The sequence below is a fragment of the Xenopus tropicalis genome, chromosome 10, assembly GCF_000004195.4.
Source record: "Xenopus tropicalis strain Nigerian chromosome 10, UCB_Xtro_10.0, whole genome shotgun sequence".
NCBI classification, from domain to species: domain Eukaryota; kingdom Metazoa; phylum Chordata; class Amphibia; order Anura; family Pipidae; genus Xenopus; species Xenopus tropicalis.
The window spans coordinates 8,897,589-8,965,500 of NC_030686.2; the positions used below are offsets into that span (position 1 = coordinate 8,897,589).

General features: G+C 43.8%; 1 protein-coding gene across 5 annotated transcripts; it reads right to left on the reverse strand.

The window, feature by feature from the left end:
• Positions 1-8,218: 8,218 nt before the first annotated feature.
• On the reverse strand, positions 8,219-59,405 carry rapgefl1 (Rap guanine nucleotide exchange factor like 1). 5 transcript variants are annotated; one of them, NM_001127132.1, is given in 17 exon segments: positions 8,219-8,454; positions 12,029-12,416; positions 13,992-14,046; positions 14,195-14,259; positions 14,600-14,687; positions 15,720-15,770; positions 16,373-16,463; positions 17,187-17,365; positions 30,916-31,038; positions 31,813-31,910; positions 32,668-32,835; positions 33,112-33,227; positions 33,800-33,897; positions 35,072-35,222; positions 36,490-36,568; positions 57,517-57,979; positions 58,850-58,995. In NM_001127132.1, coding segments are annotated over 15 exon segments (1,878 nt in total). In that variant the 5' UTR covers positions 57,908-57,979; positions 58,850-58,995; the 3' UTR covers positions 8,219-8,454; positions 12,029-12,291.
• Positions 59,406-67,912: the final 8,507 nt, after the last annotated feature.

Sequence of the window (67,912 nt, forward strand, 5' to 3'; positions counted from 1 at the left end):
CTGGCGACCTCTTCTCCCGATATCCCTACCTACAGGTGGGCGATATTGGGGGAATTTAGACCAATTCGGTTATTTTACTGTTTTATTATTACAGAGAAAAGGGAATCATTTAACCATGAAATAAACCCAATAGGGCTGTTCTGCCCCCAATAAGGGGTAATTATATCTTAGTTGGGATCAAGTACAGGTACTGTTTTATTATTACAGAGAAAAGGGAATCATTTAACCATTAAATAAACCCAATAGGACTGTTCTGCCCCAATAAGGGGTAATTATATCTTAGTTGGGATCAAGTACAGGTACTGTTTTATTATTACAGAGAAAAGGGAATCATTTAACCATGAAATAAACCCAATAGGGCTGTTCTGCCCCAATAAGGGGTAATTATATCTTAGTTGGGATCAAGTACAGGTACTGTTTTATTATTACAAAGAAAAGGGAATCATTTAACCATGAAATAAACCCAATAGGGCTGTTCTGCCCCCAATAAGGGGTAATTATATCTTAGTTGGGATCAAGTACAGGTACTGTTTTATTATTACAAAGAAAAGGGAATCATTTAACCATGAAATAAACCCAATAGGGCTGTTCTGCCCCCAATAAGGGGTAAGTCCCCAATAAGAGTTAGTCACTGGGTAACTGCAGTTCCAAGTTAGTAATAGTGGGTGGAGTCACCAACCACCAGATGATGCTCGTTGACTTTCAGCGGGGAAATTTAAATTGCTGCCATTTAGACACTATTAAAAACTTTAAACAGTGGTTTAGATTATATAACTGTGGGTCCAAGGTTAGAAAAAGTGGACTTCACGTTTTTTAACCCAACATGAAGTTTGTTCTCAAACTTCCCTTTCTAGTTCTGAATAGTGTTTATTTTGTGTATCACTGACACATTTCGATTACACATGAGTTTACTGGCCTGACTATTAGAGAATAACCCCCATATGTAATAAGAGGCATCACAATCTCTAGTGTTTATAAGCAGCTCAGCAGAAGATCACCGGCAACACCGTCTGGAACAATGTCAGAAACGAAATGATAAGATCAGTGTACCCAAGGCCGAATGTGAAGTGATTGCACTTAGTGGTGGTTTTATACTATTTTTACTCTTCATGATTTTTACTTTTTGACTACAGTTATAATTTAAAAATATTTATGTCTTGGTTTTTGTTGTTTTTGGCACTAAACAAGAATATGAAGCCATTCTCAATGTATCACTTCCTGTCACTTTGAATGAAATGTCCCCTGATCAGGGTCGGACTGGGCCGCCGGGACACCAGGAAAAAAAAAAATTCCTGGTGGGCCCAGACGTGACCCTATTGCTGCTTCCTCTGGCCTCCGATGTCTCCCTGACGCGTTTCACATACGCACTCAGGGGAGGATGTTGGACAGGGGCCCCTGCGGGGAGAGAGTTATGTTCGGACTTATTGTGAAGGGTGTTACCTTCTTTGGTTTCCCACTTTCCAGCAGTCTGTGAGCTACGACATACCAGAATAGTGGATAATTGAGGGTATCAGGTAACATTTGTCAACTGCCCTAAAGTATTCTATAGATTTCTGCTAACCCCAATCTTATTATTAGGGTGACTATCATCCAGGCCTGGATTTATATAAACCTAATTCCCCCTCAACCAAATAGTAACATATAAAACAAGGTCTTGGAACTTCTGGGTTGGATGATTATTTCACTAGCTGACATCTGCTGCTCGTGTCCGTATTTGCTTGCTGAATTGTGCTCATTTGCACTGCCTTTGCTAATATAACTGCTTATTCCTATCGCACCTTGCATACAATAGTAGAACTGTTAGTAATATATTTCTGATGTACATTATTCTAATGAAATTAAAATCCACTACTATATAAATGAATGTGAGTAATTAAGCACAGTGTTGCCTGGGCTTTTCTGATTTGGTTTCTTCTTTTAGTGAAGTTATTGAGTCAGGATCTACTGAATCAGATATTGTACAAGAAAAGGATTTATTGTCTGAAATGAACACTTTTCCTGCCGTTTGGGTTCCACAGGTTAAAGGTCCCCATACACTGGCAGGGGACCGCATCAACGAGCTGATGTGGTCCCTGATCCGACTAGATTTTCTAACCTGCCCAATCGAGATATGGCCGATTTCAGGTCAGATATCGGTCGGGCAGGCCCGTCGGTAGTGCCCATACACGGCCCGATTAGCTGCCGAATCTGTCTAAGGGACCCATATCGGCAGCTACTATCGGCCCGTGTATGGGGACCTTAAGGAAATTTCTTAGAGCAGCGCTGTCCAACTGGTGGCCTACAGCCCCCCCCCCTCTGTGTGGGCCCCCACCTGTCTGGCTGCTGTGTCTGCTTACCTATGTATAAACTTTCAATGGTAGCTGTACTGAGATCACAGATCTTATCAATTAGTTTCTAACATTGTTCCAGACGGTGTTGCCGGTGATCTTCTGCTGAGCTGCTTATAAACACTAGAGGTTGTGATGCCTCTTATTACATATGGGGGCTAAGGTGGCCATACACTTTAAGATCCACTACGGATGCAGGCCGGATTTGTGGCGAGGCCACAAAGGCCCAGGCCTAGGGCGGCATAAACATAGGGGCGGCATGCCGCCGCGCGCAAATTTTCAAATTTTGCCCCCCTACGGAGCAATGGGGCCACTACTCCGTATGGGAGTTTTAACTTTGGCGCATGCATTTGCGCGGCGCGGGGGGAATGGTCTAAGGGACCAATATCGGCAGCTACAATCGGCCCGTGTATGGCCTCCTTTATTCTCTTATAGTCAGGCCAGTAAAGTGAAGGTTCCTTGATGCACAGACATGCACATAGAAGCAGAATGTCTGTGTAGCTTCATCATTAAAAGGGTTGTATAATGTGGAGAGTAAACAATTTGCAGTTGGTCTTCATTTTTATCATTTGTGTTATTTTTTAATTATTTAGCTTTTCATTCAGCAGCTCTTCAGTTTGGAATTTCAGCAGCAGGTCCAAATGACCCTAGCAACCATGCAATGGTTTAAATGAGAGACTAGAAGATCAATAGGAGAGGCCTAAATAAACCTTGTCTGGTTTTCCTATGTTAAAGTGAAATATATCCATTTATTGGATAGGGATTATTTATAGAGGGTTAATTTTCCCAGTGCGATAACGCTGGCAACCGAATACGTAATTCTACTGTCTGATTTGCTCTAGGACGTTAGGGTGGATTTGCACCGGAAATGCTGCATTATGGGTGCAAACAATGGCAATTTGCACTTTACTCACTGCACTTGCATCCATTTATGACCTCTATTCTCTCCTCCCCTTTACATGTACTACTGCAATGTGACCACAAGATGTCACAATCATCCATTTATTTTCCTCTGCAGGCTCTATAGCCAAGGGCAAACACTGGAAGACTGAGAGTTAACAAAAAGGAATTCTGGGAACTAATTCCAAACAACTCCAAGAAAATCCCATTTGCATGGGTTTATCCTATAGGCTGAAGCTCACCCACTAGTTGGGAATCTGATCAGCTATTTGCTTTAAAAACCCAGTGGGTGAGCTTTAGCCTATAGGATAAACCCATGTAAATGGAATTTTCTTGGAGTTCTTTGAGATTAGTTCCCAGAATTCCTTTTGTTAAGTTGCATCCGTATGAGGTGGTCTCCTCAACCCTAATGATTTGTTTGCCACACACAGCACAGAAACCCCTAATATCCCTATCCCTGTAATCTGTTCCTTCAAACAGTAGGAATAAATCCCATTTTTATATGCTGAAATCCAGCTGCAAAACTGTTCTTCTCTTTCTGCATCATTTGTAATCCTGGCAGGGGAGGAGGGACTAAAACACTGATGTTACAAATTGTAACATTATAAAGGGGGTGATATTAAGCACATTCACTGTACTTGCACCTCTCCAAGCTTTAGCACACTATTTTTGGGTAAGTGTATTTGTTTTGGACAGGTACTAAATCTGCTACAAAAGATAAGTCTGATTACCAACCAAGTCCAAGCCTTAAAGGGGTGGGTCACCTTTAAAGGAATACCGTCATGGGACTTTTTTCAAAACCCATCAGTTAATGGAGCTTCTCCAGCAGAATCCTGCATTGTAATCTGTTTTTCCCATGGGGCTAGCCATATTCTTCATTTCCCGGGGTGCCACAGCCATGTGACCTGTGCTCTGATAAACTTCAGTCTCACTTTACTGCTGCGCTGCAAGTTGGAGTGATATCCCCCCCCCCTATTCAGTCCCTCTCCTATTCATATACCAGTCTCTCATCCAAACCACTCCCTGGTTGCTAAGCTAATTTGGACCCTAGCAACCAGATAGTTGCTAAAGCTCCAAACTGGAGAGCTGCTAAACAAAACCGGAAATAATTAAAAAAAACACAAATAATAAAAAATGAAGACCCATTGCAAAATGTCTCAGAATATCCCTCTCTACATCGTACTAAAAGTTAACTCAACCCCTTTATAGGAGGTGACCAGTAAATGCTACATTCTAACTGGTTGCTATTGGTAACTAGACCTGTAGCACCTTTTATTACATAATCCCACAGGAGTGTTAGCTAGACAGTATCCATTGGCCATACACGGGCTGATAGTAGCTGCCGATATTTGTCCCTTAGACCGATTCGGCAGCTTATCAGCCCGTGTATGGGCAGTAATGACAGGCCTGCCCAACCGATATCTGGCCTGAAATTGGCCAGATATCAATCGGGCAGGTTTAAAGATTTAGTCGGATCGGGGACCGCATTGGCTCGTTGATGCGGTCCCTGAGCCGACTGCGCCTGTCACTGGCGTTCTAATTCGATTGTTTGGCCCCAGGGCCAAACAACCGAATTAGCCTAAATTCCCCCGATATCGCCCACCCGTATGTGGGGATATCGGGAGAAGATCCGCTCGCTTGGTGACCTCGCCAAGCGAGCGGATCTTAACGTGTACGGCCACCTTAAGCTACTAAGACGTACGTTGGAGCCAGACACCTGTCCAAAGGTTATCTGTAAAAGTAAATGTGTTGAGAGTTATAGTTTAGCCTGAAGACCCTTCCATCATATCTTCAGCCCAGCTGAGTTGCATGCAGCAGTACTGTACCCTTGAAAGCAGCTGCAGTGCTACCATAATATAGTATTCTGACATTTCCAGGCTGTTCCTTCTTACCCAGCTCTAACAGCACCTCTCCATCATAGAAGTAATAAATATACCTATGAATCTCATCCGACCCAGGCTTCAGTATATCCCATCAGCTAATTTAATATTATGAATCAACAGCAAAAGGGAACAAAACAGACTGTGCTTCATCCTGCAGAGCTGGCACAGTAATGCGCCCATATGAGATGGGAGAATGTGATCCATCTGGCGCAGGATGCCGCGGATGCATCGCGCACATGGATAAGGAAGAAGCCTTTCAGACTGACAGATGGCAGATAGCGATGCACGGATAACTGACAGACGCACAGATACATTATCTATCCAAGTATCTAAGCACGGCCCTCTAATTCTGCTGTCAGTCAACTGTGCTATAAATGTGATCAGCACCATGTGTGATAGAATATAAAGGCTGTTTCCATGCTATATAATGTATCAGGCACAAAGCCAACTGCAAAACTAGCTATTTTGTGTAAAGAATTCCCAAATGTCCCCCCACCTTTCTTTTTACATTCCATAGAAGGGGCTCCCCCTTTGCTCTGCTGATTTTACCTTTGTATAATATTTACTGTAAGGTGGCTGACAATACTGAGAATTGCCTCTCCTAAAACAAATATCAGTAAATTATCAGCATTGTCTGTTAGTAGCCGTGACAAGTAGCTGCTACTAGTAACTCAGTGCCTTCACCCTAAGCCAGGAACCATGATAAAGTAGAGGTAGTAGAAGTGCTGGTGCAATTGTTTTTAAATAGGAACCCGCCAGATTTGGGATGGGAAGGCCATCTCCCATAGACTCCATTTTAATCTTATTCGGGGCAGAACAGTCCTATTGGGGTTATTTCATGTTCAAATAATTCCCTTTTCTCTGTAATAATAAAACAGTACCTGTACTTGATCCCAACTAAGATATAATTACCCCTTATTGGGGGCAGAACAGCCCTATTGGGTTTATTTAATGGTTAAATGATTCCCTTTTCTCTGTAATAATAAAACAGTACCTGTATTTGATCCCAACTAAGATATAATTACCCCTTATTGGGGCAGAACAGCCCTATTGGGTTTATTTAATGGTTAAATGATTCCCTTTTCTCTGTAATAATAAAACAGTACCTGTACTTGATCCCAACTAAGATATAATTACCCCTTATTGGGGGCAGAACAGCCCTATTGGGTTTATTTAAATGGTTAAATGATTCCCTTTTCTCTGTAATAATAAAACAGTATCTGTACTTGATCCCAACTAAGATATAATTACCCCTTATTGGGGGCAGAACAGCCCTATTGGGTTTATTTCATGGTTAAATGATTCCCTTTTCTCTGTAATAATAAAACAGTACCTGTACTTGATCCCAACTAAGACATAATTAATCCTTATTGGAGGCAAAACAATCGTTAATTTTCTTTACCCGTTAACCCCAGGTCCCGAGCATTCTGGATAATAGGTTCTATACAAATAATAAATTAACTGGGTTTGAGTACAACAGACTAACCGAGGGGGAGTTATTGAGAATTAAGCTGCATTCACTAATAATATCTCCCATTTATTCTGCCAGCTGGACTTCCCTTTAATACACATTGGTGTTGTTTCTATTGGACTTTGCTGTCACCCTAAATGTATTAATGCGGTTCCAGTCAATACAGTTGGCTTTGGTAATATTTATGTACCAGATATTCTGATGCTTTGATTGGTTACAGGTTGCTTCCAGCCTTGACCACTTTGATCATGACATATCACAGTGAAACACACCAAGCCCAGTATATGCTCCTCAGTGGTTTTGCTTATGAGTTCAGCAAAAACATCTTCTGAAGTGGCCACCCATGTGCTGGGGGGCCACCTATGTGCCTTGGAACTCAAGAAGGCTAATGATTTAGGCAGACACTAAATTCCATCCAGAGCTAGAATGAATCTTTATCTATTTCACCACCTAAATGAGCTTTTACTAGAAGATGAAGCCTAGGAGATGGACCTGTTGAGCCAATTTATCCTTTCCATCCTTTGAGACATGTAAAGATATCACCTTACACAGTCAGGTTTCCCAGCAGCAAGGTTCTAAGGTGACCATTTCATTTCCTATGGTTCTAAGGTGACCATTTCATACCATATCGTATCCTATGGTTCAAACGTGACCATATCATATTATATCCTGAGGTTCTAAGGTGACCATTTCATACCATATTATATCCTATGGTTCTAATGAGGCCATTTCATATCCTGAGGTTCTAAGGTTACCATATCATATCCTGATGTTCTAAAGCAGTGATCCCCAACCAGTGGTTCATGAGCAACATGTTGCTCCCAGTGGCCTCAAAGTCTGTGCCCATTTTTGAATTTCTGCCTTGGAGACAAGTGTTGATTGCATCCAGTTTAAAGCCAAACAGAGCCTTTTATAGGCTGCCAGAACACATAGGGGCTATAAATCGGGTGGAAAAATAGACCACACTGTCCTTTACGTGGTCACTATGACAGCTCAGTTGCTGGATGTATATAAAGTAGTCAGTATAACTGTTTATTATTCCATTGTTAGCTGGCTGTTAAGTTAAAATTTCACTTTTATTAACAAACGTAAAATAAAACTATCTATACAAATCTCACCCATTAAGTAAAAACCCACTGTGTCATGCATAATGTACTCTGAGATCCACTGTAGCCAATACCCCTATTATTCATCTGTTACTCAAGTACACAGTGATTGTGATGCCAGGACACAGTCTCCCCCTGTGTGGGCTGCATACAGTATATTAATTACATCTCCTTCCTACATGATTGCTGCTCATAACAGTTGGTTGACATTGCCCGTATATTAGACTCTATTCAGGCTGATGATGACACGTCCTATTCGGATTGCTGAACACACAAAGCATTGGGCGGGTATTTATTTATAATAGGGGTATTGGACAGGATTCTACAGGAGGTTCAGTTTGGCATTGTGTCTGGTTTTTATGCAACCAAAACTTGCCAGGAATTCAAAAATAAGCAGCTGCTTTGAGGCCATTGGGAGCAACAGCCAAGGGGTTGGTGAGCAACATGTTGCCCCGGAGCCACTGGTTGGGGATCACTGGTATATAATTAGCTGTTCCATACCAATATCATCACACTAATATACAATAATGCTACTAAATACAGCCTATATTTAATGAAGGGGGTTTTACTTACCCCCTTTCAGTTGCCCTTTATATTGGGACTCATTAAAAAAGTGGTGCAACATGGTTATCCTTCCCTGAAAGCAAATTACTCATCCTCAAGGTGCTGCCTGCAGGGTGGATACCCTGAAACTCCTTGTCACCCTAAAGCAACTGCTGCTCAGTTCCACTGTATGTTTTTCTTCTTGCAGCTAGTTCCCTTAGACCCTGCAATTAAGAAAGAAGCTCTTTAAGTGGTTGTTCATCTTAACTTTTAGCATCAGTGATCCCCAACCAGTGGCTCAGGGGCAACCCAGTGGCTCCCCAACCCCAGTGGCCCCTAAAGCAGATGCTTATTTTTGAATTCCTGGCTTAGGGGCAAGTTTTGGTTGAATAAAAACCAGGTGTACTGCCAAACAGAGCCTCATGTAGGCTGCCAGTCCACCAAAATAGCCAATCATAGCTCTTATTTGGCACCCCTATAACTTTTTCATGTTTGTGTTGCTTCCCATCTCTTTTTTTCCATTTGAATGTGGCTCACTGGTATAACAGGTTGGGGATCCCTGATGTAGAGAGATCTATATTCAGAGACAATTTGCAATTGGTCTTCATTTTTATTACAGGTGGGATCCCTTATCCAGAAACCAGTTATCCAGAAAGCTCCGAATTACAAAAAGCCTGTCTCTCAAAGACTCCATTTTAATTTTAAGATAATTATATCTTAGTTGGGATCAAGTACAGGTACTGTTTTATTATTACAGAGAAAAGAGAATCATTTAACCATGAAATAAACCCAATAGGGCTGTTCTGCCCCAATAAGGGGTAATTATATCTTAGTTGGGATCAAGTACAGGTACTGTTTTATTATTACAGAGAAAAGGGAATCATTTAAACATGAAATAAACCCAATAGGGCTGTTCTGCCCCAATAAGGGGTAATTATATCTTAGTTGGGATCAAGTACAGGTACTGTTTTATTATTACAGAGAAAAGGGAATCATTTAACCATGAAATAAACCCAATAGGGCTGTTCTGCCCCCAATAAGGGTTAATTATATTTTAGTTGGGATCAAGTACAGGTACTGTTTTATTATTACAGAGAAAAGGGAATCATTTAACCATGAAATAAACCCAATAGGGCTGTTCTGCCCCCAATAAGGGGTAATTATATTTTAGTTGGGATCAAGTACAGGTACTGTTTTATTATTACAGAAAAAAAGGAAACAAATTTTTAAAATTAGAATTATTTGCTTATAATGGAGTCTATGGGAGATGGCCTTCCCGTAATTTGGAACTTTCTGGATAATGGGTTTCTGGATAACAGATCCCATACCTATATAAGACCCAAGCCCAAAGAACCAAAAGTCACCAGGGTGACATATGGCTCCAAACTCTCTGCTCTTCCTACACCACTGCTTGTTGGATTTATGTCTATTCTCCACACTAGGACCTTCCCTTACCTGCAGAGCACTTATAGTTATACAATAAGACACAAAGACCTTCAGACAGACCCAGATATTTTAAACGCTGAGTGCTTTCTTTTATTGCCTCTCCAGTGTTTGTCCCCAGGCTTGTCTGCCTGGTAAGTGCTGAAGTTTCACCTTCTGCCATTACAAAAACAAAATAGAACAAAAAAAAAACAAAATATACAGATATAAAAACATTAACACAGTCCCTTTCAATACAAAACCTTTGCAGCAGAACCGCAACTTATTTACATTTGTTCAGTTTTCAGACCTTTCGGCGGACAAGTCGGCAGACTCGTTTGTCATTACGTTCCTACACTTACATAGATCTATGTAGCTAAGTGTCCCTGTACACACAGAGGCGGACCCTGTTTATACGTGTGCAGAAATGTGTGTATGTGTCATTTATAGCGATAGGGACAGGAAGTCTCTGGCAGTTTTAGCATCCCGCTGCCACCCTGGCTGAAGGGGAACCACTGTAACCCAATGGCTCAATGGGCACCTTTAGACTAGAGCATCCCTGTGATGTAAGGTGCTTATTGTTGCATTTTGGCACTGCAGAATTCTTTAAGATATGGCCCATTTTAAAGGTACACTAATGCAATATGACTCCTCTATGAGGATCAGGTATCTTGGCAGAACTTGGCACGTGCAGATTTTATTGGCACTCCTCTTTTTATCGATTTCTATCCTGCAGTTATAGGCAAAACCCTCCAGCAAATTACATATGCTACCGATCGACATTTATTACTAAAAAGCTAATATGGGAATAAGTTCTCCTGTAGAAGTACGGAGCAAACACGGTTGGCTTTACAGTTTCCTGAGGGCAGTCTACATTAGACAAGGTAGCCCGTGGGCTGGGCTACATGGTGTAATAAATTGGCTACAGGTATAGCCTAGTCTGAATGGTAGGAGTTAAGAGTCCAAGCACTGTCCATTCTGCACATAGGCCAAGTCAGTCAATGATAGGAGCTCTCAGTGCAAGGGTTACCAGCTTATAAACGTAGAGGACATTTATTAGCAGCAGGGCTGCCTAGGGATCAGTGCAGTATACATACAATGCATTTGCAGTCAGTTCAGCCCTGGTATCTGCATTTTTTAATTTCAGCTAACAGTCCCCCAACATTGGATAACCTGGTAGCCCTAATCGGAGCCCTTTTTAGGTTTCGCATTAGTGTATTTTCCTTGCACATATACAGATTCACACACAGCCATTGTACAACACTGGTGTGTAGGTTTGGCACTTTATAAATAACAAGTTTGAACGATAGTAACGTTGCTTTCTATGTGAAATCTACTCACCGTACTTTTAACTGGAACCACAGATCCATAAAAAAAAAAAAACCAAAACAAAACAAGCCTCTGGGTATAAATGTAGATACACGCGTACGTGTACATTAGGGATTTGCTTTGAATAGTGCTAATAATGTGTTTTCTGCTTTATACTGCAGCAGTTTCTCTCTCTGTATATATTTATATATATATATTTATAAATTGTATATGTATGTTTTGTAGTCTATGACCCGTTGGAAGAGGAGAGTATATATCTCATTATTGCCCTACCTTAGACTTCCTGATTAAGAAAATAGTACAGACCAGGCTGTACATCTCATATACTTACAAAAAAATACCCCAAAGCACTTATTCATTTAGCTTTACCTTCTCTCTTACCCCTTAAGTACCAGATGTTATTTTTTTCCAAAATACAGACATCTGACCCGTTTCTTCTGCTGCTGCCAAGCTAACTCCCATGATGCTCAGCCTAGTGTCAGAAGTCTAATCTCATGTTTCTATAGTGCAAGAATAGTCTACCTGTAAATCTCCAGCACTCGCTGAACTGCAAAACCCAACCAAACATTGGCAGTACCAGCTGGTACAGTTTCCAGTGTACTGTAGCACCCAACCAGCTGGGGCAGAGGATCCTGGGAGATGTAAGACCAGCATATAATTGAGAACTCAAGGCCGGCCTGTTATATATATACATATACATACACACTACCCAAAAAGGCCCACTTAAATGCTATATAAATAACTAAGCTGTACCTCTTCAAATGCTGCTGAAAAATGTAGAACATATTTTTAGTGTACCCTTTCATTTGACAAGGGTGATGTCCAAGGGCTTTTCCCCTTGGGCTTGAAGAGTGTGCAGTTTTACCCCGAACTGACCGTCCAATGAAGAAACAGAGGAAGTACTACTTCGACTTCCAATATGGTAGGTGCAAACACTAAGGCACCCATAAAACACAGAACAGGTTGAGGAAACCATTTTGTAAGCCCAAACTGTGGACTGTTGGGCAGAACTTGTTAGAACAGAATATTTTGCAGTTTTTACTTCACCTTTTTAGGTGGCAACATTAGTTTTCCAGAAGTAGACGCAAAGGTCAGGCAGTCAGGAGATGGTGAGGGGCTTTCATGTCCTCAGTAAAAAAACGCAGGGCACACATAGGATCCGGTTATGATCTGCTTACTGTACAACCCTGCACACACAGCATCAGGACAGCACAGGTTCATCTATGGTCTGTCCTGAATGCAGAACAGTGTTTCCTTCACACTGCTCTTCTCTGAGGCTTTGCACTATCTGCCCACTGCCTTCATTCCTGTCACTGCGTATTGGGCTCCAGTTTGCAGGACAACTCAAACAGCAGGTTCTGGTTGTCGATAACTTGGAACTGGCGCACGTAGGCTTTATTTTGCAGATGAGTCGGGGAGACATCGGTATCCAGCCCTGCAGAAAGGGAGGAATAGAGAAGACAGATAGGTTAGGTGTATATAGTAGCACACTGCTGCCAGCCTCTTAAGGTTAGAGGCTGCCAAGCAAGCAGATCTTCTCCCGATATGGCCACCTTCGGGTGTGCAATATTGGGCTAATCTGAATTAGAACTGTGGGTATAGGCGCCGTCAGTTAAGGGACTGCATCAACAAGCCGATGCGGTCTCCAATCCAATGGAAAAATCAAACCTGCTCCCTCAAGATCTGCTTAATGTCAGTCGGGCAGCTCAGTCATTCTTGCCCATATACGGGCAGATAAGCTGCCGAACTGGTCTAAAATGTGCCTGTGTATGGCCACCTTTAGGGCTCTGGCACACGGGGGAGATTAGTCGCCTGCGATAAAACTCCCTGTTCGCGGGCGACTAATCTCCCCGAGTTGCCTACCCCTGCCATCCCACCGGCGAACATGTAAGTCGCCGGCGGGATGGCAGACGCGGCGGCGCGATTTCGCGCAAATCGCCGAAAAAGACTCGCGAGTCTTTTTCGGCGATTCCCTGAAATTGCCCCGCCGCGTCTGCCATCCCGCCGGCGACTTACATGTTCGCCGGTGGGATGGCAGGGGTAGGCAACTCGGGGAGATTAGTCGCCCGCGAACAGGGAGTTTTATCGCGGGCGACTAATCTCCCCCGTGTGCCAGAGCCCTTAGGGTGAAGACACACAGAGCTACTAGTAGCAGCTACTTGTCAAGGCTACTAAATAGACAATGCTGATCATTTACGGATAATTGTCTCTACTTGTGTTTTAGCAGAGGCAATTTTCAGTATTGTCTATGGCAGGGGATTTTCTGGGGTTTAGTAGCTGTGACAAGTAGCTGCTACTAAGTAGCTCTCTATGTCTTCGCCCTTAATGCAGGTATATTGAAGGATACCGGTATTAAACAACACTGCTGTCAGTAAGAGATCTCCACTGATGCACAAGCAACAACACTCTCCGTGAGCATCAGTGATCATTATTCCTTTATTTGCCACAAACATAGAATCTACGGCTCCTGCATTAAAATTCCATATTGGCGACACTGTAGATTTTATGGTACCAGTCATACATTTGATCTATGCCATGGATTTTGTCTACATGGCAGTGAGCAGCATAGGTCGCGTGAGTTGACTGCAGCACTCAAAGACTTAAAGTCGATCGATAAATATTAGTCCCTATGATATCCAGTAATTGCCACACTAAACCGTACAGCAAAGCTTTTTTATTTAGTCCTGTAGGGCCCACAGGGCACATTTTAATCCAAGCGCTTAATGTAGATGTAGATAAAGCTGATAGTGGATTGTGCCATTTAACAGTATCACTATCAGTATCGGGTATCAGTGACTAGAGAGAGAGAGAGAGAATCAGCTTTCACAATCAATTCCAAGGATCATCTCAGGCCTGAAAACAAAGACTGCACATCTTTCAAGCTTAGACTTACATGGATACAATTCTCCCATATTATTCCTTTTGTGTTGTAAAATTAGCGGGGTTTTTCTCTTCCTCTGTTATTTCATATAAGGGTTTTGTTATGAATAAATTTGTCAATTGCACTTACGTAGCTGGTTACTCCGGTATTTTCGCACAGTCCTCACTTTTTCAGCAATGGCGTGCTGCAAGGAGACACAATAATGAAAATATTAGTACCAGAAGTCGCTCCCCTGTATATAAGGATTGAAATTATTCTTGTGCCACAGAATTGTCGACTGAGCAACGTTGTATTTCATACAGTAGGACAAATACATTTGTGCCACAGCTTACCATTTTTTCTACATTCACAAGGCCGTCAATGAAGGTTTTGCTGCCCTCGTGTAAAAAAGTGAGATCTAGTGGGGGAGGAAACAAATAGAAAAATAAATAAAAGAATCTGTAAGAATTTGAGTGCTGCTTATGACAGTGTATAATTGCTCCCCCCTCAGTGTACTGCTCTGTGATTACCCCAGTGTACAATTCCGTTCCTATCTCCATGTATAACCAGCCTTTAATATTTTAATGTCATAGCACTGCCAGTGTTCTGTTCCACACCAACTCAGCTAATATGGTCACCCCAGTGTATAGGTGGGTAAGCTCGTTTCTCCCAGTGGGAGTCAGAGGAAAGGGTGCTTAAGAATGAAATAAAGATATAAATAAGCACCACTGGGTTCCGTAATAACTTCTTTTGCTCACCTTTCAGAATAAGGGGTATAAATGGAATTACAGGAGGGCGCATACGAGACACCATCTCACGGTAGGATTTGTGGTTCCGGCACGGATCCTAAAGTAAATGAGAATTTTAACTTATGAGACAGACCCAATACTGGAAATGACATCCCAAAAGCACTCAGTGTAAGGTTAGGTGATACCTTTTATTGGCTGATTAAGTATAAATCTCAAGCTTTCGGAGCACCCAGGCCCCTTCGTCAGGCAAATGCCTAACGAAGGGGCCTGGGTGCTCCGAAAGCTTACAATTTTTACTTAGTCAGTTAGCCCATAAAGGGTATTACCTAACCTAACATTTTCTGCATGTTTTCAATGGCTAACACGGTACAATACCTTAAAACCATGGAAACAAGAGCACTCAAACAGACTTTGGATATAGCAACCCTCATAACAACCTTATATCACTTGCACCACACACTTACGCATGTACTTAACAACTTCCCCTCACACCCCAACCTCAGGCCAGTATTAAATCCCTACTTATTATAAAACATTCTGTTCCACCTTACTTTGCATGCCTTACACCAAAGATTTAAAGGAGCCACACACAATATCATGCAGACAGGGGCTTAGCCCTTTAATTATGGCCATCAGAGTGTTGGGGGGGGGGGGAAGGAATGCTGATACACTGGTGGTCATAGTAATTAGATGAAACTCCCTACCTGCATAATGTTGTATGTGTTCCTTTTAATCTTTGGTATATACAGTGTGACCCACTGCCCACGGAGTCTGAACCACCACTGCAGGAACAGGAATTGTGTGGAGGTGCAGCTGAGCATTTACTTGCCCCAGTCATCTTTATGACTTCACTTCTAAAGGTGGCAATACACCATAAGATTCACTTATTTGCAACCTATCGGATTGTTTGGTCCGAGGGCCAAATTTTAGGCCAGATATTGGTCAGATGGGCCCATTGGGGGTCCCCATACATGGGCAGATAAGCTGCCAAATCGGTCTGAAGGACCTGAATTGCCAGTTTAAATCTGCCCGTGTATAGCCATCTTAATAAAACTGCCCTAACACAGCTGCCTTGCATGGAAAACCCGCTGACACTCCTCCAGCACACACAACCTTTTCCCCTTCTTACCGTCAAATTCTCAAACTTTCGGAACAAGTTCTTACATTTTCCTGGCAATTTCTAGGGGTGAAAGAAGAAACCGCAATCAGATATTTTGCAGTGGATAATGTCAAAATATTTATATGCCTTTGCAATATCAGTGTAAGAACACAAAAGAGAAACATGCATGGCAGGGAAAACCAATTAGGAAAATCAGTGACTATAAAACACAGGCGATATATTGAAAGAAAGGAAGAAATTAATCTACAGAGTGAAATGAGGCCACGAGCAGATGTGCGTGGACATAACGGCACCACAGTGTGTGCATGGATTAGAACTAAACAGAGATTTACTCCAAGCCCAGTGCATATCAAGTGAAATACTGTTTCCTGGAGAATAGACATGGTGTTACCAAGGTGATCCGAGAGTGCAGCAGGGATTGTGGGTGCAATTGTCTCATATACAATATTTAGCAGACCGGGGGCTTGCTGCATGCTGCAGGGTGAATTATTTTCACACACAAACTGAAATAATATCTGCCCTTTGCTTATTACCTGACAGCGAGCATTTCTTGCCCTGTCTATAGTACCCTAGAAGGCAACAAAGCAAACATATTGCGGCTAATTACACAAGCATAAAGGCAAGCCAGTTGTGCAGATTCCTGCTTTTATATAGGCACTTACTTCCCATGTCACCCGAAGGCGGCTCACAGCTCCATTATCCAAGCCCATCACGATTGCAAAGAATGACAGCAGGTCCTGGTTTTGTTTACAGCTAGAAATGAGAAAAATGAATGGTGAAGCAGTGTGTTAGAAAGGGGAGAAATGTGGACACTGTGGGAGAAGCGTCGGCCTCAGACACATCACAGAACACAGCAAGTAGATTAGGTGTAAAGCCGGCCATACACATAACGATAAAAGCGTAGGAAACCTAGTTTGGTATGATTTTCGGACCATGTGTGGGCTCCAAATTATCGTCCTAATAATTTTCACACCATGGTCATTTAGGCGATTGGACAGGTTACAAAATTTGGGTTGGATAAGGATAAAATCTGCGCATGTATCTGTGTATCTGCCAAAATAGTTGGGGAACCTACAATGGGAGTCACTTTTGTACGATTGGTGCTGACAACTATTTCATGTTCAGAACATCCTTCCATTTCTTATTGTTAGGGCTTTTTCCTACAATTTCAGTCTGATGTTAGTTTTAGATTGTTGCATTTAAACGTACGACTGATATATACCGAGCGTTCGTCGGAAGAAGACTAAAATCTGAATGTGTATGGCCAGCTTAAGACTCAGTCGGCAGTAGAAACAACTGAGAATGCTGTCTGCTGCCTCCTTTGCTAAATTTTAAAAAGAAATGTGAGTACTGTAATGTAATTCTATGAGATGTTGGTGCATTACAAAGAACCAGTAACGGCAGCAATAGGATACAAGCCAGGAAGGAAAGGTACAGTGCAGTGCGGCAGATATGCCCAGAGCTCTGTATACTAACATAGCAGCTGTCTTGATGAATTTCTTGAGAAGTTGTGTGCGGCGTGCTGGCCCCTCGCAGAGCAGAGTCTGAGTACTGACCCAGTGCTGCACCTCACTGCACCTCTGCAACAAAAGTTCCAGATTCGCCGTCTCCCTGCGTCCTCGCTCCACGTGGAACACATAGTCTATAAATTCCAGCTGTAGAGATGTAGGGGAAAGTCACAGTTACAAACAGTATCCAGTGAATAACATTGCGTGAGTGGCAAACAGGCGGACAAACATTGTGCCAAAGCCAGTGGAATATATAATTGAAAGATGTGTAATACCAATAAACAAATAGCAGTTTGTGAAGGGTTGGGGGTCAGACAACCCATTTTACCTTGGTCAAGATATTATAACTGATAGCTTTGTTATACGTCCCCATGCAAAAATACTGGGAGAGTAATATTTATATCAGTATCACCAACTGTGGTGCTTCAGCTGCCGGGGGTGCCCAGGGGCTGTACTGCTACAGTTTGGACCATCCTGCTATCTATGTGTCCCAAACAACCTTAATTGAATGAAAATAAAAGAATATATAGGTGTAATTCACACATTATTCATGTACAAAAAAGGAGATTTTGTGTTACTCACCGTTAAATCTCTTTCTCCTCAATGGCTTGGGGGACACAGGGACAATGGGTATAGCTCCACCTGCAGGAGGCAGGACACTAGGAAGGTAATGAAAAAAAAAAAAGAATACTCCTCCCTCTCCAGCTATACCCCACAGCGCAGCCAACTGTAGCTTCAGTTTTGTCTAACAAAGAGGTAACCAGAGTAACCATTATAACCGTTAAAACCAATATAACAATGAAACATAACATGGCAGACGGCGCAAAGAGGATTCCGCTTCCGGGGAGGGAAGCCCTGTGTCCCCCAAGCCATTGAGGAGAAAGAGATTTAACGGTGAGTAACACAAAATCTCCTTTTCTCTCACAATAGCTTGGGGGACACAGGGACAATGGGGACATACCAAAGCAGTCCCCTAATCATAGTGAGCGGTGGGCAGGAAGCGGAGTCGGAGTTAGACTGCCGCTGCTTGCAGCACCTTGCGTCCAAAGCGTGCGTCAGATGCAGAAAAGGCGTCAAATTTGTAGAACTTCACAAAGGAGTGTATGGAGGTCCACGTGGCAGCCTTGCACAGCTGCTCAGCTGAGGCCTGGTTTCTGAACGCCCAAGAGGTACTGACAGATCTGGTGGAATGGGCCTTGATCAATTGGGGGGCCTGTTTCCCTTTGGCTATGTATGCTCTCCGAATAGTTTCTCTGAGCCACCGAGAGACAGTGGACTTAGAGGCAGGTTGCCCAAGACGGGTGCCCGTGGGAACGACCAGGAGGGCATCAGACTTGCGGATTTCCTCCGTACGGTGGACGTAGTATTTGAGAGCACGTACTGCATCTAATGAATGGAGAGCGACTTCCTTCGGCGATTTAGGATTGGGGCAGAAGGAGGGGATGGTCAGTTCCTGGTTGATGTGAAACTTGGTCACCACCTTGGGAAGGAAGGACGGTACGGTACGCAGTACCGCCCTGTCCAAGTGGAAGATGAGAAAGGGAGACTTGCAGGAGAGCGCGCTCAGCTCGGACACGCGTCGGGCTGATGAAATAGCCAGCAGGAAGACCACCTTGCGAGTGAGCCAGATAATGGGAATGGAGGCGAGGGGCTCAAAGGGGGGCTCCTGTAGGGCCTTCAGGACTAGATTAAGGTCCCAGGGGGCGCAAGGGTATCGAAAGGGAGGTCTGATGTGCGTGACGCCCTGCATGAATGTTCTGATGTCCGGCAGGAGGGCAAGGCGCTCCTGGAAGAGAACCGAAAGAGCCGATATTTGGGCCTTGAGTGAGCCCAGGGCTAGGCCCTTGTCAAGGCCAGCCTGAAGGAAATTCAAGACGGTAGGTACTGATAAGGTCTGGAAGGAGATGTGTTCCTGGGAACACCAGTCCCGGTAGATTCTCCAGACCCTGTGGTAGGCCTGAGAGGATACAGGTTTACGTGCCGCTAGGAGTGTTTTGATCACGGGTTCTGAAAACCCTTTTCTCCGAAGGATCAGGGATTCAGTAGCCACGCCGTCAAATGCAGAGACCTTGGGTTTGGATGGTGGAAGGGACCTTGGGAAAGGATGTCCGGATCCAGAGGCAGATGCCACGGTTCTTCTTGAGACAGAGACAGGAGGTCTGAGAACCAGGTCCGGCGCGGCCAGTAGGGGGCGACGAGGATGGTCCTCACCTTTTCCCGTTTGATCTTTTTGATGACTCGAGGGAGCATCGGCAATGGGGGAAAGATGTATGCCAGGTGGAAGGACCATGGAGTCGTCATGGCGTCCGTTGCTTCGGCCCGAGGGTCCCTCGATCGTGCCAGGTATCGAGGTAGCTTGTGGTTTGATCGAGAGGCCATCAGGTCCACCTCTGGTGTACCCCACCTTTGCGTGAGAGCCTGGAAGACGCTGGTCTTGAGAGACCACTCCCCGGGGTCCATGGTCTGCCGGCTGAGATAGTCGGCCTCCCAGTTGTCTACCCCGGGAATGTAAATGGCCGAGAGGAGAGTGTGATGGAGTTCTGCCCACCTGAAGATGTGACAGGTCTCTGTGAAAGCTTGGTGGCTCCTTGTCCCACCCTGGTGGTTGATATAGGCCACTGCGGTGGCATTGTCCGTTTGGATGCGGATCGACTGGCCTTTGAGGAGAGTCTGCCAATGGACCAGCGCAAGGCGGATGGCCCGAAGTTCGAGAATATTGATGGGGAGCAGAGATTCCGAATGGGACCAGGAGCCCTGGGCTATCCGTCCCTCCAAGACTGCTCCCCAGCCGGATAGGCTGGCATCGGTCGTGAGAATGCGCCAGGTGGGCTCTGCAAGGGAGCGGCCGCGTGTGAGGTTGGTGATGTTGAGCCACCACCGCAAGGACGCCTTGGTCTTTGTGGAAAGCAGGGCCTGTTGAGAGAGGCTCCTGTTCCTGTGCCATACCGAGAGAATGTTCCACTGTAGGGGTCGGAGGTGGAATTGAGCAAACGGCACGGCCTCGATAGAGGACACCATCGATCCGAGTACCTTCATGCAGAACCGGAGGGATGGCCGAGGTAAGGAAAGAAGCAGCCGGACCAGGGCCTGGATGCGAAGCACTTTCTCTTGTGGGAGGAAGAGTCTCTGAGCTCTGGTATCGAATGTCAGTCCTAGGAAGGTCATCACCTGGTTCGGATGGAGCGAAGATTTGGCAAGATTTATCTTCCAGCCGAAGTCCTGTAGGATGTTCATGGACAGGCGAAGGTGCTCCTCCGCTGTCTGGAAGGATGGAGCTTTTATCAGCAGGTCGTCCAAGTATGGGGTGATAGAGATCCCCTTGGACCTGATGACTGCTGCAGTAACCGCCATGATCTTCGTGAAGACGCGTGGGGCTGAAGAGAGGCCGAACGGCAGTGCCGTGAACTGGAAGTGGAGATTGCGGTAGGCAAAGCGCAAGTATCTCTGATGGCGAGGGGAGATGGGGACGTGAAGATAAGCATCTTTTACGTCCAGTGCGGTGAGGAATTCCTGTGGACCCATGGCCGCAATGACTGAACGCAGAGATTCCATCTTGAATTTGGTGTAGCGGATAAATTTGTTTATACCCTTGAGATCGAGAATCGGTCGGAAGGACCCGTCCTTTTTGGGGACGAGGAACAGATTGGAGTAATATCCCTGAAACCTCTCGGTCTGAGGTACTGGGGAAATTACTGCGGCAGCCTGCAGATCTTGGATAGCCCTCTGAAATGCCTGGAGAAGGTGAGGGTCCCCGGGAGTTCTGGACATGAAAAAGCGGTGAGGGGGGGGGGCTATGAACTCGAGGTGGTAGCCTCGCGTTATAACCTCGCAGACCCAGGAGTCTTGGGCGTGGGTCTGCCAATGAGCACGGAAGAGCTGTAATCTTCCTCCTACTGGTGCCTGCGGCAAGGAGGCGGACGGACAGTCATGCAGAAGTGGACTTGTCCGTCTGTTTGTGTGTGGGTTTGCGGGGCTGCCAGGCGGAACGGGGTTTGTTGTTGAATTTGCCGCGAAAGGATGAGGGTTGAGAGGAATCGGATGGCTTGGAGGATCTGTATCCGGAGCCACGAAAAAATCTCCCCCTGCGAAAGGAAGGCCGGGACTTGTTTTGTGGGAGGAAGGTACTCTTCCCACCTGTGGCCTGGCTGATGATCTTGTCCAGTTCTGGACCGAAGAGTAACTTACCCTTAAAGGGGAGGGAAGTTAGGGATTTTTTGGAAGAAAGGTCCGCAGACCAAAGTTTAAGCCAAAGTGATCTGCGAGCGGCCACTGTGAGGGCCGAGGCCCTACAGGTTAATTGGGCAGCATCAAGGGTTGCTTCGCAGATGAAGGAATTAGCCTCTTTGATCTGGGACACCATGGGGGCCAGTTCCTGTCTGGGAACTCCCGAGAGGATGCTGTCCAGGAGAGTTTGGGACCAGGACTGGATTGCCCTGCTAACCCAAGCGGCGGCGAAGGTAGGGCGCAAGGCTGTACCAGAAGCCGAGAAGGCGGAGCGCAAGAACCCCTCCAATTTTTTGTCCATCGCGTCCTTAAAGGAGGACGCATCAGGGACCGGGAGGGCCGTGTTTTTGGAGAGGCGCGACACCGGAGCATCGACGACCGGGGGTGAAGACCAGGTGTCCATGGTTTCCTGCGGAAAGGGGTAGAGGCGTTGGAAGCGTTTGTTGGACTGGGATCGTCTCTCGGGGTTATCCCATTCGGATTGCACAATATTATCTAATTGTGCGTGTGAGGGAAAGCATACGGATTGTTTCTTGTGCCTCTTGAAGAGGAGCTTGGAGGCATCAGCGGGATTAGAAGAGTCCCCTAGATTGAGAGTTTCTATGACTGAGGCAATAAGGGCCTCAATTTCCTCAGAAGATGATTTAGGTAGGTCTTCGCCTAACATATCTGAATCTGCAGAGAGCTCGCCCTCACTTAGAGAAGCATCTGGTTGAACGGGAGAATCTGCCGTGAAAGGAGTGTCGCTCTCCTCATCGGATGAAGGAGGTGCATGACGCTTGTGAGAAGAGGATTTAGGAGCGTCTAGCTTAGCCAATAACTTGTTAAGGGAATCTGCGAGTCTGGGAATGCCGCTAGAAAGTTGGAGGGCCCAGTCAGGAGCAAGCTGAATAGAGGCAGGGGGCCCTGGTGGAGTCTGGTCTGGTGGCTGAGAAGCACCAGAACCTGAGGGCTCAGCAGAGTCTAAGGCCTTGGGCTGAGAAGCTGCTGGGGCAGGCTCAGAAGGCCTGCATAACTCACAAATGGGTTCCTTGTGCCCAGTGGGCAAGCGCTTTTTGCATTTGGCACAGGCCAGGAATTTAATATTGGCCGAAGAGGATGAGCCCCGGGGGAATAGCTGCTGTTTGCTGCCCTCCGCCATATTTGCCCCCAATAGTGCCCCCAAGGGAGTGAGGGGACTGCGCTGCAGGGTTGAGCCAAGGGAGAAAAGAAAAAATCAGCCTACCTACAGGTAGAGCAATACCCGCTGGCTTGGTCCCTGCAGAATCGCCGCACTTGCAAGGCGAGTTCTCCCCAGAAGCTGCGCCACAGAGCACAGAATGGCGCGAAGAGCGAAGGCGCTGATGGGCGGGCGGAATGACGGAGGGCGCGAAACTGAGGAGCAGGAAGTATGGGCCAATGGGAGCGCAGGGTTTGTGCGCGCCCATTTTAAAATGCGGAAGTGGGGCCCCGGCGCTTCGGGATACTGTACCCGGTTGGCCGGTTGAGGGAGAGACTGGGAGTCCCGCCAGCGCCGCTCCGGAGAAGCAGGAGGGGAAGCGCTTACTTACCAATGCAGCCCTGATCAGGGCTGAGCGCTCCCTTGGCTAGCCGTCTATCCCTGAACGAGGGTAGGAATGCTGCTAGGTGGCCCGCGCCGCAGCGACTTATTGGCCCCAAGGGGAATCCAGCGGTGGGGGGGGTCTAAAAGGGAACCTACTTCTTAAGGCCCTAGAGCAGCCCCCAGGTGTCCAGGCTAATCCTGGAGTTTTTAACCTAGGTGCAGGCAGTCTAAGCCTGAAGACGCTGGTCTTGTCCTACCTCCTAACACTAGGAGAAAAAACTGAAGCTACAGTTGGCTGCGCTGTGGGGTATAGCTGGAGAGGGAGGAGTATTCTTTTTTTTTTTTCATTACCTTCCTAGTGTCCTGCCTCCTGCAGGTGGAGCTATACCCATTGTCCCTGTGTCCCCCAAGCTATTGTGAGAGAAAAAAATACTGCGGGGACATGGAATATTTCATTTTCCAACTTACCATTTAAGACATAGAACAGAAATGAATAACAACCCTGCATGTTTCTGGACTACCAACAGAGATATTTGGGAACCTATTGCATATAGGCACACTGCAATGTTTCTTTTCCCCAGAAAGTTGATGTAAATTCACCCCCATGAAACCTGCTGCAAAATTATGGGACCAACACTAGGCACAAGATATTCTAAAACAAATTCTAGTTAACTGTGCATTTGCCAACCCTAAGCCCAAGGAATAGCGACAAAACAGTAAAGTAATTTTATAAATTGTGGCGAATAATCGCCGCTGTCTGTCTTCGACCCTAAATAGTAAATGTGGCCCAATATATAGCTAATAGGAAATGAGAGCTGTTTAGTACAGGTATGGGACCTGTTATCCAGAATGCTCGGGACCTGGGATTTTCTGAATAAGGGATCTTTCTGTAATTTGGATCTCTAAACTTAAGTCTGCTAAAAATCATTTAAACATTAACTAAACCCAATAGGAGTGTTCTGTCCCCAATAAGGGGTAATTATATCTTAGTTGGGATCAAGTACAGGTACTGTTTTATTATTACAGAGAAAAGGGAATCATTTAACCATGAAATAAACCCAAAAGGGCTGTTCTGCCCCCAATAAGGGGTAATTATATCTTAGTTGGGATCAAGTACAGGTACTGTTTTATTATTACAGAGAAAAGGGAATCATTTAACCATTAAATAAACCCAATAGGGCTGTTCTGCCCCCAATAAGGGGTAATTATATCTTAGTTGGGATCAATTACAGGTACTGTTTTATTATTACAGAGAAAAGGGAATCATTTAACCATGAAATAAACCCAATAGGGCTCTTCTGCCCCCAATAAGGGGTAATTATATCTTAGTTGGGATCAAGTACAGATACTGTTTTATTATTACAGAGAAAAGGGAATCATTTAACCATGAAATAAACCCAATAGGGCTGTTCTGCCCCCAATAAGGGGTAATTATATCTTAGTTGGGATCAAGTACAGATACTGTTTTATTATTACAGAGAAAAGGGAATCATTTAACCATGAAATAAACCCAATAGGGCTGTTCTGCCCCCAATAAGGGGTAATTATATCTTAGTTGGGATCAAGTACAGGTACTGTTTAATTATTAAAAAAAATCATTTTTAAAAACTAGAATTATTTGCTTATAATGGAGTCTATGGGAGATGGCCTTTCCATAATATGGAACTTTCTGGATAAGGCATCCCATACCTGTATAATATAAATCAATGTCAATGTAGGGCAAGTTCACTTGGGAGGGATGGGGGATATAATGATATTGTACCTGTGTTTATAGTGAAGTTGTTTCTAAAAGGAATCTAAATGCCTCTGTAAACCTGCAGCACTCAGAATGCCGCCATAGCGGAATACAAAATACCACTTTTTGTTTAAATAATAAAATCCACGGAATAAAGGCTTTGTCAGAGCTTGCTACAGTACAACCACGCTCAACGCGCTGTCATGGAGAAGGGCATGAATCACCATTCTTTTGTATTAAATGTTCTAACCTTTTAAAAGTGATGAGTGTATCTACTGCAGTGTTACCAGGGAGGCAATTTAGAATCTAGTAAGGATTTACAGTAAAAACAATTTGTTTTGATCAATCGACCAAAAGTTACAAAAATAAGAGGAATGATGTTATTGGTTGCTATGAGTTACTGCACTGGCACAGTTAGGTACATATGTACTCATAAGCTACAATGGCATATCTATATTTTCAGCCTGGCACATTCATTCAGATGATGAATACACATGGCTGGACTGTTGGTAGTGCTACAGCATTTGCATCCACACGTTAATAAGCAACAACGGGAATTTGCTTTTCATGCACGATGAATCACTATAGCAATGAATGTATCTCAGTACAGTTGGTTGGAGAAAAACCATTTCTTTAGGCTGCTTGCTCACTATAAACAAAGGAAAAGTAGCTTCAGCTTTTTACTGGCTGAAGGGTTTTTGGTAAAGTAAATCGCCGGTGAGAAAACATATGCGATGATCTGGCTTTCCGAAGTTGTCTTGCAGGAAAATTCTGGGCGACTTCAGAGAGCCAAACGAGAGAAACTCCCCCCTAAAGTTACCAGGGGCGGCAAAATATGCTACTGGTAACTTCAAGAGCTGATATTTTGATTTTTAAATCAGAATTTCAAGAGAGCGACATGCCCCCCCCCTTCTTCCCGAGGGGCGGCATTCTCTAGGTGGGGGGCGAAACCCCCTTAAAGTGATGCATGTTTTCCCACTGTCAATTTACATTATCGCTGGTTGGTGAAGGAGATTTAAGGTGGCCATACACGCTAAGATCCGCTCGCTCGGTGACCTCGCCAAGTGAGCGGATCTTCTCCCGATATCCCCACCTATGGGTGGGCGATATTGGGCTAATTCAGTCGTTTGGCCCTGGAGCTAAACGATTGGATCAGAACGACAGGTATAGACGCAGTCGGTTCGGGGACCATATCAACGAGCCGATGCAGTCCCCAATCTGACTAAATTTTTAAACCTGCCCGATCAATATCTGGCCGGATGTTGGGCAGGCCAGTCTTTAGAGCCCCTACACAGGCCGATAAGGTGCCGAATCTGTCTAAGGGACCAATATCGGCAGCTGGAATCGGCCCGTGTATGGCCAACTTTTGTTACCTGTGACAGAGATTTGTAGCGGGCGACTAATCTTCTCCTCGTTTGCCAGGGCCCTTAGGGCTCTGGCACACGAGGAGATTTGTTGCCTGCGTTTTTTCCCCCTGGCGCTTTGGCGACAAGTCGCCAAAGCAATACCCACGAAGAGGTTTCATGAGAGTTGAGCTCCAGGCGATCTGCTACCCATGGTACACTCAACAGTTAACCCCCCCTCATGTTTACTCAAGTCGCTCAGAAAAGGGTCTGTGTGCGATTTGAAACAGCGGGCGATTTGAAGTAGCCTCGTATGTTTTGACGCTGGCGATTTCCATTGATTTAGCATTGGCGTCTTGCTGCTCGTCTTGTCGCCAAATCGCTCTTTTAAAAATCACTGGCGACAAATCTCCTCGTGTGCCAGAGCCCTTATACCAAAGGACAACAATCCTTCAACAATATCTTCCCCCGATATCCCCACCTACGGGTGGCGAGATCGGGCGAATTCAGGCTAATTTGATATTTTGGCCCTGGGGCCAAACGATCATATTAAAACAACAGTAATAGGTGCAGTTGGTTTAGGGACCGCATCAAAGAGCCAATGCCCCCAATCCTACAAATTTTTTTAACCTGCCTGATCGATATCTGCCCAATTTCAGGCCAGATTTCAGTCGGGCAGGCCGGTCGTTAGTGCCCATACATGGGCCGATAAGCTGCCAAATCCGTCTAAGGGCCCAATATCAGCAGCTACAATCGGCCTGTGTATGGGGACCTTTAGTCACCTGTGACAGAGCTTTGTATGTAGCAGCCGACTAATCTCCTCGTCTGCCAGGGCCCTTATACCAAAGGACAACAATTACCTCAAAACAAACAATTAGTGGTGTTCCTAAATATCAGTAAAAGGTTTTAGTCTACAGTTTTTGGGTTTTGAAAAAAAAAAACCTATATAAAAAAGTAATTCACATTTACATTAACTCTGAGTGTGTTATAGAATGTTGTATTCTCAGTAACATTTCAACTGCTCCACATATTTTCTTTTTATATATTTTTGTCAATGATTTGCCATCAACTACTGTCTCACTCCAGCTGACCCCAAACAGCTATTGTAGCTCTGTGAGGCTTCAATTTTAATGTTACTGTTACTTTTTAATAGTAAACCTTTCAGTTCAGGCCTGTTCCTTTTTTGGTCTCTGAAACCACTGGCTTTAGGCTGAGAGCAGATAACAGACATGGAGTTTGCTGCATTTTATTACATTTATTTGAGACTGTTCTGGCCACGGAGGATCACACCGAGAAGCACAGACAGTTCTGTACATAAGCATTTGTTAAGTTGCACAGCAGCTGCTCTGCTTCCCTGTACGAGCTGCCTGTCCTCCGTTGTACCAGGAGCGGTGCCAGGGTACAGGCAGCAGGCACAGGAGAACGGACGCCCCTTTTTTCGAGAGCAGCTTGTGCAGGAAAAAATACAACAGCTGCCATGAGATTTAATAACCGTTTTTATGAAAATGAAGGTACATTTTCATTGGGAAAGAAAATACAAGTATATCTAGAACAGCAAACACAGTTTCATCACAAACCCTAACCCTAAAGGTGCCCACACACGTTAAGATTGGTGAGGTCGCCAAGCAAGTGGATCTTCTCCCGATAACCCGCCCTACAGCTGGGCGATATTGGGAGAATTCAAGCTAATTTGGTCGTTTTGCCCTGGGGCCAAACGATGGAATTAGAACGACGGTAGTCTGTTCAGGGACCGCATTAACGAGCTGATGTGGTCCCCGATCTGACTAAATTTTTTAACCTGCCCGATCGATATCTGTCCGATTTCAGGCCAGATGTCGGTCGGGCAGGCCCCGTCATTAGTGCCCCTACACGGGCCGACAAGCTGCCGAATCGGTATAAGGGACCGATATCGGCAGGTAGAATCGTCCCGTGTATAGCAACCTTTACCCTAATGCTGGGTTTATTAAAAGAAAAGCAAAAGGTAAAATGACAGAGGGCTGCTAGGTTAGAGAGATTTACTGTAAGCTCATGTTTCCAGTCCCATTTAGCCAAATGGCATGACGCTTAGCCCACCAACCTAGCCTCAGTTAGCATACTGCACCCATACAATTTGTTATAGAGCTGTAGAGAAAAGAGGAGGAGGAATAGCTATTTTTGATAAGACTGACATGAAAACAGATTTAATACAGGGTACAGAAGGAAACGTAGAAAAAAATTTTTTTGGGTAACTATAGAAACTGGAGCACGAGCCGATTCTCACTCTTTTGTAGCCCCCCCCAGGACAAGAAGGAATAACAAGGACCGTTAGAGTTAAGGTAAAAGATATAGGAAAGGGTTAACATGTCAGCTATTTTCTAGGTGACTCTTTGTAAGACTGCGCAATGTACCATATCCTTAGACTGTAAGCTCTCCAGGGCAGGGACCTTTTTTCTACTATCTCAGACCACATGGCACTAAATCGCAATGTATTTATACTTATTTATTGTATTTATTATTATACATGTTCTCCCTGTGTTTGTACATTGTAAGATTGTATAGTGTTGCGTATCTTTGTAGTGCGTTATACATACATATATGCTAGCTATACATAAAGAAACAAAAAGTAAATATAAATTAAGGGAAACCTGAACATTGCTATATGCTACACTGAGGCATTCTCAGAAATCTCCGCAAACATTTCTAGAAAAATATGCACCACTAACCACATTATCATTATCCGGTTGGTAAAATACGGTCTTATAAATAAATCAGCCAATAATAAACTGCTTTACTAACTCATAGTAGCCAATCCAACTTTCATAATCTAAGTAGATTAGGCTATTCAAAAATATTCCTAATTGGCTGCTGTACAAGTAAAGGATGGTTGGTGTATTAGTTATGGGCGCAGCCTCCGGTGAAACCTAAAACGCAGTTATAAATAAACAAATACATGTATATGTACAACTGTATAATTACTGGGCATATAATGTTACTGTTAAAATCCACCGTGAAGTGAGCCCTTCCTGAGTATATATTAAACATGGATGGCTACATTCATTATTCATGGAATATGGTAGGGAAAGGCAGGCAGAAGAGGTATGTGTCCAGTGCCAAAACCCCACACCATGCACCCTAGGCAGAGGAATATTTTGCCTACCCCTAGTTGTGGCCCTGCAACCAATCAGCAGATAGAATTTACTTGTCAGCTACTTCCTGGAAATTAAGGATTGGATTGGTTGCTGTTACATTTTCCCTGTAACAGTGTCTTTTTCAAGTCAGTGTTTCCCATACTGTGGGGATGGTTCCACCCTTGGGGTTTATATTTATGTTAACTGACCTTATGTTTATGTTAACCGAACTATTAAAGAATCTCACCAAACTGAAATATGTATATTGCCAAATATTGCCCTTTTACAACTATTCCCTTGAGCCGCGCTCCGTCAGAGATCAGCTGACAGGAAGTAATGCAGCTCTAACTGTAACAGGAAGTAGCGTGGAAGCAAAAGGCAGAACACTGCCAGGGGTAAGGACGCAGTGGGGGGCCGGGTAAATTCGGCCGGATTTGGCCCGCGGGCCGTAGTTTGAGGACTGCTGGTCCAGGGTGTGAGCTGGTACTGGGAATAGAGTTAGAAGGGAGATATATTTCCCCTAGGTTCCCTACTGCACCCTGTGTAGTAGTTCGAGCCCAAGTGTGGCAAGGGTTTTGTTATGTTTTGTTTATGCTGCCGCTGGACACCAGAGTCTGTACCTGTAAGAAATAAATGGACTTTATTTATGTCAAAGAACTGCCTTTTACATGTTTCAGAACTGCTATATGTTTACATTGAGGGAGGAATGGTTCTTTCTTTTCATGAATGGAAGAGGACTTTGACAGATCACCTGTAGGACGTGAACTGCTGGACTTTTTGTTCCAAACGCTGCTATTGGAGAAGGTGCCCAACGACAGATGACTAAAGAACTGTTAGTTACTTTTCACAATACTGGAAGTGTGCCAGAACCAGGTAAACTACCGGCTGACAAGTTTTTCATTAGTTGTTGAAAGAGAAAAGGAACGGGTGCTGATAGAAATAATTGTTGCTCGTTTTAAATTGATGGATTTACAAGATCTAAGGCAGCAAGGGCTCATTAAAGGAAGATCATGGCAACTGATACTTTTGGCCACGCAACTACAATGAAGTAGCAGGGTGGAGCAGTTTTACAATTTACTAACACCAGAATTCTTCTAGAAATACGGCAACTGTTTATGAAGATCTATATTATTATAGTATATAAAAAACTAGGCTTAAAACTTCCATGACTGACTTTTATAGCCTATATTTAGTCCGTATGCTATGACTCCTTTGTGTTATATATACACAGGTATGGGATCCGTTATCCGGAAACCCGATATCCAGAAAGCTTTGAATTACGGAAAGCCTTTCTCCCATAGACTCCATTTTAATCAAATAATTTAGATTTTAAAATCGATTTCCTTTTTCTCTGTAAAAATAAAACAGTGCTTTGTATTTGATCCCAACTAAATTATAATTATTCCTTACTGGATTCAAAATAATCCCATTGGGTTTAATTAATTTTTTATTGATATTTTAGTAGACTTAAGGTATGAAGATCCAAATTTAGTGGTGAGCACAGCATGATAGTCTGACTCACGTGGGCTACCACTCACTACTGCCAAAGCTGAGAAGTCCCTCCATGGTGGCCAGTACACAGATTCTCTGGAAATCAGACGGACTTCAAGTCCAAGAATCTATCACTTTAACGTGGAACAAGTCGAGGGAGTGGTTAACTGTGCCAGCCTACACAGCATGAGAATATCCCAGTTTGAGAAAATGTGCATATATATATATATATATAATATAGCTTTTTCACTCACCTCATGCACACAGCTGAAAAGTTCCCAGTGGAAAGCACTCAGTTGATTGGCCAAGTCTTCTGCCTCAATCCTGTGAATATGGGAGTCTTCGGGAGGCAGTTGAACTTCCTCTGGAAGGGGAACCTGAAAGAGTCATGCCATTTATATTATATTTAGGTAACAAGCAATACCACTGATGCAAAATTTGATTTTTTGCTGCAGACAATGTATCTAGCCTATATACAACTCAAGGCATAAAAGGGTAACCTTGGGCTTTTATCAAAAGCCAGAGGTCATGCTTGTTTCACCAAGTGCTTAAAACACAATGCATGTGAAGTGTGCAAAATCAAAATGAACCCTCCTTTATTAGGGAAGAACTCCCAAACACTCCAGAATCCCACATTCAAAGGGCCCCGCAGGGCTCTAGAGTCTTCAGAGACATTCCCACACCTAGGTCTACCAAGGCTCAACTGCACCCTTTAAATCTCAAGTGATGAAAAATGCAGACAGGAACGGTGTAAATAAAACAACAAACAAAAAAAAAGTATTGTGTACAATGTACCCCACTAAAATGCTGTAAACCACCACCTTGCTTGTGCATGTTTGGGTACCCCGGGGTCACTAATCCTGAGACATGGCACACCATGGGCAAATAAGTCTGCCTGAGAGGGAGTACCCAAATATTCAACAGATCCTATACTTACTTTTTGCTACACAGCAATAAGGAGCAATTGCCTTAAGACCTATTTGCTTTAGAGGTTTTATATTTGAGTGTTCTAGGTTTTATTGTGCTTATTAACTCTTCAGCCAAATCCCAAACTGAATCCTTAATCTAGTGCATCCTTGATTGGGTAGGAAATGATAATAAACCAGCCGATAAAACTACACAAGTTTCCAGACGAAGGTGAAAATACTCACCAAAGAGCGCAGCTCCTCCCGATTGCAGGCGAACAAGTGACTATTAATCCCCAGAGTGGTAAAGATACAGCCATCATCTGGCTTCAGCAGAACCTTGTCTGAGAAGAAAGGATCATTACAATGAGCGCTGTCTGCCAATGTATCCATTTATAAATAGTAACAAAGGTGGCAGACAACATCATAGAAAAACAAACTGTGCCACTAAACATGTTATGGAAGGACACATTTTGGTCTGTCCCCCCCACCCCAATTGCCCTTGAACTAGTAAGTAGTGCCAGTAAGCAACTCAATGCAAAATAGAAAAAAAGGCAATGTGCCTGAGTATGAGCTTTCAGAAGGAGCCAGTGCTGCATATAAGAACTGCTTTCAGGTAACTTATTGTATCCCCTATTCCCTGTACTGTCCCTGTACACAATCCAAGTCACATAATACAGGCTTTCCTGCCTGGGTGCTATATTCATGTCTACCACTAAGTGAGCATTTTTAGCAATGCATTTCTGAAGTAATTTTATCTCTACCATGATGAAATCTTCTCCAGCCTTCAGGAAATCTACTTTTTGGAAGGGTAAGAGGATCTGTGTTGTTAGAAATCATTGCCTCTCATTGTATTTAATGCATTTGGGGCTAAAGTCCCCACTGCTTCTTGTATTTAATGTATTTGCGTTGCCAACTACCCAATGTCTCTCACTTTATTTTTCGTATTTTGGGTGACACTAGTTCTGCCCCTCACTCTATAATGTATTTAGGATCTGGAGTTATTATTTAGAAGTCAATGTACCTTCAGTAAAAATTTAGTGCAGTTGGCTAAAGAGCAAAAGTCCTGTAAGGAGACAATATTTTGCAATTCTCACTTACCTCCAGCACTTGTCACAGCCACCAGGATCAGGGGTTCCTCTCTCTGCCCCTGTTCTTCTGAATATTGCAGTTTCTCAGAAACAGAGGTCAGGATATCAGAGACAGAAGCAGAAAGTCGGCTCCTAATTGTAACGTACGAATGATCAGGCATGTAGACCCTGCAAAAAACTGGCAAAAAGAAGGCAATAAGAAGAATGTCATTAAATAACGTAGGGTAATGTGATAAGACACACAATATTTTCCCAAGTCTATAAGCCATAGCAAAAGCAGGTTTTTTTTTCCCCAAAGTGACCAGTAGAGGCTACCTAAGACAATTTGTACCATTTAGTACATTATACTCATAGACTGTAACAGAGAACAGTTTAAGTGGAGTCACATGTATTCGACCATCCAATACCATCCCATTATTATCATACACAAATGAAGGTTTAACAGGGTACTTACTCTCGTCAGAGCCCCTGAATGCCACCCGTGGCTGCAGGCAGGAGTCGATTCTTCGGAAATGGCGGAAGAGAGGTTTGACTTGCTTTGAGCATTGAGTGGCACTGCCATCTGTAAGCCTGTAGAAGGAAAAGAGATGATGAACTTTGCCTAGATATATACAAAAATATATATATCTACCTTTCCTTGGGAACGGTCCTACTGAGGCCCGAAAACGTCTGATTATTCTGTGCAATATGTTCACAATAAAGTTTTGCTTTTACAGGCTGTGCCAGTCTTGCAATATATTTTTGTATATGCTATATTTGACTGTGCACCCCCTTATATACACATTTTTGGCATTTGAGTGCAGACACTACAAGGACTGATATATCTAAAATATGTGTATACATATATAAATAAATCCGTTTGGGAAAGTAAAGTTCACTTTATTGTTTTCCCCAAGCCAGTAATCTAGATCAGCCAACCAGCAATTAGTATTTTGAGTCTGATAGTTAAAAGTAACTATCAGGTTAGTTGCTATGAGTTAATAAACAAAGGAAAACATTTGCCTACGTGACTAAAGCCTGTCTGTTTTTGTCTGACAATAGGTGTTATATTGTCTGTGTGCTGTCCCACTGTGCATCATTAATGCTTGCCCAGTCACTTCATATTAAACTGTAATATGTCACCTGAGAATAGGAAATGTCACCTGAGCTCAGCGCTTTCCACAAGCCTGTGCAATCGGATGACGCTCCCCTCCAGCTGTGGGAAATTCGGGGCATCCCTCATCACCAAGACATAGAAATCCTAAAAGGCAATGTAGAAAAATATGTTATGAACTACAATCAAGGAACAGCATAATCCACATTCTGCCAAGCAATACACTTTGTGCGCAATGAATAGGGCTCTAAGCGGCAGCCATGTGTCACACAATAAATAGTTTATTAGTGTCATTGTTTCGTTTCTATTGTGACTGCCGCCCTGTCACAATAACAAGTTACTGGAATACTTCTAGTTAGGGTTTAAGTGCTCTCTGTCTAGGCCACAATGGTTCTATTTACTACATAAATTACACAATGACGTAAACACTTAAATAATTAGCTCCAGGAGTTAAGGTGGCCATACACGTTAAGATTTTGCTCTCCCTAATGACTAATTTCAGCGTGACCATGGTTTTTTACAAACCCCATCAGTTAATAGAGCTTCTCCAGCAGAATGCTGCATTGTAATCTGTTTTTCCCATGGGGCTAGCCATATTCTTCATTTCCCAGGGTGCCACAGCCATGTGACCTGTGCTCTGATAAACTTCAGTCTCACTTTACTGCTGTGCTGCAAGTTGGAGTGATCTCCCCCCCCCCTTCCCCCCAGCAGCCAATCAGCAGAACAATGGGAAGGGAGCAAGATAGCAGCTCCCAGTAGGTATCAGAATAGCACTCAATAGTAAGAAATCCAAGTCCGGCTTGGGACTCCTCCAGTTACATGGGAGTAAGAGAAACAATAGGTTAGCTGAAAGCAGTTCTAATGTGTAGCGCTGGCTCCTTCTGAAAGCTCAGACTCAGGTACACTTTACTGCTGCGCTGCAAGTTGAAGTGATATCACCCCCCTCTCATCCCCAGCAGCCGATCAACAGAACAATGGGAAGGGAGCAAGATTGCAGCTCCCAGTAGGTATCAGAATAGCACTCAATAGTAAGAAATCCAAGTCCGGCTTGGGACTCCTCCAGTTACATGGGAGTAGGAGAAACAATAGGTTAGCTGAAAGCAGTTCTAATGTGTAGCGCTGGCTGAAAGCTCAGACTCAGGCACAATGCACTGAGATGGCGCCTACACACCAATATTACAGCTACAAATACATTAGTTGGTTCAAGAATAAAATTAAAAGTGAATTATTTACTATGTAAACAGTGTTCCCCGGGGTTCTGTGTGTATCAGCGGAGCAGTGGACACCGGTGACAGTAGAACTTTGGGCTGCCAGAACTAACCTTGATTAGCTGGAATGTCCTCTCCTCCTCCTGGAGAGCGTCCTTGTAAATATCCAAGAGGTGTAAAAGAGATGAGAGTACAGCCTGCTTCCTCTGAAGAGGGTCGCTCCCTTCCCACGCCGGAGTAGTATATCGGCTGCAGCCGCAGAAGGTGCCATTGTTAAGGAAACGGCAGTCATGTCAGCAACAGAGGTTAAACAGAGGGGGGACTTTAGAAAGTAAACGCACAGGCATGGGTTAAGAGTGATAGCACTTCGGGCTATGAATCTCCTGAAAATACCTTTGTATTGTAGTCAATAGGAATTGCCGCCAGTAAAACGGATTATCCACTTAGTCACGTGACGATGCTTCTTCAGGCAATTTCATTTAATTTCATGCGATTAAGCGGATAATCAGTTTTACCGGCAGCAATTACCGTTGACTACAATACAAAAGGTATTTTCAGGAGATTTGTAGACTTCCCCTGGTTGACAAACACTCATGTACCATGTAAATGACAAAGAGAAGGGACAATGACTGTCAAGTTGCATGAAGGTGGGTGGCATTTAGCATTATTTGCTTTCCAAATCCGTGAAAAAAGAAAAAAAAAGGGGGGGTCAATTGTTGATTAGAATTAGCCATTCTATAACGTACTAAAATTAATGTTATAGTTTTTTAATTGTTTGCCATCTTCATCTAAATATCTCCAGCTCTCACATGGGGGTCACTGACCCCGGCAGCCAAAAAACTATTGCTCTGTGAGGCTACAATTCTATTGGTACTTGTTATTCCTTATCTTTCTATTGAGTCCCGCTCCTTTTCATATTCCAGTCTCTCATTCACACCACTGCCTGGTTGCTAAGGTAAATAAGACCCTAGCAACCAGATTGCTGTTGACATATCAAACTGGAGAGCTGCTAATCAAAAAGCTTAATAACTAAGAAAAAGGAAAAAATGCAAACCAACTGCAAATTGTCTCAGCATATCAAGGTCTACATCATACTAAAAGTTGACGGTTAGAAAATGATATTCTGAGACAATATGCAATTGGTCTTTTTTTATTATTCGAGTTATTTAACTTATATTCAGCAGCTTTCTAGTTCAGAATTTCAGAAGCTATCTGGTTGCTATGGTGCAAAATACCCTAGCAACCGGACACTGATTTGAATGAGAGCCTGGAATATGAATAGGAGATGGTCTACATAGAAAGATAGGGTGATAAAAAGTTGCAATAACAATAAAATGGCAGTTGCACAGAGCATTTGTTTTTTGGCTGATGGGGTCAGTGACCCCCATTTGAAAGTTGGAAAAAGTCAGAGGTAGATGGCAAAAAGTACAGGGAGTACCAAAACTGATTCATGGAAAATATCAAGCATCCCACACCTATGCCTTGCCCGTTTAGGTGCCACAGGCAGGACGCCAGCCTTCTGAAAGGATATTACTGCTGTAATTGGAGGAGGAGCTCCTCTGTCGGCATAAATAGCGTATGCGTGAGGATAAAGTCGTCCAGGGCCAATTCTGAAAACACAGAATGACAAGAAAGAGCGTGAGATTAATGTATGAGCATGGGGAGGTGGCAATTACTGGAGAAAGAAGAAAATGTGGAAAAGAGAAAAAAAAAACACAATTTAGCAGTTTGGACATTTTGGAGGTTATGTAATAAAAGGCACTAAGTTTGCCCAGATGCAGTAACCAACAGTGACCAATCAGCAGGTAACATTTACTGGTCAGCTGTTTAAAAGTAAATAATTCTATTGGTTGCCATGGGTTACTGCTCCTGGGCAAACTTAGTTACATATATTACATAAGGTTGTTTGCATCTTCCCTTATGGGGCACAGAGGGCCACGGACATTGGAGACTTAATTTAGCACAAAGACGTCATTGGGTTTGAACCTAGATGAGCCAAACCATCGTTACAACTGCCGAATATGTTATACATCCCTACTTAATAAGAAACGGTGCCATTGGTACCTGTTGTAAATTCAGTGGTGCACAAGCCCTCAGCTTAGGGAGCGGAAAAGCGTCAATGAACAGAAGAAAGGGGGCTCCGGGCACATTGAAAATCCACAGAGCCACACAATAGAACAAACAAACATTTCCAATGGCCCTAGGGCATGAAACGCGTAGGGCCATTGGAGATGGTTGTTTTCTAATTCAACTTTAATACATCACTACTTACTTACAGGGGGGCTGATTTAATAAAATAGGTGCAACAGTGCAGTTACCAATAGCAACTCAGCCAACTCAGTACACTAGCAGTCTAATCAGACTGCTAGTGTGCCTACAGTCATTTTATATAAGGGATGCACTTAATCCACTATTTTCAAATTTGACCAAACCCACGAATCCTTTGTAAAAGATTCGGCCCAACACCAGACCAAATCTGAAGGGTTAAAGAACGCTGTGTGCAAAAAATGTCAACTTGCATGTTTATGTGACAAAAAGTCGCGTGATTTTAAGGATTCAAACACGGTTTGGCCAGGAGTGTGGATTTGGGCGAATCCGAATCCTGCTGAAAAAGGCTGAATCCCGAAACAAATCATCGATACGGCACATCCCTAAACGTGGCCATATACGGGCCGACTGTAGATGCCGATATCGGTCTCTTAGACTGACTCGGCAGCTTATCGACCCGTGTAGGGGCACTAACGAGGGGCCTGCCCGACCGACATCTGGCCTAAAATGGGGCAGATATCAATCGGGCAGGTTTAAAAAATGTAGTCGGATCGGGGACCGCATTGGCTCATTGATGACGACCAACTGCACCTATAACTGTCGTTCTAATTTGATTGTTTGGCACCAGGGCCAAACGACCAAATTAGCCTGAATTTGCCCGACATTGCCCACCCGTAGGTGGGGATATTGGGAGAAGATCCACTCACTTGGCGAGGTCTCCGAACCGACTGCACCTACACCTATCGTTCTTATTTGATCATTTAGCCCCAGGGCCAAACGAACAAATTAGCCCGATATCGCCCACCCGGGTGGGGATATCAGGAGAAGATCCGCTCACTTGGCGACCAAGTGAGCGGATCTTAGCGTGTATGGCCACCTTTGTTCATATTATTGATTTGACTGCTACAAATGTGAAAGCAAATATCTGATTGGTTACTAAGGGCAACTGCACCAGTGCAGACTTGCTAATATGCTAGAAAATCGGACCCCGTGCCTAATATAAAGGGACTGGCTGGCTTCTCTGTCTGTGGTTCCTGCCAACGCCTGCATCCTGACTGTAGCCCTCAGGCCCAATACGGAGAGCCTTTCCCCACAAAGAATGCTGCACACTCCCTGATCCTGAAGTTATGAAACATGAAGTATGTACATACCTGCCGAGTGTGCCCTGGCGTGTCATTATAGCACAGGCACACCCAAGTCATATCTCTGCAGAACAACAGTGGGTTCGTACACATTCTCCCTGTCCTGGGTCTATCGCCACAATGTCTGGAAGCTATGGAAAGATCTAGGCTTATTCCAATAAAGTGATCAACCCCAGTGATGTCCGTTTTGGCCCCTGTACCCCACTAGGAATTACACACAGCATCCAGATTCATTATAGGAACAACATTTTTAACTTTAAAGGGGAACTCCACCCAAACACAACTTAAGCTTTTTGAAACGTAAAGAAAATAAACTTTGCAGTATACATCAATTAAACAATACGCAGCCTTTTCATGATTTTTAATGTAATAATCTGGTTTGGAACAGTTCCCTAAGCCCCCCGCCGTCCCCCCCCCCCCCCCCGTTCCCCTGCTGATCTGGCTGACTACTTTGTGACTCAAATAAACTGTAAAAGTAGCGCCTCCCCTCAGCCTGCCACCTCCCAATCCCACAATTCCCTGCTCCACATGTGATGTCAATAAGGAAAGGAACATCCCAGTGCAATGCATTGTGGGTTATGTAGTTCCTGCATGCTGTCTGTAAGCTGGGGAGAAGTTGTTGCAATTTGTAACATCAGTGTTTTAGTCCCTCCTCCCCTGCTCGGATTTCAAATAATGCAGAAAGAGAAGAACAGTTTTGCAGCTGGATTTCAGCATATAAAAATGGTATTTATTCCTACTGTTTGAAGGAACATATTACAGTGATAGGTATAATAGGGCTTTTGGCTCTGACGCTGAACTTCCCCTTTAAACTGCTGCCCATCTCTACCATTGGCAAATGCACATATAGAGTTTCTCTGCTGGTGGAGACATGCCCGATACCCCCTGTGCCATCTGTCACTGACATAAATAGAAACCGCCGCTGCTTGGGTTTCCATTCACATCAGCATTAGTATTGCCAAAATCCTCCAACGGAGACGCTGCATATGCCATTAGCCTTAGAGCCTGTAGTGAGATCATATTGCTCTGCAGAGAATTCTGGCACATCAGGAGTCGCACAGAAACCACACAGCAGCCAGCTGTATTATAGGGCACATGTAATGTAAGGAGCAAAGCTTGCTACACTTATCACCTATAGCAGCCAATCAGCAGGTAGCATTTACCAGTTTAAAAGTGAGCATCTTATTGGTTGCTGCTCCTGGGCAAACTTAGGGCCTTTTATTACATGTGGAGGAAAATCTCTTTTCTCCCTTCCTAAAGTGCCTGCAATGCATCTGGCATAAAAACTGTGCCTGTCTGAGCCTGCTGCCTATCCCTACGTGCAACAGTTGCACTCACATGATATTTCACATACATACACATACACATACATAGGGCCGACACATTCAAAAGAGAATATGAGCAGCAGAGTAAATGCTGTCCCAGCCCCTCTCTGTAATAATAAAACATTACCTGTACTTGATCCCAACTAAGATATAATTACCCCTTATTGGGGCAGAACAGCCCTACTGGGTTTATTTCATGGTTAAATGATTCCCTTTTCTCTGTAATAATAAAACAGTACCTGTACTTGATCCCAACTAAGATATAATTACCCCTTATTGGGGGCAGAACAGTCCTATTGGGTTTATTTCATGGTTAAATGATTCCCTTTTCTCTGTAATAATAAAACATTACCTGTACTTGATCCCAACTAAGATATAATTACCCCTTACTGGGGGCAGAACAGTCCTATTGGGTTTATTTCATGGTTAAATGATTCCCCTTTCTCTGTAATAATAAAACAGTACCTGTACTTGATCCCAACTAAGATATAATTACCCCTTATTGGGGCAGAACAGCCCTATTGGGTTTATTTCATGGTTAAATGATTCCCTTTTCTCTGTAATAATAAAACAGTACCTGTACTTGATCCCAACTAAGATAGAATTACCCTTTATTGGGGCAGAACAGTCCTATTGGGTTTATTTCATGGTTAAATGATTCCCTTTTCTCTGTAATAATAAAACAGTACCTGTACTTGATCCCAACTAAGATATAATTACCCCTTATTGGGGCAGAACAGCCCTATTGGGTTTATTTCATGGTTAAATGATTCCCTTTTCTCTGTAATAATAAAACAGTACCTGTACTTGATCCCAACTAAGATATAATTACCCCTTATTGGGGGCAGAACAGCCCTATTGGGTTTATTTCATGGTTAAGATTAAAGACATGAGATCATATTACCTTCTAACCTGTCCCTACCACCTGTATCACTCAACAGTCATAGCTGTAATATTAATAGGTTCCTCCAAGAAGAAAGACAAAGACGCCATTTTGAAATGCATGGACACTGTTCCTTATCAGCATTGGGGTGGGATATACTGGCATAATGGATACACAGTCCAAAAATAATGTATTTCTTTTTGGTTTTAATGAGCGTCTGCCATGCAAATGCTTTATTGGATACGAGACCTATAAACTGTAGAAGCCTCTACTACATGTTGTAGGAATTGACTCATAATAGCAGTCAGAGTTTTATATCTTCCTTTCTTTGTATTTTATTTCCAGATCATCTTGTTTGTCTGCTTCGGGTATATTTTCCTGAACGCTTTACACATTGGGGTGACCGCCTATAGGTACTTCCAGAGTTGGTTTAGTAGGTTGGGGTTGACTATCTCAACCCTATAAAATAACAGAAGACCAGCAGCACAGGTTACACTCAGTAATAATATGGTTTTGTGGCTTCCTATGCTCCCCTCTACTATGTTATAGAATGGACAATTCTAAGCAACTTTTCAATTAAGGTGCCCATACACCTTCAGATCCGCTCGCTTGGCGACATCTTCTCCCGATATCCCCCACTAACGGGTGGGCGATATCGGGAGAATCCAGGCTAATTCGGTCATTTGGCTCTGGGGCCAAACGATTGAATTGTCACGATGGGTAAAGGTAAAGTCGGTCCTGATCGATATCTGGCTGATTTCAGGCCAGATGTCGGTCGGGCAGGCCCGTCGGTAGTGCCCATACACGGGCGATTAGCTGCCAAGTCGGTCTAAGGGACCCATATCGGCAACTAGAATCAGACCTTTAGTCTTCATTTTTTTTAATTATTTGCCTTCCTCTTCTGCCTCTTTCCAGCTTTCAAATGGGGGGGGGGGGGGGTCACTAACCCCGGCAGCCAAAAAACGATTTCTCTGTGAGGCTACAGTTTTATTGTTACTTTTTATTATTTATCCCCTCTCCTATTCATATATTAATTAATTTCTCAAACCATTCCCTGGTTGCTAAGGTAATTTGGACCCTAGCAACCAGATTGCTGAGATTCCAAACTGGAGAGATGCAGAACAAAAAGTAAAATAATTGAAAAACGACCAATAAAAAAAAGAATTGAAGACCAATTGCAAATTGTCTCAGAATAGCACTCTCTACATCATACTAAAATTTAACTCAAAAGTGAATAATCCCTTTATGGGGTCCTAAAACACAAGCAAATGGTGGTCATTTAGCAACTTAAGAGGAAAAGCAGCCACTTGGCAGTATATGAGATCTATTATGTGGAATGATTGGGACTTGGGGCCTTCCTACTAAGGAGCACCATGCCATACAGCAACCTTCTAATAACCAAGGTATTGTCTATTTATTACAGAGATTTAGCAAATACATAAATAATTAAGAATTCTTTGCTAAAATAGACATAGCCTTCTTCTTTTAAGAGCTTCTCTATGTTCAGGTCCAAGGGCGCATACCAGGCCCGGACTGGCAATCTGTGGGTTCTGGCAAATGCCAGAGGGGCTGCTGTAAGATGCCATAGGCAGTCACTATTTATTGGGCTGGGGGGCTGTTTGTGCCTCTGGGTACTGGGAATGCCAGGGGGGCTGTAAGGTGCCACAGACAGTCACTATTTATTGGGCTGGGGGGGCTGTTTGTGCCTCTGGGTCCTGGGAATGAGAGGGGGGGCTGTAAGGTGCCATAGACAGTCACTATTTATTGGGCTGGGGGGGCTGTTTGGGCCTCTGGGTACTGGGAATGCAAGAGGGGCTGTAAGGTGCCACAGACAGTCACTATTTATTGGGCTGCTGGGGGGCTGTTTGTGCCTCTGGGTACTGGTAATGCCAGGGGGGCTGTAAGGTGCCACAGACAGTCACTATTTATTGGGCTGCTGGGGGGCTGTTTGTGCCTCTGGGTACTGGTAATGCCAGGGGGGCTGTAAGGTGCCATAGACAGTCACTATTTATTGGGCTGGGGGGCTGTTTGTGCCTCTGGGTACTGGGAATGCCAGGGGGGCTGCTGTAAGGTGCCATAGGCAGTCACTATTTATTGGGCTGGGGGGGCTGTTTGGGCCTCTGGGTACTGGGAATGCCAGGGGGGCTGTAAGGTGCCACAGACAGTCACTATTTATTGGGCTGCTGGGGGGCTGTTTGTGCCTCTGGGTACTGGTAATGCCAGGGGGGCTGTAAGGTGCCATAGACAGTCACTATTTATTGGGCTGGGGGGCTGTTTGTGCCTCTGGGTACTGGGAATGCCAGGGGGGCTGCTGTAAGGTGCCATAGGCAGTCACTATTTATTGGGCTGGGGGGGCTGTTTGTGCCTCTGGGTACTGGGAATGCCAGGGGGGCTGTAAGGTGCCACAGACAGTCACTATTTATTGGGCTGGGGGGCTGTTTGGGCCTCTGGGTACCTGAAATGCCAGGGCCTATTTTAAATCCCAATTCAGACCTGGAGCCTTCGTAGTAGAGTAAAAAGTAGAAAACAAAAAAAAAACCCATTGGCGTGGCCTATTGGCACTCACTGAGTGACGTCACTGTACATGCAAATGGGCCCTCCCACCTAATTAAGGGCCCACTACACATATTTAATGGAGATGGGGAAATTGAATAAAACCGGGGAATGCCAAAGAGCTGGGGGGGGGGGGGGGGGGGGTCCAAAGCTGCGTAATTCCCATATAATCCGGTGAAGTTGACCGGTGCACTTTGCACTCCATATGGCACAAAGATTCTAGGGCCACAAAGTGCATCTTGGCCAAAACACATGACACTTTGTCCCTGTTTTTTTATACATTGCACCTGGAACAAGAGGCCAGCATTCATCTGTTCACACCCATGATTACTCAGCAACACGGTTGTAAATGATGTTATGAAATGTAAATACATATATCGGCCCTCCCACCTCCCTTTCATGGCATGGTGCAATTAGCTATCACAGTCGCACAAAGAAAAGACCAGAAAAGTCCCATTATATCAATGGCATCATGTTGTCCTGAGGAATAAGGGCTGCTGTACAATTCCCTGTGTACAGCAGCCCTGTGTATATATTCCCTATTTATACAGAGTCCTTAGCTTTGCATTTTACTTTATTTATTTAATAAATGTAAACTATTTAATAAATGTAAGCCATCAGCATTCTGTACATAGAGCCCAAGGCTCCAGGAAGGAAGCCTTTAGGGGTATTTTAAATAAACATTTCCAGTGAGGGCAGGTTGGTGATAAGATGGAGATTAGGGTGGATCAGGGGCATAGCCAGGTGATTTGGTGGGAACTGAAAGTGAAAGGGGTTGGTGGTTGCTTGGGGGGGCATAAATTGATAGGCCGGGGGTGTAAACGCGGGAACATTTACCAACAACAACATTAACAGGATATTATGAAAATACTGCCCCCAGCTTTGGCCAGTAAAGGTGGCCACACACAGGCCAATTCTAGCTGCCGATATTGGTCCTTTAGAGCGATTTGGCAGCTTATCTGCCTGATATCGGGCAGATCTCGATCCGGCAAGTTTGATTTTTCCGTTTGAATTGGGGGCTGCATTGGCTTCTTGATGGGGTCCCCATCCCGTGTATGGCCACCTTAAGCCTAGGGAAACGCTGTCTGATTGTCAACCCCTAAACCTTATTATCTGTGTTTATTTATAATAGGGATGCACCGAATCCAGGATTTGGCCAAGATTCTGCCTTTTTCAGCAGGACTCGATCAGCCGAATCCATGCCTCTGCCCAAACCGAATCCATGATTCTGCCCAAACCGAATCCATGATTCTGCCCAAACCGAATCCATGATTCTGCCCAAACCGAATCCATGATTCTGCCCAAACCGAATCCGACATCCGAATCTGGCCACCTTTACTGGGAATGTAACACTGGCCGGAGCAACTTGTCTTGGGTGTGGATTCCAAGTCCTTCATACAAAGCCATATGTTCCTTAGCATGTATGCTACATTGCTCTAGCGTGAAACAGTATTAGTACTTATCTGTATACAATCTAAGCTACATACCGTGGGAAGAACTTTTCTCAAATCTTCATTTCTTTCTGTCATGCTGTTTATTTAAGTTCACACAAACAATCCTAGAGCTCCCTTACCCAGCCAACTAGAATTGTTCCATTTAAAGGGACCATACAGTCAAACAGCTCCTTGTGCTTTGCATAGAATATATAGACTAAATGCAGTTGTATGGTTTCATTTTCTTTAGCTGGTGAATGTGGAGTTAATTACTTACGAAGGCCTCACAAAAAAGCTTTCCTTATACAGGTATCAGATCCCTTATCCGGAAACCCATTATCCAGAAAGTTCCAAATTACGGAAAGGCCATCTCCCATAGACTCCATTTTATCCAAATAATTCACATTTTTAAAAATGATTTCCTTTTTCTCTGTAAAAATAAAACAGTACTTGATCCCAACTAAGATATAATTACCCCTTATTGGGGCAGAACAGCCCTATTGGGTTTATTTCATGGTTAAATGATTCCCTTTTCTCTGTAATAATAAAACAGTACCTGTACTTGATCCCAACTAAGATATAATTACCCCTTATTGGGGGCAGAACAGCCCTATTGGGTTTATTTAAAGGTTAAATGATTCCCTTTTCTCTGTAATAATAAAACAGTACCTGTACTTGATCCCAACTAAGATATAATTACCCCTTATTGGGGCAGAACAACCCTATTGGGTTTATTTCATGGTTAAATGATTCCCTTTTCTCTGTAATAATAAAACAGTACCTGTACTTGATCCCAACTAAGATATAATTACCCCTTATTGGGGCAGAACAACCCTATTGGGTTTATTTCATGGTTAAATGATTCCCTTTTCTCTGTAATAATAAAACAGTACCTGTACTTGATCCCAACTAAGATATAATTACCCCTTATTGGGGCAGAACAGCCCTATTGGGTTTATTTCATGGTTAAATGATTCCCTTTTCTCTGTAATAATAAAACAGTACCTGTACTTGATCCCAACTAAGATATAATTACCCCTTATTGGGGCAGAACAGCCCTATTGGGTTTATTTCATGGTTAAATGATTCCCTTTTCTCTGTAATAATAAAACAGTACCTGTACTTGATCCCAACTAAGATATAATTACCCCTTATTGGGGCAGAACAGCCCTATTGGGTTTATTTCATGGTTAAATGATTCCCTTTTCTCTGTAATAATAAAACAGTACCTGTACTTGATCCCAACTAAGATATAATTACCCCTTATTGGGGGCAGAACAGCCCTATTGGGTTTATTTCATGGTTAAATGATTCCCTTTTCTCTGTAATAATAAAACAGTACCTGTACTTGATCCCAACTAAGATATAATTAATCCTTATTGGAGGCAATACAATCCAATTGGGTTTAATTACTGTTTAAATAAAGTTTTTAACAGACTTTAGGTAGGAGATCCGAATTACGGAAAGACCCCTTATCCTGGAAGACCCCAGGTCCCGAATATTCTGATTCTGTACATCCTACAAGAATGAGAGCAGAAACCTTGCATTGCAAAGGGTATGATTTAATTATATTCTGCTAATTTATTCTCAATACTGAGAAAGTCAGCAAGCATGGTGCTGTTTGGTGGGGGAGCCTAATGGGGGTCATTAATTCTGAGAGATACTGGACCTCATATTAAAACTGAGCAATTTGCAGTGTGCACTGTGTACTCATTGCTCTGTGTGTCCTTCCCCGTAAGACTTAATTATAGTTTCAATAATAATAATAATAATAAATACCAGACAGGATATATCATATAAATACATTTTACACCATTGTAGTCTCTAGTGTAAGCTGTGTTCCTCTTTATGCCTCTTTCCAACATCTTCTATCATTCTATTTTTGATATGTTCTTTAAAAACAGAATTAGCTTGGTGTACAGGTATGGGACCTGGTATCTAGAATGCTTGGGACCTGGGGTTTTCTGAATAAGGGATGTTTCCGTAATTTGTATCTCCATAACTTAAATCTGCTAAAAACCTTTTAAATATTGAATAACCCCAATAGGATTGTTTTGCCTTCAGTAAGGATTAATTATATCTTAGTTGTGATCAAGTACAGGTACTGTTTTATTATTACAGAGAAAAGGTAATCATTTAACCATTAAATAAACCCAATAGGGCTGTTCTGCCCCAATAAGGGGTAATTATATCTTAGTTGGGATCAAGTACAGGTACTGTTTTATTATTACAGAGAAAAGGGAATCATTTAACCATGAAATAAACCCAATAGGGCTGTTCTATGGGAGATGGCCTTTCCGTAATTCAGAACTTTCTGTATAAGGTGTTTCCGGATAAGGGATCCCATACCTGTACTATATTTAAGACGTGTCAGTTAAGTTTGGCTTTAAAATACATTTAATAATATATGAATTCCCTAGATTGCTCACAGTGCCATCAGGAGATAAATCTACATTCAACAGAATCCATCCCTGCCAAATGCATTGGTAGCCTACACAATGAATATGTGTTACTATCATTCATACTAATGCAAACTCCCTGAACTATTTAATCTTCTACAGATCTATGCAATTTGCCTGTACATGTCAGACTCTGCTAGATTATACCCTTAGTTACGGAAAAACCCGTTGCTGTCACAGCCTGTCTCACGCTCTGCAGAATACAGAAATCTCTCTGTCTGTCTGTCCTACAGAAATACACCATCCCCTGACTCTGCCCCTGATAATCGGCAGTCTGTAAATGATGCTATCGCTGTCCTGTCCCTGAGGCTCTGTAGTTGGGCTACCACCCTGCAGTTCACACGAGTGCATCCGTGCATGCAATGCAATGAAGTGATGGGGTTAAGTCCCGCCCTCTTTTCAAGTGCGTCTGGGGGAATAATCACAACTGCCTGCCTACGCACGCACGCCGTTAGCCGGGAATGAATAGGCAGCCAGATTATATACTGCAAGGGGAGGGGAAGTTAGTACATAAAAGCATGGACAATTATGCTATACTGCTAGCGAGGAACAATGGCTACTCTGTCATTAGAGGTCCCCTCCTATCTACGGGCAGCACGGTGTGCCGATGAATATGACAAATAAGGTGCGTAGCAAGGGCCCAATTTATATGGCTCTTTTCTTATCAAAATGGAAGCAATTCGCAACTATGACTCAGCTGACCAAATCTTAAGTGAAACTGCTGTACAAATAACGGCGGTAGGTAAGTAAGAGCCTGGGTTGGGGCAGTGAAACTGCTTCAAGTAGCAGCAGTAACATGGGGTTTATGCCCCTGAGAATGAGGGTGAAGACACACGGAGCTACTAGTAGCAACTACTTGTCACGCCTACTAAAAAAGACAATGCTGATAATTTACTGATAATTGTCTCTCTGTGTGTTTAGCAGAGGCAATTCTCAGTATTGTCTATGGCAGGGGATTTTCTGGAGTTCAGTAGCCTTGAAAAAGTAGCTGCTACTAGTAGCCCAGTGTGTCTTCACCCTGAACGGGAACATTGGTACCCAAACTCTAGGGCGGCCCTGTTAGGGGACCTGGGGCAATGGCTGAAGGCCAAGGTAGTGTGAGACTTTAGAATTCCTCTTGGCTCCATTGATATTTTTGAAATCCCACATTGAAGCTCATAAAGAGGTGAATATTTACCTGCTGTATTGGACATTCTTGAAACTATAGCTGAATGGCTGAGCAACAGTTTAATATAATACAAAGAGCCATGAATATCCTGTTAAATATATTCTTTATAATAAAAAAAAGTGCTTAGCGATGTTACCAGTTATAATCGGTGCTTAGTGATGTAAGTTGTGTCACATGACTCACGGAAACCTGTGTATTATATAATAATGTACCCCCTAAAATACAAGGATATAAGGAGTCACCTTGCAGTCTCCTGACCTGTATAAAACCTTTATATGGTCAGGGAACTCCTCAGTGACTTCTTATATCCTTATATAGTATAACAGGGGTTACAGTATTCTCTACATATCTGTAGATGTAAGCTTAAAGGAAACTTATACCCCCAAACAATGTAGGTCTCTTTAAAAATAATGTAATAATGTAAAACCCTGCTTCATCTAATTAAACCTTTTTCATAAAATATACTTTTTTAGTAGTATGTGCCATTGGGTAATCCTAAATATAAAACTGCCATTTTAAGCACTAAGGGCCGCCCCCTGGGATCATAGGATTCACAGTGCACACAAACAAGCCAAGGCACACATACATGTTAGGCCCCATCAGCCAATGAATGGACAGAGTTCTGCCTTTTACTCCCACACTACTTCCTGTTACAGTTAGAGCTGCATCACTTCCTGTCAGCTGATCTCTGAGGGAGCACACAGCCCAGCACAAAATGGCGGCTCAAGGGAAAAGATGCAAAAGGGCAACAATTACTGATATATATATTCCAGTTGGGTAAGAGTCTTTAATAGGTCACTTAATATGATATAAACTATTGGTTGGTTAAGTATTCATTCTGGGGGGTATAATTTTCCTTTAAACAGAAGTCTGAAAATCTTTGGTATAGAACATAATTAAACACTGTAGTAAAAGGAGGGGGGGGACGAAATGATATTTACATGGGCTACTAACTCTACTAACAGAGGTGAATATGTCTGTGTGTAATTGTGATGGTGGATACTCACTTTATAACCTATTCCCATGAATGGCAGGTATAGGTGATGCGCTACTTCTCATGTACATTAGCTTTCCGTAAAAGTTCCAGCTCCAGAAGCCCAGCCAGTCCTAATACAAAATAAATCCCAGACTGTGTGCGATTGCTGTTGAGTGGTTCGGTCGTGCCTGGCTCTCGCGCCATGACCCAATGGACTGCCTGCCAGCCACTGTCCTGCTCCGCTCTGGCTACTTCATAATTATGACCTCAGTGGCACTGTATAAATAGCTTTTCTTTTTGGCCCTCGATCTTTCCTAGCATCAGTGTTCTCCAGGGAGAGAGATGCCTTCTCATTATGTGGCTTAAGAATAAGCATCACATAAAAACCACATCTTCCTCATCCTTTTGGACTTTTTTCCCCTGGCTGCAGAATAGGACAGACTCAATTGTAATTTGACCCCAAGCATACGGGAGAAGTGCCACATATACCTTGGACTGACCCAAATGACGCGGGCCAATATGGCGACCGTCAACAACCCTGCGCAGCTCAATCTGTGTTGCATTTTTATCAGCAACAAAGGGGTTATGCTACTGGAAAACCAGCAGATTCTTTTCTCTGCTGCCTGGAATTCGCACAAATGGAAAATGCTATACAGCAGGGGTCCCTAACCGCCGGGCCGTGGACTTCTTTCTAGTGGGCCCCTGTTACTGGCCGCAGTAAAAATGCGGCGTAAATGAAGTGCCACCTGAATAAAGACTCATATAAAAGCGTTGTGCCAATAAACGCGGCACGCATGTAGCGCCGCGTAGGAAACCACTGCACGTAGGAAGTCGCGAATGAACGCTTCAGACGTATAAAGGCCCCTCCCCACCCCCCCACCGGTCCGTGGAAATATTATCGCGCTTGACACCAGTCCTTGGAGCTAAAAAGTTTGGGGACCACTGCTATACAGCATAAGAACAGAAGTGGATAGACGCTGCCATTGCCTTTAATTACTGGCAGCTAGAGGCAATTAGAAAGCTAACTGATCACAATTTTTTTTTTTTGCTTTCATTGTATACCCTACACTCTATTCCTCATTATTCTGAAATTCAAACAGGTGCCTGGTTTCTAGGATCACTAAACCTGGCAACCAGGCCGCAGCTTAAGAGTGAAGACACACAAAGCTAGTTAGTAGCATCTAATTGTCACGACTACTAAACTCCAGAAAATCCCCTGCCATAGACAATACTGAGAATTGCCTCTGCTAAAACACACGTAGAGACAGTTATCAGTAAATGATCAGCATTGTCTGTTTTAGTAGCAAGAACAAGTAGCTGCTACTAGTAGCTCTGTGTGTCTTCACCCTAAATTTCAAAATCCACATGTAACTTATGTAACTATTTAAACATGAAATAATCCCAATAGGGCTGTTCTGCCCCCAATAAGGGGTAATTATATCTTAGTTGGGATCAAGTACAGGTACTGTTTTATTATTACAGAGAAAAGGGAATCATTTAACCATGAAATAAACCCAATAGGGCTGTTCTGCCCCAATAAGGGGTAATTATATCTTAGTTGGGATCAAGTACAGGTACTGTTTTATTATTACAGAGAAAAGGGAATCATTTAACCATGAAATAAACCCAATAGGGCTGTTCTGCCCCAATAAGGGGTAATTATATCTTAGTTGGGATCAAGTACAGGCACTGTTTTATTATTACAGAGAAAAGGGAATCATTTAACCATTAAATAAACCCAATAGGGCTGTTCTGCCCCAATAAGGGGTAATTATATCTTAGTTGGGATCAAGTACAGGTACTGTTTTATTATTACAGAGAAAAGGGAATCATTTAACCATGAAATAAACCCAATAGGGCTGTTCTGCCCCAATAAGGGGTAATTATATCTTAGTTGGGATCAAGTACAGGTACTGTTTTATTATTACAGAGAAAAGGGAATCATTTAACCATGAAATAAACCCAATAGGGCTGTTCTGCCCCCAATAAGGGGTAATTATATCTTAGTTGGGATTGGAGGCAAGTTTTGGTTGCATAAAAACCAGTCATACTGACATCCAGAGCCCCCTGTAGGCTGCCAGTCCCCATAGGGGCTAACAAATAGCCAATCACAGCCCTTATTTGGCACTGCCCCAGGAACTTTTTTATGCTTGTGTTGCTCCCAAACTCTTTTTACATCTGAATGTGGTAAAAAAGTTTGGAGACCCCTGTCATCTTCACCTTCTTGCTTCTTAGTAGAGGACTACAACATATGATGGTTGTGGATAGTCAACGTGAGAAACAATTGCAGTTTATGAAAGGCTCTTTATACTTTCATTAGGAAAACACATTGGGATAATAAAAGATGAAAGAATGGGGCTGTTTAAATGTATAATTATATCCTAATATCCCTGTTCTCTCATTACAAGGTCAAGGCTTAAAGCCACAGCAATCACAGTTGCACTTTGATGAGCAAAAGATATGAATATGGAGTAGTTAACTATATCTATTATTCATCTATTTTCTCCACCGGAGAGCATCTACCCCCAAGTAGGTTGCAAAATGCAGCCCTGAGGGAACCACTGTTTTCTTCTGAAGTTAAGCAGCTATGTTTGTGTCAGGAACGATGGCAATATCACTTTAAAGGCGTAAGTGATGAATCCCAGACCACCAGATCACCAGAAAGACAGAGGAAACCAATTAGCAGGGTTTAACTGACTGTATATTAACTGCAGTTGAACTGTACTAATGCTAAATGTAATAATTAGCCCAGCCCTCCTCTTGTTCAGACCCGAGCAGGTCCTTACTTGATACCCCATCCCAGTAACCACTATGTAAACAATGACATAAAAATGCAATAATCGCAGCATGACATGGGTTTGAATGAATGTGTAACCAATGATAGGAATATGACATTAGGGCCACAGGAAATATACTGTGTAAAGCAGGGGTGGCCAGACTTTCCCCGGTCGCGATCGACCATACGCAGCGCACATACGCATTCCCCCAGCACGTACGCATTCGCCCAGCACTTCCGCATTCTGGCCTTGATCGTGGTCCACCAGGAATCATCCGGGGATCTACTGGTGGACCACGATCAACGTATTGTCCCCCCTTGGTGTAAAGGAAATGCAAAGAGCAAAATGCTAAACATATGACTAACCCAACAATCACTCGTGTTTATAGGTGCCAAACTCTTGTGCCCCAAAAATTATCCATCTATTTACCAATATCTAGAAATGCCATGCTCTGGTTTAAGGTGCCAAGCTCAGAATTCCAGAAACAATCAGAGAGATCACATGCTCCAATGAAATAAATACCGATACTTAGAGGTGTCATGCTCTGAATACCAAAAAAAAACAAAAAACCTAGAGGTTTCATGCTCTGAATCCCAGGAATAATCAAATCTAGAGCTGGCATGCTCTAAATCCTAGATGGAACCTTGAGTTGCTATAAGGTGAATCCTAGAAAAAAAATTACAAAGATGCCTCTGAATTCCATATCTAAACATACTGGTGAGTGTAAAGGTGGCTGTACACTGTAAGGGTGAAGACACACAGAGCTACTTAGTAGCAGCTACTTTTTCACACCAGAAAATCCCCTGCCATAGAGAATACTGAGAATTGCCTCTGCTAAGGGCTCTGGCACATGGGGAGATTAGTTGCCTGCAACAAATCTCCCTGTTCGCGGGTGACTAATCTCCTCGAGTTGCCATCCGTTGCCATCCCACCGGCGAAAATGTAAGTCGCCGGTGGGATGGCACACGCGGCGGCGCGATTTCGGCAAATCACTGAAAATGCCTCGCGAGGCGACTAATCTCCCCGTGTGCCAGAGCCCTTAAACACAATGTAGAGACAATTATCAGTAAATGATCAGCATTGTCTATTAGGGCTCTGGCACACGGGGGAGATTAGTCGCCCGCGATTAACTCCCTGTTCGCGGGCGACTAATCTCCCCGAGTTGCCTACCCCTGCCATCCCACCGGCGAACATGTAAGTCGCCGGCGGGATGGCAGACGCGGCGGGGCGATTTCCGGAAATCGCCGGAAAAGACTCGCGAGTCTTTTTCGCCGATTTGCGCGAAATCGCGCCGCCGCATGTGCCATCCCGCCGGCGACTTACATGTTCGCCGGTGGGATGGCAGGGGTAGGCAACTCGGGGAGATTAGTCGCCCGCGAACAGGGAGTTAATCGCGGGCGACTAATCTCCCCCGTGTGCCAGAGCCCTTATAGTAGCCACAACTAGTAGCTCTGTGTGTCTTCCCCCTAAGGGCTCTGGTACACGGGGAGATTAGTCGCCCGCGGCAAAACTCCCTGCTCGCGGGCGACTAATCTCCCCGAGTTGCCTTTCCCCTGCCATCCCACCGGCGAACATGTAAGTCGCCGGCGGGATGGCAGACGCGGCAGCGCGATTTCGCGCAAATCTACGAAAAAAAAACTCGCGAGGCTTTTTCGGCGATTTCCCGAAATCGCCCCGCCGCGTCTGCCATCCCGCCGGCGACTTACATGTTCGCCGGTGGGATGGCAGGGGAAAGGCAACTCGGGGAGATTAGTCGCCCGCGAGCAGGGAGTTTTGCCGCGGGCAACTAATCTCCCCGTGTACCAGAGCCCTAAAGGTCCCCATACATGGGCAGATCCGCTCGCTTGGCGATGTTGCCAAGCGAGCGGATCTTCTCCCGATATCCCCACCTACGGGTGGGCGATATTGGGAGAATCCAGGATAATTCGATCGTTTGGCCCTGGGGCCAAATGATAGAATTATAATGACCGGCATAGCAAAAGATGGTCCGGGGACCGCATCAACAAGCCGATGCGGTCCCCGATCCAACTAGATTTTCTAACCTGCCCGATCGAGATTTGGACTATTTCAGGCCAGATATCGGTCGGGCAGGCCCGTCGTTAGTGCCCATACACGGGCCGATTAGCTGCCGAATCGGTCTAAGGGACCGATATCGGCAGCTAGAATTGGCCCATGTATGGGGACCTTAAGACCTCGCCAAGTAAGTGGATGTTCTCCCGATATGCCCCCCTACGTGGCAGGATGAGAATTTGATTCACTTTGACCCATACAAGTGACCTAGACATATAGACTTGAAATCCAACGTCATTTCTATTTTAAGATCCCTAGGCAAACTAAATTCATTAATTAGGGCTGAACTGATATAAATCTTCTTAGTGGTCTCAGGAGGCTAATATTAGCCACTAACCTGACAAGATCCAGCAGTGCTCAGACCTGACCCTATATCTCGCTGTGAGCCCTAATCTGTAAAACTAAAAATAACTACAAGCACAACATTTAGCCATCAAGCGTCTCTTACATAGATATGCACTGCTTAACATGACTGTAGCTAAAGGTACAAGTCCCTGAAGGTATAACCTATACCATCATTTATATATATGACCGATAACTAGAATTATATATAACTATTATAGTGTAGGCTCTTCTTCTCCAATAGATAAGCCTTAGCCAAAGGGTGAAGACACACTGGGCTACTAGTAGCAGCTATTTTTCCAAGGCTACCAGACTCCAGAAAATCCCCTGCCATAGACAATACTGAGAATTGCCTCTACTAAAACACACATAGAGATGGTTATCGGCAAATGATCAGAATTGTCTTTTTTTAGTAGCCAAAACAAGTAGCTGCTACTAGTAGCTCTGTGTGTCTTCACCCCAATCCTAGTGGAGCCTAAAGAAGGCCATACACGTAGCAATAACAATCTTTCATCCACTGGTCACAGGATAGATCGTTCCCACCCTCCACTGACATTCAGGGTTGAATTGTCAGATATGGATGTAGAAACAATAGAAATTCTACCACCACCAGTTGATTCAGCCCTAAATGTAGATTTTGCTTGGGCGCCATAACCTGTCCAGCAGCAGCCTTTGCGATATCGGTTGCCTCGTCGAGCCGCCATACACGCACCGAATATCATACGAAGCAAGGTTATGTATGATAATATTAGTGCATCTATGGCCAGCTTTTTAACTGGCCACACAGTTTCAGGTCTGCTTATTTGGCAAGCTCACCTAATGAACGGATCTCGGTTCAATTTGAGCACCAACACACTGCACCTAATCAATTCAATTCGATGGCCTGGGGGCTAATGATTGCATTGTACAGAGGGACCTACAGTTCCATCAGATGAAGACCGATGTGGTTCTCGTCTGATAGGAAAACGAAACCTGTCAAATGACGACACGGAAGGAGTCAGCAGCATGTATTGGCTTGTGTATGGCCACTTTTAGGCGAAGCTGTCCCGAAATACACCAACTAGTAACTCTGACCTAGAAGATTCTAGAGGCCCATTAGACACATGCTATAGATCAAACACATCAGGCAAAGCCTCTGTACATTTCCTTCCCATAATTACGTGTGCTTAGGAATCCAAAATGTAAGACTACCGTAGAATTGCTCAGCATCCCTAACTCAGCCCAGACCAGTAAGAATGATGCTAAACACCCTCAGTGTGTCCATTTCTAGACAAGAAGCATGAAGGATCATATGGCTTAGAGACAGTTATGGGACCTGTTATCCGGAAACCAGTAATGCAGAAAGTTCCGAATTACAGAAAGGCCATCTCCCATAGACTCCATTTTTAGGAAATAATTCACATTTTTTAAAAAAATATTTCCTTTTTTCTGTAATAATAAAACAGTACCTGTACTTGATCCCAACTAAGATATAATTACCCCTTATTGGGGCAGAACAGCCCTATTGGGTTTATTTCATGGTTAAATGATTCCCTTTTCTCTGTAATAATAAAACAGTACCTGTACTTGATCCCAACTAAGATATAATTACCCCTTATTGGTGGCGAAACAATCTTATTGGGTTTATTTAATGGTGAAATTATTTTTTTAGCAGTCTGAAGGTAAGATCTCTTATCCAGAAAACCACAGGTCCAGAGCATTCTAGATAACAGGTCCCATACCTGTACTAACATGTATAATGGTAGCCAGGACTTAGGGGCATGTCGTTCAGCATCCGTAGTCTGCTTGCACAGAGGCTAGAGGCACAGTAACCTTCATATAACATCACGTATGTGTTAAACTAGAAGGGAGTCTCTGCATCTCAGGATTAGCCCAGTGTGGCCATACAGATTAATGACCAAATTGCAACCAGATGAGGTTAGAACCCTTATGTAAGCAATGTGATGCCCAGCACCAACTCAACCACACCTAGACACGTGGCCTCGGAATCTCTGATCTCTCCAGACAGAGACACCACCTTTAGCACTACTGCACCAATTGTGCAACATCCCTCACCTTAAACGTTCAAGAGGTCCCAGGTTCTGCACAACTAGAGAGGCGAGGAACAACATCACCCATTTAAAACTGAATGCAGGCTTGAAAGGAGTTTATAGTGAAGACACATGGAGCTACTTAATAGCAGCTACTTGTCACGGCCAGAAAATCCCCTGCCATAGACAATACTGAGAGTTGCCTCTGCTAAAACACATGTAGAGACAATTATCAGTAAATGATCAGCATTGTCTATTTTAGTAGCCGTGACAAGTAGCTGCTACTAGTAGCTCTGTGTGTCTTCACCCTGAAAGTGGCCTCCTATAACCCTGGCATGCACGTTTATGAAGCTTCCATGATTACTACTAATCCAAGGCTTTCTTCACTGGTCTTGTTTTGAGATAAAATAACCTGTCATCACTTGTTATTGCTACATCTGTTTATGTACAGGCACGCATGATTTATATCCTAATCTTTAGTGGTGAAAAATAGGTGGCAGACTGCAAATACATATAAGACACAGATATATACAAAATGCAGTCCTAACAGGTAAACCCCGGTAAAATATTGGTCCTTAATCCTGTTCCATCAATGAAACTGGTAAAAATGGAAATATACGCACCCCTAAGGCACAATAAAAGGCTCGTGTCTGGCTTAATGGTCCTTAAAAATGCCTAATTCAGCATCTCCGGCCTAGCCAGTCCCACATACGTGAACTGCTCCTTAGAGATGACAACCGCGCTAGTAAAAACTCCAGTGCCTGAGCCCTGTATCTTGCATTACGGAAAGAAATGCTGAATGTGGCATCCCTAACGCCTGACAGGACCTGCAGCACGTGCAAAAAAAAAAAAATCACTTTAGGGTCTACCTTTCTATCCCTAAGGGCAAAAACACACAGAGCTACTTAGTAGCAGCTACCGAATGCCAGAAAATCCCCTGCCATAGACAATAATGCACTAAAACACACGTAGCGACAATTATCAGTAAATAATCAGCACTGTCTGTTTCTGTAGCCATGACAAGTAGCTGCTACTAGTAGCTGTGTGTCTTCACACTAAATTATGTGTATATGCCAGTATGTACCAATACAAGAGAACCTGTAAACACTTCTCGCTGGTAATGCCTCCTTACCTGCTGCTTCATTTAGCCTCGGCGCACTCAGTAGCTGCTCCAGGACCCTCCCGAGTAGAGCCTCAGGGGTATCAGGGGCAAGCAGAGGGCCAGGAGGAGAAAGGGTCCAGCCCCCAGATCCTGGCGGAGGTGTGAGGGGTTCTGAGGGGGATAGTTCATCTGAAGAAAAAGAAAGAGGGGACCGAAGTCCATCTGGTAGTTCCAGGCAGTCCTGGGATGGCGGCGGCCCACCTGATGGATCTTCCTCACACCTTTCTCCCCCAGAGGAGTCCCCCGGAGTATCCCTCAGGAAAGAAGGCAGGATTTTGGAGACGCTCTGCCTTCTGTGTAGGTGTCGGGGTCCAGAAAGATGAGAGCTTTGCTTTTTCAAGAATTTTTCCAGAGGTTTCATTTTTGCAAGCGAGGGGGGCAGAGCCCCCCAAACCAATAAGCGGCTAATGAAACAATGAACTTTCTGGGGCCTCTAAAAACAAAAACACATGCAAAGGGGGAGTGAAGTGACAAAAGAATACAGGGTTCCTCTCTGCATGGAGACTGCAAACTGCAACTATTTGAAGGGTATGTTTGCGCCTTGTTTCCCAGCGATAGAGAGAGCCGGCTAATGGAGGCTAGCGGAGGGCATGTGAATAGAAAATGTTATGTACATAGGGTACTTAGCCCCATGGGGATGTCCAAAAGTAAATAAGTGAGGGGCACATTCCCTGTGGGGGTACAGAAGGGTTGGGGTTATGGCTTCCCAAGGAAGGGCACCCAATAAAGCGAATAGTGAATGGCAGGGAAGCCCCCGGTGTATGGAGTATGGCCAGGCAGGGAGTATGGCCAGGCAGGGAGTAGGGCCAGGCAGGGAGTAGGGCCAGGCAGGGAGTAGGGCCAGGCAGGGAGTAGGGCCAGGCAGGGAGTAGGGCCAGGCAGGGAGTAGGGCCAGGCAGGGAGTAGGGCCAGGCAGGGAGTAGGGCCAGTCAGGGAAGGCTCAGCTCTGTATGGAGTAGGGCCAGTCAGGGAGTAGGGCCAGTCAGGGAAGGCTCAGCTCTGTATGGAGTAGGGCCAGTCAGGGAGTATGGCCAGTCAGGGAAGGCTCAGCTCTGTATGGAGTATGGCCAGGCAGGGAAGGCTCAGCTCTGTATGGAGTAGGGCCAGTCAGGGAAGGCTCAGCTCTGTATGGAGTAGGGCCAGTCAGGGAAGGCTCAGCTCTGTATGGAGTATGGCCAGTCAGGGAAGGCTCAGCTCTGTATGGGAGTAGGGCCAGTCAGGGAAGGCTCAGCTCTGTATGGGAGTAGGGCCAGTCAGGGAAGGCTCAGCTCTGTATCGCAGTCACACGGAGCAGGTGTCGCACCTGACTCTCTCAGCCGCCATGTCTCCTCATGCTATAGTGTCGGGCTGCGGTCCCTCAGTGTGACGGTATCCCGGGCAGGCAGTGGCTGATGTCTGGCTTTCCCCTCAGTGAGAATTTCACCTGACAGAGCGCTCCCTCCCTCTTTCCTCCGAACACGCGTTTCTTCCCGCCCCTCTGCGCTCCCCACACTCCCGGCCCTCACACTCCCCACACTCCCGGCCCTCACACTCTCCCCTTGCCCCCGCCTTTGTCCCCCCCCTCTCCCTTTTCTTTGCCTGTTTCCTTGCTTCCCAGAAGATGGAGAGGAGGAGGTGATGAGGGTGATGCTAAGCCACTGGCTGTGAGAAACACCACACGAAGAAATGATGGAAGGAAATGGCTGTTATTATCCCCCCCCCCCCTACACTGATGGCAATAGCAATGCAGAAATGCCCCTAACTGCGCAATAAGAATAGCGGTGTGTGACTGGGGTCTGTGCGCTGCGTCGGAGGGAGGAGGGTGCCCCAGCCTGTGTGGGGGAGGCACAGTCACCGAGTGCAGCGTCCCTCCCCCTCTCACAGCTTCAGCTCTCTCTCTCCTCCCATTTTATTTACCTGCTTCTCTCCCTCACTGCCCGGGAGATCCCCCTCAATCTACAGCTTGCCATCACTGGGCCTTCCTGTGGCGTCTCCCCCTCTCCCAGCCCTGCCTCTCCCCTCAGCCAGGCTTCCCTCATGCCCCCCTTCCATGTCTCACACCCTGTGGCAGAGTTGCCAGATTTATTTTTCCAAACCAGCCTGTCAGTTTTAAAACCAGCCCAAAAATAGGCCAATATGTGCAAAGAAAAACAATTCTAAAAAATAAAAGTATATGTGGGAAAAACTGCCTTTTGAAAGTGTATAATCACTAGCCAGTTACTGGGATGGCTGATAATTCCCTCTGTGCCCAGTCCAGCTGGGAAGTCACTACAGAAATGGATTCAGAATGTTGCACTAACCCCAGACATTATATACATATGGGTGTGTTGAACTACAACTCTCAAAAGCCCCAAGAGATCCTGAGAGTTATAGTTTAAAGGTGGCAACATACGTGGCGATTTTCGATCTTTCGTGCAAGCATCGGTCGCACGAAAAATCATTCCAACCGGCCACTAACGTTCAGGGCTGAAACGGCAGATATGGAGCTAGAAACAATAGGATTTCTACCTCCTGCCGATTCAGCTCTGAAGGCAGATTTTGATTAAAATCTTTTAACCCACCCGATCGGCGAGTCGGCCGATATCAGCAGCTTCCTGCGATATTGGTCGCCTCGCCGACTTGCACTACACACACCAAATATCGTACGAAATGAGGTTTCGTACGATATTATTGGTGCACGTATGGCCAGCTTAAGGGTCAACTGCAGAAAGTAACAAATGGCAGCCACCCCACATCACAGTAGAAAATAATGGTACAATCTCATTCCCTATAAAGCAGGGAGCTGCTTGTAGAGCAGACAGGTTGAGCCTAAATAGAATAAAATGGTAGCCTCTGTCTATACTGTCTAATTGCATGCTGGGTATTGTAGTTTTATATTAATTCTAGCTGTAGGCTAATTGTTAGATACAAACTACATTACCCAGCATGCAGTGGAACAGGCACACTAGGGGGAAAAAAACTTTGGGGTTTCCAAACTACAACCCCGCCAAGGCTCCAAAAAAATAGCCTAAAACTGTACCTTGGCAGGTTTGTACTTTGGAAACCCGCCTGGGCTTTAAATTAGTAGCCCAATTTGGCGGGAAAACTGCCAACCTGGCAACCCTGTCCTAGGGTAATGCCCCCTCAATCACTGACCATTTTCCTCATAGCTCTACCCCAACTGCACCCTTCATTCCACCATTGCTCTGCTCATGTAGTTGCACATAGGGCTCACAGTCCAGTAGGGATAAGATAAGGCTAGGGGATAGGAAGAACACATAGAACAATATGAGGCAGTAAAATAATTCTTAGTGGGGTAGTTCAGCTTTTAGTGTGTTATACAATATCATATTAACAACTTTTCAATTGGTCTTTGTTAGTTGTAATTTTTGAACTTCTTTTGCATCTTTCAAACTATTCATTTTTATTACTTATCTTTCTGCACAGGCCCACTCCTATTTATATTGCACTCTATTATTCAAGCCACTGCCTGGTTGTTAGATAAGATGAAGGATAGCAACCAGATAGCTGCTGAAATCTATATCCAGAATGCTCGGGACCTGGGTTTTTACGGATAAGGGATCTTTTAGTAATTTGGATCTCCTACCTTAAGTCTACTTGAAAATGTATTTAAACAGTAATTAAATCCCATTAGGATTGCTTTGGCTCCAACAAGGGGTAATTATATCTTAGTTGGGATCAAGTACAGGTACTGTTTTATTATTACAGAGAAAAGGGAATCATTTAACCATGAAATAAACCCAATAGGGCTGTTCTGCCCCCAATAAGGGGTAATTATATCTTAGTTGGGATCAAGTACAGGTACTGTTTTATTATTACAGAGAAAAGGGAATCATTTAACCATGAAATAAACCCAATAGGGCTGTTCTGTCCCCAATAAGGGGTAATTATATCTTAGTTGGGATCAAGTACAGGTACTGTTTTATTATTACAGAGAAAAGGGAATCATTTAACCATGAAATAAACCCAATAGGGCTGTTCTGCCCCCAATAAGGGGTAATTATATCTTAGTTGGGATCAAGTACAGGTACTGTTTTATTATTACAGAGAAAAGGGAATCATTTTTATAAATGTGAATTATTTGATTAAAATGGAGTCTATGGGAGATGGCCTTTCCATAAATCAGAACTTTATGGATAATGGGTCCAATACCTGTACAATGGGAGGGGTTAAAGGAAGGCATATATGGTGCAATTGGAGTTGTGGGGAATAGTTCTGAGAAGTATGAAGCTGAATTAAAGGGAGAACATATAATGAGAAGGAGGAAAGAAGTTTTATATAAAAAGTTTATATGTAGCAAGCAACTCATAGAGGGATGATATACAGCAGGGATCCCCAACCAGTGGCTCAGGGGCAACATGTTGCTCACCAACCCCTTGGATGTTGCTCCCAGTGCCCCCAAACCAGGGAGTTATTTTTGAATTCCTGACTTGGGGGCAAGTTTTGGTTGAATAAAACCAAGATTTCCTATCAAATAAAGCCCCTGTAAGCTGATAGTGTGCATAGAGGCTGCCTAATAGCCAATCACAGCCCTTATTTGGCTCCTCCATGAACTTCTATGATGTATTTGTTGCTCTCCAAGGCATTTGACTGTGTCTCACAAGTAAGAAAGGTTGGGGAGCCCTGTTATACAGAGTAAAAAAGAGAAGTTATATATAATAATAAGAGATATAAAGTATTACACAACAGGATGAAAAGTAGTAAAGCTGGGCTATTTGGGTAGATTTAAGCTGCAGCTTCAGCACCTTATACAGAGTTGGCAGCTTATTTACCTGTTTATTGGTACTGCCCATTACTGTCTGAAAATAAGCCAAATATCTGTCGGGCAAATTTCAAAATCCTATCAGACAAGAACTGCATCATTGCGTTGATAAACCCCTTTCCTAATGGCCAAATGATCAGATCCCAGCAGGCAGGTGACTAAATTGGGCAAAAATCCACTTATTTGGCACCCTTGCCAAATGAGCACACTTTAATTGTGCATGGCCAGTTGAATACATAACAAGGCACACGATCAATTGTGAGGTAGAATATTATAGACAAAAGAAAAGAGTTTTGACATATTATAGGATTTTCTAACAGAAAAGCATATACTATAGCAAACACAAAGCTGACTTGACATTTATTATTAAACCTATCTATATATAATTTCACATATTTTCATGTCGTTCTTGCTAAAAGAAATAAATAAATAATGCGCCCTATAGGTGAGTAATTAGTAGCACATAATATGTGTGTGCAGTTTCCACCTCCGCTCTTATTTTTCTTTTCTTTCCGTGTCTGTGCGTTTGGGAGAGACGCCACACAAGCTGTGACAAGCAGGTCGGCTACTATGCCGGGAGAAGAATTAAGGATGTTAACCCCCAGCTCCCCTAGAAGCACCAATGTAGCAGAACAAATACAGCCGGGGAACTTATTTCTATAATTATAGGAGGGATTAACGAAGCACTGATGCACCCTCGTAATAAAACCTTAATTTTACACATGTATTGGAGGCACACCTTCTACCCCCCCCCTTGTTCATCCACCATTACCGCCACAATAATAATCTCTCTTTGTGCCAACGCCCACACTAGGAGAGGTTCAAACTCCAGGTAAACATAGTATGGCGTAAGGACATGTCAGGGAAAGGTGGGGAGGGCAGGATTCAACCTGTCACATTTTCTAACACTTCCCTCCCCAACACAAATACAGCCAAACAATACAGCAGATCTATGCTGTGGGTCATTTACCCCTTATTGGGGGCAGAACAGCCCTATTGGGTTTATTTCATGGTTAAATGATTCCCTTTTCTCTGTAATAATAAAACAGTACCTGTACTTGATCCCAACTAAGATATAATTACCCCTTATTGGGGCAGAACAGCCCTATTGGGTTTATTTAATGGTTAAATGATTCCATTTTCTCTGTAATAATAAAACAGTACCTGTACTTGATCCCAACTAAGATATAATTACCCCTTATTGGGGCAGAACAGCCCTATTGGGTTTATTTCATGGTTAAATGATTCCCTTTTCTCTGTAATAATAAAACAGTACCTGTACTTGATCCCAACTAAGATATAATTACCCCTTATTGGGGGCAGAACAGCCCTATTGGGTTTATTCAATTAAATTATTTTTTACGAGATTTAAAGGGATACTGTCATGATTTTTATGGGATACTTTTTATTTCTAAATGACACTGTTACACAGCAAATAATTCCCTCTGCCATTTAACATTTTATTCTTGAACCAACAAATGTATTTGTAGCTGTAATATTGGTGTGTAGGCGCCATCTCAGTGCATTGTGCCTGAGTCTGAGCTTTCAGCCAGCGCTACACATTAGAACTGCTTTCAGCTAACCTATTGTTTCTCCTACTCCCATGTAACTGGAGGAGTCCCAAGCCGGACTTGGATATCTTACTATTGAGTGCTATTCTGATACCTACTGGGAGCTGCTATCTTGCTCCCTTCCCATTGTTCTGCTGATCGGTTGCTGGGGGGGGCAGCACAGCAGTAAAGTGTGACTGAAGTTCCAAAATGATATATGGTTAACACAACTGAAATCTTAGCTGTTTCAATTGAATACACAATATAGTTTTTGGATTATTTGTCTCCTTCTTCTGCCTTTTTCCGGCTTTAAAATGAGGGTCACTGAACCCGGCAGCAAATTACTTAGCCATCTCCTATTTATATTCAGTCTCTCATTCAAATCAATGTCTGGTTGCTAGGGTAGTTAGTACCCTGGCAACCAGATAGCTGCTGAAACTTCAAACTGGAGAGCAGCAACATAAAGATCTAAATAATTCAAAAACCATATAATAATATGGAACATAATATAAAACATGAAGACCAATTGCAAATACTATCAGAATAGCCCTCTCTACATCATACTAAAATTTAATTCAACCCCTTTACATCCTACAAAACATTACACAAAGGTGTGAGATATTTAATGGGGGTAAAATAAAAGCAGGAAGTGAGCAGACAGAGCTACAGTCAGACAGGCCAAGTAAGTAGTAGAAATGTCTTTATTGCTGTAGTCTGGGTCACAGGGGCAACATGTTGCTCCCAGTGGCCCCAAAGCAGGGGTTATTTTTGAATTCCTGGCTTGGGGGCAAGTTTTGGTTGCATAAAAACCCAGTGTAAAGCCAAACAGAACCTCCCGTAGGCTGCCAGTCCCCATGGAACCTGGGGGCTATGAGCCTGCAGGGTCATGGGAGAGTGACAGCCAATAGGGGCTTATAAATGGTGAAGTACAGTATAGTTCAGGGATAGGGCAAGTACAGTCACAAGGGCACGCTATTTACAGTATATTGATTAGTCGTTATGTGGGGTCAGCTGGTAGTAACGGACTAAGCCCAGGAAAACTAGGAGTATAAAAGGTGGAATTCCTGTGGGATACCTGCATTCGGCGTGGGACACCTTCATGAAGAGCCAGCGAGGAGTCCAAGGGGCTACCAAATAGCCATAGTCCTTATTTGCCACCCAACTTTTTATGTTTGTGTTGCTCTTTTACTCTTTTTACATTTGAGTGTAGCTCACAGGTAATAAAGGTTGGGGATCCCTGCTTCAAGTAGTAAAGACCTGTCATGGGCATTATAAAAACATACCTGAGAAGACAAATACCTAATGTTTGTGCCAGATCAGGTGTGTCACTGGGTACATGCCAGTTGGCACCGAGTGATGTTGCCAATGCCGATTTAAGGCAACAAGGAATGAAAGGTGCAATTGTTTGCACACATGCTTATACAGGCGCTGGGCCACCAACAGGCTGGAACGTTACACCTGTGGTACCTGACTAGTATATCCAACATCACCAGTCTGGTTTGTCAAGCACTGGCTACTAGAGTGACATTCTCTGCGTTGGAACATCTGGACAATACTCTGATTTATAGATACCAGAGGTTCCCCCCCAAATGAGTCCTTGGGCTTCACCAAACCTACGCTGCCAAAAGTGTCACATTTGTAGTTTAAAAAAAAAAAGGGGGGGGGGCTTTCAGGTGAGGTTTTGAAGACAAAGGTCAGGTTTTCTGCAAATGCACCGTTGCTAAAGACTGAGGCAGTGGGGTAACTGGAGGTTCTGGGGCAGCTGAACGCTGAGGGAGGTGACATGTTTCTCAAAGATATAATACCATTTTACATTACTCAGGACCCCAAAAATTTGATGGCAGATTCAGACTGCGAAAGACAAACTGAGTAGGTACCACTGACTGTTACACACACGGTTATCATACATAGAACAAAGGTTGAGACCTGACACAAAATGTTGTATAAAGCAGCATTGGTATACTACCAGGCTGACAACTTTTTGAAAAGTAAACATAATTTCAAGCAACTTTGCAATATACATCAATTAAATAATACGCAGCCTTTTCATGATGTTTAATGTAATAATCTGGTTTGGAACAGTTCCCTAGGCCCCGCCCCCTGTTCCCTAAGCCCCACCCCCTGTTCCCCTGCTGATCTGGCTGACTACTTTGTGACTCAAATAAACTGTAACAGTAGTTGCCTGTCCTCAGCCTGCCTCCTCCCAATCCCACAATCCCCTGCTGCACACGTGATGTCAATAAAGGAACATCCCAGTGCAATGCATTGTGGGTTATGTAGTTCCTGCATGCTGTCTGTAAGCTGGGGGGAAGTTGTTACAATGTGTAACATCAGTGTTTTAGTCCCTCCTCCCCTGCCAGGATTACAAATGATGCAGAAAGAGAAGAACAGTTTTGCAGCTGGATTTCAGCATATAAAAATGGTATTTATTCCTACTGTTTGAAGGAACAGATTACAGGGATAGGGATATTAGGGGTTTTGGAGTTGTGTGGGGCTCTTTAACATGTTTTAGTTGGGAAGCCAGATTTCCCTCCTTAAGTGGCAATACTGAGCAGAATTATTTGCTTTGAGTCACGCTGGGTTACTTTTCATAGTCTCTACAAGCTTTGTGCTTTGGATTCATGAAAATACAAGAGAACCACCTTTGGTTTAACCCCCGAGGTCACTCTTAGAGATGCCCCCCCACATCGCTATTGCGTGTATTTGTTTCATAGTTTCAAGGCATCGGAACTTGTGCATTTTACGTTAGTTATTTCTTTCTTATACAGTTATTTCTAGAAAGATAATAATAGAACCCCATTAAAAAAAAAAAAACTGCATTCAGTCTGTTATTGCCCCTTAGGGTTACACCATATGGTTTGTGCCTCTATAAATACACGCAGGAGATGTCAGAACACCGAGGGTAGGATTACTCATGTTGCGCACTGACAGATCATTTTATTATCTTGAAATTCTAGGGTCTGTTCACCTCATGGTTTCCTCTGGAAGCCTCATATTATGTAAGCAACTCCACAGTCATAAAGGGAAAAATCCCCGCTCCTACTCTAAGCACATAGTATATTAAGCACAGCCATCAGTAAATACGTTAATCAGCAATGTATCTTTTCCTGCCAATCCTGCAGAGTGCCTTTTGTTTTTCAAATGTCATATCTATATACAGGTATGGGACCTGCTATCCAGAATGGAACCTGGGGTTTTCCGGATAAGGGTTCTTTCCATAGTCTTGATTACCAGTCTACTAAAAAAAAATAAACATTAAATAAACCCAATAGGATTGTTATGTTACCAATAAATGATATTTTACGATGAAGTACAAAAATAAAAAATTATTACAGGTATGGGATCCCATATACAGAAACCCTTATCGCCCATAGACTCCATTATAACTAAATAATTCTAATTTTTTAAAAATGCTTTCCTTTTCTCTGTAATAATAAAACAGTACCTGTACTTGATCCCAACTAAGATATAATTACCCCTTATTGGGGGCAGAACAGCCCTATTGGGTTTATTTAATGGTTAAATGATTCCCTTTTCTCTGTAATAATAAAACAGTACCTGTACTTGATCCCAACTAAGATATAATTACCCCTTATTGGGGCAGAACAGCCCTATTGGGTTTATTTAATGGTTAAATGATTCCCTTTTCTCTGTAATAATAAAACAGTACCTGTACTTGATCCCAACTAAGATATAATTACCCCTTATTGGGGGGCAGAACAGCCCTATTGGGTTTATTTCATGGTTAAATGATTCCCTTTTCTCTGTAATAATAAAACAGTACCTGTACTTGATCCCAACTAAGATATAATTACCCCTTATTGGGGCAGAACAGCCCTATTGGGTTTATTTCATGGTTAAATGATTCCCTTTTCTCTGTAATAATAAAACAGTACCTGTACTTGATCCCAACTAAGATATAATTACCCCTTATTGGGGCAGAACAGCCCTATTGGGTTTATTTAATGGTTAAATGATTCCCTTTTCTCTGTAATAATAAAACAGTACCTGTACTTGATCCCAACTAAGATATAAATAATCCTTATTGAATGCAAAACAATCCTATTGGGTTTAA

Excerpts from the sequence above, each read along its gene's own strand:
- rapgefl1 (XM_012971530.3), bottom strand. The coding sequence starts at position 57,907 with ATGAAACCTCTGGAAAAATTCTTGAAAAAGCAAAGCTCTCATCTTTCT. Across the intron at positions 14,260-14,599 it reads TATACCCCTTATTCTGAAAG|ATCTCACTTTTTTACACGAG; the intron begins GTGAGCAAAAGA and ends CTCCCCCACTAG. Across the intron at positions 14,047-14,194 it reads TTGTGAATGTAGAAAAAATG|CACGCCATTGCTGAAAAAGT; the intron begins GTAAGCTGTGGC and ends GTCTCCTTGCAG.